This window comes from Pteronotus mesoamericanus, unplaced genomic scaffold (genome assembly GCF_021234165.1).
Source record: "Pteronotus mesoamericanus isolate MK-2021 breed Mesoamerican mustached bat unplaced genomic scaffold, CSHL_Meso_final scaffold_174, whole genome shotgun sequence".
NCBI lineage: Eukaryota > Metazoa > Chordata > Mammalia > Chiroptera > Mormoopidae > Pteronotus > Pteronotus mesoamericanus.
The window spans coordinates 35,596,879-35,668,480 of NW_026555309.1; the positions used below are offsets into that span (position 1 = coordinate 35,596,879).

At 42.1% G+C, this 71,602-nt stretch overlaps 2 protein-coding genes and 1 non-coding gene across 6 annotated transcripts; 1 reads left to right on the top strand and 2 right to left on the bottom strand.

The window, feature by feature from the left end:
* The first annotated feature begins 4,255 nt into the window (after positions 1-4,255).
* On the top strand, positions 4,256-57,350 carry TBC1D31 (TBC1 domain family member 31). 4 transcript variants are annotated; one of them, XM_054590447.1, is made up of 23 exons: positions 4,256-4,459; positions 8,339-8,485; positions 12,079-12,194; positions 15,717-15,895; positions 21,962-22,113; positions 25,322-25,481; positions 26,853-27,053; positions 31,538-31,714; positions 33,288-33,367; positions 33,446-33,592; positions 35,222-35,355; positions 37,040-37,173; positions 37,492-37,671; positions 38,776-39,008; positions 39,273-39,425; positions 40,408-40,543; positions 44,223-44,315; positions 46,824-46,964; positions 48,230-48,424; positions 49,893-50,031; positions 53,378-53,473; positions 55,362-55,420; positions 57,000-57,060. In XM_054590447.1, the coding sequence occupies exons 1-23, from the start codon at positions 4,383-4,385 to the stop codon at positions 57,006-57,008; spliced, it is 3,138 nt and encodes a 1,045-aa protein (XP_054446422.1). In that variant the 5' UTR covers positions 4,256-4,382; the 3' UTR covers positions 57,009-57,060. The 4 variants fall into 4 exon arrangements, with proteins under 4 accessions (XP_054446422.1, XP_054446420.1, XP_054446421.1 ...); XM_054590445.1 differs by lacking the exon at positions 55,362-55,420 and having other exon boundaries at positions 57,000-57,350; XM_054590446.1 differs by lacking the exon at positions 55,362-55,420 and having other exon boundaries at positions 53,381-53,473; positions 57,000-57,350.
* A 3,210-nt stretch (positions 57,351-60,560) lies between these two features.
* TRNAM-CAU (transfer RNA methionine (anticodon CAU)) lies at positions 60,561-60,633 on the bottom strand. The gene has a single exon. It is a non-coding gene; the product is annotated as a tRNA-Met (tRNA).
* Positions 60,634-62,672: 2,039 nt separating this feature from the next.
* On the bottom strand, positions 62,673-66,946 carry LOC129084307 (mediator of RNA polymerase II transcription subunit 25-like). The gene has a single exon (XM_054590449.1). The coding sequence runs from the start codon at positions 65,495-65,497 to the stop codon at positions 64,664-64,666; it is 834 nt and encodes a 277-aa protein (XP_054446424.1). The 5' UTR covers positions 65,498-66,946; the 3' UTR covers positions 62,673-64,663.
* Between the last annotated feature and the right edge of the window lie 4,656 nt (positions 66,947-71,602).

Genomic DNA, 71,602 nt, shown 5'->3' on the forward strand with positions numbered 1-71,602 from the left:
AGTGATCTTTCTACTGTACTCAGAATGATGTGTCTAGAAACCTCGAATTTCCCTAGAACCTTTCAGGATAAGAAACAAACTCCTTAGAAGGGCAGACCCGATCTTTTATAGTCTGGCTTTTAATATGTGTTACTCTGGTTCTCCTGCCATTCACCTGTGTAGTAATGATAATGTTATTACTATTGAGGTTTTCTAGGTGCTCAGCACTTCACATGATAATGACCCCCTGTGCTTTCTGCACACTGCACACCACTAGTTTCTAGAAGTTTCCATGCTGTTTCACAACCCTACTCCACCCCCCACATTCCCTACCTTTTCCTCTGATAATGTAATCCCTGTTCATCCTTCCAGACTCAGTTCATGTATCACCACCTCTTAAAGCTTTCCCTGAGCCCTCCCTTCTTCCAATTCCATCTGTTTTAGTAATAAAAGACAATGTTTTTAGCTCATCTAACTGGAGGACAGGAAGGACAGGAGGCCAGATGAGCTTCTGGGACAATAAGAACAAGGGACATAAATGCTGTTAGAATGTTCTCTTATCTCTTTTTTTCTGCTTTTCTCAGCTTCAACTACTCTTTCTCAAACCAGCCCTCACCACAGAGTTGGAGCTACTGCTCCCAGCAGATCCCAACCTTTGCTATCAGAGAGGGTCTGAGACTTGCCCTCCTTGGTCTCACACTTAAAAATCCCAGGAAGGAGTTCTGATTGGCTCCACTAAGTCAGGCCCATCCCCTGAGTTAATCATACGACCAGTAAGTGGTGAGCTGGGGGCCTTTCCCAGAAAGAGCATGTCCACCTGACGCAGCAACCCAAAGCTTTCGAAATAGTGGCTGCTCCAACCGCCTGGGTCCCCTGGAGACTAAGATGAGCTAAATACTCAGCCATAAGGAGTTGTCTTAAGCCACTGAGGTTTTGGAATTGTTACTTATTTTGGCATAACTTAGTCTAACCTGATTGAATTAGGTGGCAATGGCTTTTTAAAGAAGTTTACTACAGGTTATTAATTGCTTTCCATTTAGCGCTCTTTGAGAGATTGGAGTAAATATTTGAATTGTTTTTTAGTTGTTTTGGTCATTGTACTAGTTTAATTGGCTTGCTTATCCCTGGACTGGCCTAGTTTTGGGGGGTGGGGGGGCATTATTGAGCAGATTGCCAAGGAATTAGGAAAGAGAATGACAGCCCTTTGCCTTCCAGATATTTTAGGATCTTCGCCAAACAGAAAGGGTGTTGCCAGATAGTGAGCAATCCAAATGTCCACTGAGTTCCCTCTAGCATGGTGAACAAAGCCAAGTGCTTCCTATCTCTCCAGATTATGTATTGTCACCATAAGAGGGAAGGCATCCTTCAATGGTGAGAGGACAAGGAGAAAGACCTTTGCAAAACAAAACCCCCCAAATTCCTTGGACACACACAGCTTTCCATTCCTCTGAGAATGTATTTGAAATACATATAAAGAAATAAAGGAGGAAATCTTTGTGACCTTGGGTTAGGTTAAAGGTTACTTAGATATGATACCAAAAACACAGTCCATAAAAGAAAATGACAGCTTTATCTTCATCAGCATTAGTATCTTCTGTTCATCCAATGACACTGTTAAGAATGAAAAAACAAGTCACAGACGGAGAGAAAATATTTGTAAAGAATATATAATATTTGATAAAGGGCTTATTTTCAGAATATATAAAGAACTCTCAAAACTCAATAATAAGAAAACAACATCGCTTCTCAGCCTTTTGGCTAAGATCAAGTGTAATAATAAGAAAACAGCCTATTTAAAAATCGGACAAAAAAATTTGAACAGACACTTTACCAAGGATAAATGCAAAAGGCAAAAAGGCAAAAAAAAAGAAGGCAAATTAAAAAAACATATGTTCATACAAGGACTTGTACATGAAAATATGCTGAACATTATTTGTCATTCTAGAAATGCACATTAGAATCACCGTGAGGTACCACAACACTCCCGGAATGGCTATAACTATTGTACAAAGACTCATCATGGTTGTGGAGCACCTGGAACTCTCCTATACTGGTGGTGGCACATAAATTGGCGCAACTAGTTTGAAAACAGTTTCTTAAAAAGTTAATCCATACACCTACCATATGGCCCAGCTGTTCCCCTTCTAAAAATTTACCCAAGAGAAATGAAAACATATGTTCATACAAGGATTTGTACAGAAATGTTCCTAACAGCTTTCTTTGTAATAGCGCAAAACTGGAAATAATCCCAATGTTCATCAACAGGTGAATGGATAAATTAATTGTGCTATGTCAATACCGTGGAAGACTTCTCAGCAATAAAAAAGCACATGAACTGGTATGTCCAATAACATAGCCAACTCTCAAAAAAATTATGCCAAGTGAAAGAGCCAGACCCAGTTAAAGAGTGCATAATTCAGGACCCATTTATATAAATTTCTAGAAAATATTAACTAATCCAAAAGACAGAAAGCAGATTAGTGATTGCCTGTGGGCAAGGTGGGGTGGGGGGATAAGAAGAGATTGCAAAGGCACAGGAGGAAACTTGGGGCTGGTGGATATGTTCTTTTTTATCACAATGATGGTTTCACAGGGACATATGTATGTCACAACTTGTTATACAATTTCAGTATGTGCAGCTTATTGAGTGTCAATTACACCTAAATAAAATTGAAACTGTATGTACAGGATGCTTTAGTTATTAACCAAATAATGATTCAGGAAAAAACTAGTAAACAGTCTACCTATTTGGGTTATATAAATTGGAAGATTGTAATGAGAAGAAGGTTGGCAGCATGGATACAGTTGCCAGCCTGACCTTGAGCTTTGGCCCAATTAAATCCAAAAATAAGTGTGAAGTGGGAGTCCAGATGAGCTGGAACATGGAAACCTCCTTATCAAATATATGAAATTGAATAAGATGGTCACATGAGCTGCAATAGCCGTGCAAACTGAGCTGCAGGCAGGTGAAACCAGAGTGGTTAAGGAAACCATTCACCCGATTTGTCTCTGTTATTGATTTAAAAAGAAAAAACAACAAAATTGTTTGGTTACTTGTGTAAGGTAGAAATGTGGGAAATAGCCTGTGTTTCAAGTTAGGTGCCCATAAGCTTAACACCCTATGTTTCCTGAACAGTAATGCTAATGTTCATACTCACTGTTCGTTACCATCCCAAATCCGATTAGTAAAAATGTGGAATGTGGTTGTCTCCTCTTCCATAGATTATTAAAATTGTCTGGTCTCTCAGAACTATAGTCTCTCAGAATTGTTCAAAACTAAGAGCAATTAAATGGCAACAAATACATATCTGTCAACTATTGAATCTAAAAAACAAGCTAAACAAACAAGAACAGAGACAGAATCATGGATCTGGAGAGCCCTTTCGATGGTTGCCAGATGGGAGGGGGTTTTGGGGAATGGGTAAAGAGGTGAGGGGATTAAAAAGTACAAATAGGTTGTTACAGAATAGCCATAGGGGTGTAAAACACCCCCAGTACAGGAAATGGAGTAGCCAAAGAACTTATATGCAGAGCCCATCGACATGAACAGTGGTGAGGAGTTTGCCAGAAGCGGGGGGTGGGAGGGACGTGGGGGACCGCGGGGGGCGCTGGGTGGAGGGAGGTAAAAGGGGAAAAATTGAGACACCTGTAGTAACATAATCAATGAAATATAATTTTAAAAAAAGAAGTGAAAGCAATGCTACTGCTTGATGATGACGTCGCCTTTCGGGTTTATGATGGGTGGGCTGGACACCCTAATATTGGAGCCTCTTGTTAGATTACCGTTTGAAAAAAATAATCGTGAGGATGGTGAAAAGGGCAAGAAGAGTGTACTCTACAAATGGTCTTGTGCGCCTAAATGCTCCATAAAAGGAACACTTCAATTTTCTGTATTTGAGTCCTTGCTTCTCTGTTGTCTTTACAACTCCTTGATCCCTAAATGCAATGTAGAGTGCACTGCCGGGACCAGAGGAGAAAATCACTTTTGTTGCCTCCGGTGGGTGCCTACAACTCCGCGAGGACCCGGCAATGCAGAATTCCCAAGCCTGCCCCTCACACCCACGTCCCACCTGCAGAAAACTACGGTTCCCAGAAGGCTTTGGGTGGGGGTGGGGACCTCGAAAAGGGGCGGAGCCTAAAAGGTCGTTGGCCGATTCCATCGTCCAAAGCGGGAAGGATTACCTGGTGGGGGGGGGGGGGGGGGGCGGCTAGTTTGGGAGGAAACAGTCTTCTGATTGGTTGTAAATAAAAAGGTTGGCGTCCTGCCCGTCGTTGGTACAGTCGGAGGAAGATCCCAGGCCTTCGCGGACTGGTGGTCAAATTTCCCGGGCAGGAGCGCGGGGCCTACTGGGAAAGCACTGGACAGTTGTCACCTGGCGGTGGCAGCCGCGGCGGGCTTCAACATGCAGAGCACAGATCTGGGAAACAAGGAAAGCGGCAAGATATGGCACCGCAAGCCATCCCCGGCCACACGGGACGGGTAAAGGCCACTGCGAGAGGGCGCGGGCTGTGCACAGGGGTGGACGCGGCAGGCGACAGGCGCGCTGGAGTCTTTGGAGAGGCTTCCCAAGGGCTGTTGGAGAGGATCGCTGGAAGGGATGCAGGGAGTCGAGTAGAGGTTCGGGTTCTGGCCCCGATCTGCCCGAGATCCCTGGCTTAGGTGACTTCAGGAAATACAGGTAGCCTGAGTCTCGGACACCCCTTCTCCGCCCAGGAGCAGGGTTTGACCAGGCTTAGCATGGAGCATGAGACAGGTGGTCCTCTGAAACACGTGGGAGAATTTGCACTCCTAGCGAGTGCCAGGACTCTGCCTGCCTTAACCATCATGGCATCCCTAGTATTCCTGGCACATAGTAGATGCTCACTAAATATTGGTTAGCTGTTGCAGCTGAAAAAGGCCTCAAGATGAGGGGGAAGGAGAGCAGTGCATTTCCATCCATTACAAATGCAGCAATTTGTCCATCCTTCGATCCTTGTCTGCATTTAGGCAAGCACGCATTCATCACCTACTTGTTGAGCACCTACAACGTGCTAAGCATAGGGAGACAGTAATGGAATTAAACAAACTTCTGGTTCTCGTTTTAGCTTGTTTAGGAGTAGCGGTGCAGGATTCACATCGTGCAATGCAGGACCACCTTCTAGTAAGGCCAGCGCTGCTGCTGCTGCTGCTGCTTTTTCTTAGTAGGCCCTTTTTTTTTTAAAGGACAATTTAGGTTCACAGCAAAATATAGAGGGAGGTACAAAGATTTCCTGTATACCCTCTGCTGCCACACATGCATAGCCTCCTCAATATCTGTATCTCCCACCAGAGCAGTACATTTGTTGCAGTGGAGGAACCCTACATTGACACATCATTGTCATCCAAAGTCTGGTTTACATGAGGATTCACTCTGGGTTTTGTATACGCTCTATGGGTTTGGACAAATGTGTAGTGACATATATCCCCCACTGTGATACCATAGAAAGTATTTCCACTGCCCTAAAATTCCTCCGTGCTTTGCTCATTTATCCCTCTCTCCCCAGGTCTCCTTTTCTTCCTGTTCCCAGACAGTCATGTTTGAGGCTCAGCCTGTCCCGTTTGATTTTAATGGAAGCCTTTGCCCCAAAGCAATGCCGCCTTAGTTCCGATTGCTGCACGCAGGTTGATCTTACTGCTTCTAATTCCCTAGGGTTTCCTGGACTTTGCTTCATCGCTTGAGTTCATATTTCAGTGTATTTCTTGTTCTTTTAATTTTTCTGTTGATTCTTTGGTTGCTCTTATACAAATCAACAGATTTTTTTTTTAAAGATTTTATTTTATTTATTTTTTTCAGAGAGAGGGGAAGGGAGGGAGAGAAACATCCATGTACGAGAGAAACAGCCATTGGTCGCCTTTCGCACTTCCCCAACCAGGGACCTGGCCTGTGACCTAGGCCTGTGCCCGGACCTGGGATAGAATCCATGACCTTTCTGTTCACAGGCTGATGGTCAATCCACCGAGCCACACCAGCCAGGCCAAATCAGCAGACTCCGAGTGTCAACGGTGCCTGCCCAGACTCGGTGCTAGTTGATGTACGAGCAGCTTGTTTGGACTCTGGTTGCTCTCAGTCCCCTAACAGTGCTGCTGGCCCTTCAACTCCCTTGAAGAACATTTTTTGTCTGGGGTTGGGATTCTTTAGTATGGATTTTTCTTTTCAAATCTGGAGTTTATGTAAATACCACCCTTCTGATGTTCTGTAAATATTCTGAACATTATTGCCAGCCCACAATAATTCTCTTTTTTTGCTGTCATAAAACATCTAGATATGCATGTAAGATTCCAAAAATGAAAGAAACAAGTCCATTTGTAAATGTCCTTATTTGTTTCTTTCACTAAAACATAGCTTTCTTTTTGTTAAAACCCGTCATTATGGTGTTGAGAGCAATGAGCACTGACCGTGGAGTCAGATGTACTTTAGTTGAAGTAAATGTCCCCTTACCAGCTTTGTGACCCTGGACAGGTTAATCCCCAAGACTCTAAGTGAGGATAATCATACCTACCAGAGAGAGCTGTTATAGGGTATTGTGAAGACTTTAAAATAGTGTCTCATGCATCCCCATGTTGGTAAATATTTAATGTTTTTATTGTGTTTAAGGACTCAGGAGCTCTGTCAGGCAACCTGTGAGCAATGGAGACAGTTTTTCTAAAATAAATATTAGTGTGAGTGACCTATATGGAAACTCGGAAGGGCAGAATGTTGCTGTTCATCGTGATTATATCTAGATGGCAGGAGTGTAATTAATTTTATTTACACATTAGTGCTTTTCTGTATTTTTCATACTTTTTTAAACAATGATCATATAATTTTATAACCCAAACACATTTAAAAATATAGAAAACAGACTGGAAGGGAAAGTCATTTGCTCTGAGTTTAATTGTCAAGGAACATTTTGATGTTATTGTCATTTCAATACATTTATTCCTCCCCTCTCTGAGGATATCCGGGAAAAAAACCCAGCTGAACAGTAGAGTGGTCAAAACAGATTTTATGCAGGACTATTGCAATAGTGGAAAAGAGACCTCAGTATAGAACTGGCCTTAATTCCGAATACAGCCTGGGCAAGTGGGAATTTATAGCAAAGGAGCAGGGTCGGAGGTCAGTGGGTGGAAAATTAGTAAGAAAGCCTCTGGGCAGGAATCTGGCTAAACCGATTCCTGCTGGAGACAGACGAGGGATGTAAAATGTCTCTGGGAGGTGGGTGATGGGGAAGAGGATCACATACCAAGGATGATCAGGTATTGGGAGTGGGGAGATCGGATTAAACTGACTGAGCAGGCTTCTTGCGAAAATGAGATTTTACAAGGAAGGGCACAGACAGGGCATAGGAGAAGGTTCAGGAGTCTGACTAAAGTTTGGCCAAGCAAAGAATCTTTGTCAGGGACTAGATAAAAGCGAGCATGATAAGAATTTTGCTGTTGTAACCAGTGAGTCCGAAAAGCCTTGTTTAGATAAACTAAAGAAAATGTTTAATACTCTTAACTCAGTTTAGTGTTTTTTAATGAAGTGATAATGTGGAAAATAGGTGTTTTTAATATCAAAGTTAAAAAATTCCCAAAAAGTCAACTAAGATAAAGATTACCATGATTTGAAAACTACTGTTGCAGTAAAGAATGAGTCATTCTGGTTAATGACCCAAATATACATACATGTCTTATTTTAAGGAGTTAGTTACTTTATGCTGTAAGTTTTACAACAGCTTTATTTTCAGTAGGTATATTTGATCTTCCTCAAAAAAAGTAACTTTAGACAAAGATAGCTAAAAATAAAACTCAAGGACACTTTCACTTTGGAACACTGTATCACAGAAACAAAATCGCAGTAGGAGACCTTAAAATTGGAATATTGAATCAAACTTTTCCTTACATGTGGTAGCTTATGATTTATATAAAACTCAGTACTTTTCACTAATTATATCATTATTTTTAGCATGTGTCTATTGCATAATGTAACAGTTTAAATCAAAAATGAATTCTCTTACATCCTGTTTTTGTCTGTCACATAATCACAATTTGTAAGTCTGTTCCTACCTGCCTCTGTTTTTTAAATGTGTCTGAAATTCACATGAGGGCAGGACCCATGTCTATCAATTACTCTGAGTTCCTGGCTTGTTCAGTGTCAGATGTATAGTGACTTGTCAGATATTTGGTGAATAAACGAACAGCTACTTGGATAATGAATAACTTTCTCTACTGTTTTCAGAAATCAGTGTAGGATTTCGGAGGAGCAGCAATAGGAGGGAAGAATGGGTAGGCAAAAACCATCAAAATTAGAGAAGCCGTAGTTTTCATAATAACAGGTAATGCCTGCCATTGAATTTAAAGTGTGTGTTTGTTTTACAGAATTATAGTGAACATCATTCACTCGACTTCTGATTACCTTCCCAAAGTTTTGCGGTTTTTGAATGTGGCTTTTGATAGCTCAGGTGATTGCTTAATTGCTGGGGACCATCAAGGAAATATCTATGTTTTTGATTTGTCTGGAAATAGGTGAGTGATACTTTTGATATCTACATTATTTAATGTTAATTCACTGACTTTTTGTACCTGTTATTATTCATTCAGAAAGGTATATTAAGTTCTTATATTTCAGGTATCTTGTAAAACACTGTCATAAATGCTGACGGAAGAAAAAGAGGAAAGGATAGAAAGACAATATGGTTATTTTTTAGAGAATTAAAGTTCTGGTTTTAACAGTATCTCTCTTTTCCTTAAATTTAAAATTTTATTGCTAATTTGTCATTTACTGTCTGGTACTTCATTAGGCAATTTAGAAGTAACACAATTTCTATGTACATTGTTGTCAAAATACTGGATCGAGGAATCTTAAAGAATCAATCCTTATTCCTCTTCCTCTTCTCCTCTTCTCTGCTGAACAACTTAGTTTAGTGAGACTGATCACAGTAGGCATTTGTGCAGGGGGGGTAGGTGTGATGGTGGCCTGGATCCCCCCAGCCAGAGAGTCAAAAGGTATCTGAGTGGGAGACGGGGCAATTATGAGAAAGGCGGGCGTAGGGTGGGGGATGGGAACGGGGGGAGGCTTGGATCAAATGAGTAAATATATTGAGGATCATGGGGACCGGGTTTCTAACTGTTGGAAAGGGGACTTACAGATGCGGAAAGTGAGGAAATTGGAATGAGCCTGTGGTACTGGACTGCGTATTTGTAGACAGACATAGAAATAAATAAAGGTGTGTGTATGAGCGAGTGAATGAGTTATGGGTGCATGTGTTTCCCAGCTTTGTCCACCTGGGAGCAACAGCACCCTCTCTCCCTCAGCAATGGACATACTCAGTGCCCAGCTCTTCTTTTCTAAGTACCACTCTCCGCTGAAACAAGTCACGGGTTCTAGCAAAAATGGCCACTTTCAGGATGGAAGTACGGAGAGTACAAGATGCGCCTGGAACATTTTGTAGCCAGATAAGGCATTGTGCGAAAAATAATGGGGATGTTTCACAAGGAAGTAGATGTCAGCTTGAAGGAGTTCCCTCTGGCTAGATTGTAGACAATTTGAGTATCAAAATGAATAATGGCAGTGATGGGTCATAACCCACTGAATGAAATCGAAATCCACACGTTTGTGCTGGAGTCCACAGACGGTTTAATGAGAACGGATATTTACATAGTCAGAAAGTACTTCGCTACAAAATATTAATTACAGAGGAAAAACGGTTAATTTTACTGTGAAGAAACCTGGCAAACACCACCTGATCAAATGATTAAAGTTAAATTAACCAGTAGTGGGACAAATCGAAACTTGTGTGCTACCTGAGAGGATACAGGAAAAAGCAAACAGTGTCACGTCTGTGATATTCCTGCCAAGGACAGGTAACCTGAATCTAATCGGGTGACTCATCGGATAAAGGTCAGTTAAGGGCATTGTGTAACAAGACTGGCCCGTAATCTTCACAGGGGTCCAGGTCATGAAAGTTGTGGAAAGACAGAAGAACTTGTCCTGGACCGAGGGAGACTAGACTCGTGACAAGTAAAGGCAAGATGAATCTGAGCAGATCCTTTTGTTGTAAAGGACATTATTGGGACAGTAGGGTCTGAGGATTAGAGGGTGGTGATATCAAATATAATTTTCTGATTTTTGATGGTTGTCTTGTGACTATACAGGAGAATGTCCTTATTTGTAGGGAACGTGATCTCAGTAACATTCCCAAAAAGCTCAGGAAAAGAAAAGTTCATGTGTAATTACTTTACCTGTAGTTTACTAGGTAGAAATCTGTTAGTCATGTTTCTGCTCTTTACCAAAAAAGTAATGGTCACAATTCTCCACCCCCTTTTATTCTTGCCTAACTTGCCCTGCCAAGTCCCAGTCTTAGATCTATACAGTGATCTCTTCTTTGCTCCCACTGCTAAATGAAATAAGAATAACTGTTGATTGACTGCAGTAATGAACTTCGCCAGTGATGCTTGGCACTTCATTCACTTTGCTATTGCTGCTTCTCCCGTTCTCCTCCGAGTGTTTCAAACCTTTATCAGTTTCCTACCCTTGTTCTCACTGCAGTCTTCAAGCTTCCCCTCCTCCTCTCTAGCTGCGACCTCAGATACAGCTGTAAGTTCACCAGACGGTCACTTTATTTGTAAAAATAGGTGACCCTAATTTCTTCTAGTGCTCATCTCTGTCTTCTATAGCCACCCCCGGGACATGAGGTCCTCTCTCTTATTTTGTTCACTGTCCCTTTTCTCTCTATAAATATTTACAGCTGGGCAGAGGTGAGATTTGAACTCAGGCCTGTGTGATTCTAAAATCCACTACACTGGGCTTCCTCCAAGTGTTCCTAACTGCTAATCCAATGGTTTCCTCAGTTCCCTTTTTATTAAATACTTTGACCTTCCCCTCCTCCCTTTACTTTTTTCCTTATGCTTCAAGGTACAATGTTTTCTCGATTTTTCTGCCTCTGTTTATTTTTTTCCCTTGTTTTGCTGATGCTTCTTCCAGTGTCTGCTGCACAGTTGTTGTGCTACTTTGGGGTCTGTCCTTGGCCTACTTCCTTCCATATTCCAGGTGTTCTCTTTGATATGCTCATCACCCCCATGCCTCAGGCTTCATTCAGCTGCCTTCTAAGTACTGTTAACTCAGATCTGCTTCTACTGCGCTGTGTAGCTTCTGGGTTGGTGTCCAGTGTGGCAGCCACAGCTGCACAGAGTTCCTGAGCCCTCGAAAGGAGACTGGTCCAAATTCAGATGTGTCATTAGTGTACAATACAGTCTGGATTTTTAAAACTAGTATGAAGAAAAGAAGGTAAAATAGCTCACGAATATTTTAATTAAATGTTGAAATATTATTTCAACATATAGAATTAAGTAAAATACATCATTAAGATTAATTTGACCTGTTTCTTTTTATTTTTTTAATGTGGCTCCTAGAAAAATTTAAATTATACATGTGGCCCACACTGTATTTCTTTGGGACAATTCAGTCCTAGATGTTTTGCAAGGGCCTTAAATTCAACATGTTTAAAATGAGACTTGTTTTTTTCCTGTCCCCAAACTTGTTTGCCTTTTGCCCAAGCCTAAAATTTATTTTTTGTAAATTAAACTAGCTATGTACCAAGGAATCTGCTAAGCTCAATACATATTTCACTCAGTCATCATATATCAGATAATCATCACAAGAGCCTTATGAGATATGTTGTCTTCATTTGCTACGTGAAGAATTCCTGGCTTCCCCCTCTTTACCCCATGGTAGACGGATCACTCAGCCTCTCCCCACTTGACACCTGACACCTCTCCTGTTTATCCTTTTCTTTTCATACTCAAAACTCTGGTCAAGATTCTCTGTAGCAGTTTTCTTAGCGGTCTCTTCTTCCTTGTCCCTCTCTCCATGTGCGATCGTTGCTACATCATCTTCCTGAAAGACGTGACTGATTGTAATTCTGCTGGCTTCCCATTTTGTGTGAGAGATCCAAACTCCTTTACATGGCAGTTAGTGCTCTTTATAATCTATTTTTGGCTTACCAAAATGGGAACTCATTTTTCTGGGTTTCATTTTCTTCATCCCTAAGGACTCCTCCAACATAAAATTTATGGTTATTGGAAGGATTTCTGATACTAATGCAATCATCTCTTAATAGGTTTAATCTTGTTCAGCGAACAGCACAAGCCTGCACAGCTCTGGCCTTTAATCTTCGCAGGAAGTCTGAATTCCTTGTGGCGCTGGCTGATTATTCTATTAAATGTTTTGATACAGGTAAGAAGTCCTGTTATTTGTCTTTTGAAGCAGAGTGAAATATAGACTGAAGTAGTGCAAGGAGTGTGACAGTCTGTGCTGTCTGCGGGAGCAGTCCCCAGAACACATCCCTCGCTTCAGGCACCAGCCACAAGTTCAGGGGCCCCACGGCCATTCTACCATCCAGTCAGCTGGCTGCATATCCAAGGCTCCCCACAGCCACCCCCTGGTTTGAAAATTCACTAGGATGACTCACAGAACTTGAGAAAGCACTATGCTTATTATTGTAGTTTAAATGTAGCAAAAGGGTAGAAATTAGAACCCGCCAAAGGAAGAGAGACATAGAGGAGAATTTGAGAAGGGTCCATCGCCCTCAGGGACGCATCAGTCAGTGTATGGCCGTCCTAACGGAGCATCGCCAGATGAAGAAATCCACCCAAGCTTTGTTGTCCAGAGTTTTTACTGGGGCTTCATTGTGTGGGCACGATTGATTGCCTCATTGCCTGCCTGTCTGAACACAGCCTCCATCCTTCCCTCCTCTCTGTGGAGGTCAGGCTGATGTCAAGTGGCCCAAAGCCCCAACCTAATCACTCACTCCGTTGGTCTTTCTGGCATGGCCGGCCCCTACTCTGAGGTTCTCTCCTTGGCACAAACCTGTGCCGTTGTCTGATGGACCCACCACAAATAACAAGCACCCTCCTATCACTGGGGATGTCCCCGGGATTTAGAGGCTGCCTCCCAACAGCCTGGACAAAGACCATACATGCCTTTGAAAGCCGAGAATAATACTTTTTAAACATAACCTATTGTATTTTATACAATATATTTTTTATAGAGTGTAGAGTTTTATAAACTGAACCTCTTACTCTTATTAAGAAAAAAGATCTCAACTGTATTGTTTTTCTCTTGTTATTAAAGAAATTGATGTGTTATAATATTTAGGAAAAAAATATATAAACCATAAAAACAGTAATAATAGTGACAGCTAACACTTGTAGTGTTTACTCTTTGCCAGATTCTGTTCTATGACCTTATACATGTTAATTAATTACAATCATCATAATACCATACTTTGCCGTGTATAATGTGCTCCCATGTATAATGTGCACCCATGTTTTTTTTTTTTCAGGAAAAAAAATCTTTTGATTTAATTTTTTAATTCAGTTTTTAAAATTTATATTTAGATATTTGTTTTTTATATTATAAAGGAATCTGCATTTATTTTTGAACATATTCTAGTATAAGGAATTTTATGTAACAAATAATTACAAAACACAAGAATAGATACAAGGCACAAGAAATTTTGTGTACCAGCAACAAATTAGTACTACCCATGTATAATGTGCATCCTTATTTTGCCCTCGAAAATTTGGGCAAAATGTGCATTATACATGGTGAAATACGGTAACCCACAAACATGGATACTTATTATCCCCATTTTTCAGATGAGAAAACTGAGGCAAAGAAGTAACTTGACCCAGGCGCCGCAGTTTCTAAGCGGAGGAACCAGGATTCCCAGGCTGGCAGTCCAGCTGGAGAGCCCCTGCTCTTAGTCCTGACTGTGCGTGCCAGAGGGAAGCAGTCGTTCTTCAGTCAGGGGTTTTTCATAACAGAGACCTGTCTTTCCCGCCTGCTTTCCTGCACATGCCTTCTTTATATTCTAACAAACATAGCATCATTCTATCTATCTTGTTTTGTGCAATCATTTTTTTCCCTCAAAAACTCATACAGTATATTTAACCTCATCACTGAATAGTCTACTCTACCAGAATTATTTAACCTATTTCCTATTGATGGGCTTTCGCCTGCTCCCAGTTTTTGGTATTACAAACACTGCTGTCACAGAAGTTCTGAAAAACTGTCTTTATGTTCATCAGTGACTGCTTTCCTTGGATTCCACTCTGTTCTTCTTTCTTAGTTCCATCTTTTTACAGTCTCTTGTGTGTTATGGACAACGCCCACCCCCCATGAAGTCCCTTCCTGAGATGTTGTCTCTACCTCCCCAACTACCTTCGTCCTCACTGCCAAATCCTGCATCTTCGCAGCTTCCATCGATGAATTCTGACCCTTGCTCCCCCTACTCCATGCTACTGACGCTTCTGTCTCCAAGGTCAGGAGCAACTTCTGATTGCGTAAACCCTTTTTGTACTTTCATTCTATTTCTCAGTAGCATTCAACACTGTGGACAAGTTTAATACTCTTAGTTTTCATACTGTTCTCTCTCTCAGTTCTCCTCCTGCCTTTCTGGCAGCCTCTACAGTGGTTTCTCTCCTGCTTCTTTTACATGGTTCCTAGGCTTTTTGATTTTTGACCCAGTTAAAAAGAAAAGTAGAAGATCCCACTTAGGTTGTCAACTTTTATTTTTCTAATTGACTTTGGAAAAAACATAACTTCATAAAACAAGGGATTTTTTTTAACATAAAGAAACTTGGAAGGATATAATACTAGAGTATAAAATAGTACTTTAAATGTAGCTTTATGAAAAAACTCATTATTATTTTTCTCACTTTACTGAACACCAGTGGAAAATTCACCATTAACTAATGCCAGACTTTTAAGACTGGTGTTTGGAAACCACTGCTCTCTCCCTAAGGGTTTATCTGTTCCACTGTCTTTAGTTTTGACCTACTTTGTATCTTAATGTTTCCCAGACTTACATCTTGCTTTCTGTTTTCCTCAAGTCCATCTTTCTGGAGGAAAAAAAATCTGATTAAAATATGCCTACCATAGCAAACTTGGAAACACAGAAAATATAAAGAGAAAATAAAGGTTACTCATGATTTTATTACCCAGGGATAATTATCATGAATAGTTTTTGGTATTTTTCCTAACCATGCTGTTTTCTCTGCTTGTATGTCAAACACACACATGCATGCACACACATGTACCTCAGAATCCATTTTAAAAATCAAATTAATTATCTCATTCTTCCCACACTGCTAAACCTGTTCCTCCTCATGTATTTCTCATGTTAATTAATGATATCACCACCTGTTTACATAGCTAAACCAGGACCTCTGGAGTCTTAACTCCTCTTTTATCTCCACACATCCATTTGATCACAAAGGCCTTTTATTTTTCTCCTTCATGTATCTTGAATTTGTTCTTTCTGAATTGCCACATCCTTAATTTAGACCCTCCTTGTCCCCTTCCTGGGGTGTTACAGCAATAGATAAACTAGTCATCTTGTCTAATCTCTTCCCTCTTTCCAGTAGATCCACATTATATCTCAAAATACTCTTCCTAAAACACTGGCCAGATGTGGTGCCCTCCGAAATGAGAGTATTCCTCACAAGAGAGAGCCCAGGCTCCCTTGCACATGCCAAAGGCTGTTCGTAGGCCCTTGTTCGGCCTCATCTCCTCACATCTCCATGATCCACACACATTACTAACCTGTCCCCTAGTGCAATTCATAACTAGACACAGGCTTCCATTACTGTAGGTGTTAATGCAGGTGCCTCATAATCCCTAGCCATCAGCTGAACTAGTTCTTGGACGATATATGGTGTTTTGCCCATGTAACGATTTTACTTTTTACCACAGTCACCAAGGAGCTAGTTAGCTGGATGAGAGGACATGAGTCATCAGTGTTTGCGATCTCCGTGCATGCCTCAGGGAGATACGCCATCACTACTTCTTCTGACACGGCGCAGCTCTGGGACCTGGATACCTTTCAGAGAAAAAGAAAGCTGAATATTCTCCAGTCTGTGGGCATACAAAAGGTCAGTGGGAGAGGGCATCTTGATCTATTGTGCCTCGCAGGCTAGTTTCTTGGTCAACAGGATTTCTAGATGATTTAAGGGTAATGATGCACTTTGTCCCACATACCAGTGGTCTCGTCACTCAGCAACAAGCAGAGGAACGCAGCCTATAGAATTGAAGCTGTTGCCTGTGGCTACAGCTTATAAGTCGCTGAGCTTTTTCCTTTTTTTTTTTTTTTAACTATTATTATAGTGTATAACTTCAGCTTTAGCAAGTTGATAGTTTTTGTTTAGCCAATTGGTTTTGTTTGAGTTTTTAATCCCCCCCAACATTTTGTTATGAAAAATTTCAAACATACAACCGATTTGAAAGAATTTCACAATGAGCACACATACACACACCATCTAGATTCTATCACTAACATCTTCCTATACTAGATTCTCCTTTACTATAGGATGGATCTATCTTTCTGTCCCTCTGTTTACTAATTCGTCTTTTTTTTTTTTAACATTTTAAAGTAAATTGCAAATAACAGCATACTTGCCAATAAATAGTTAACCTTTCATTGACTAGGGTTCAGTATGTTTTAATGTTTTATACACACACACACACACACGCACACACACAATGAAATGCACAGGTCTTAAGTATTCGTTTGTTAAGTTTTGACAGCCACATGCACCGTTGGAACCTGTGCAGACTTATCACCACCATCATCGCAGAAGGGCCCCTGGTAACCCTCCCAGGTCAGCACCACTCTAAGCTTTTCCAGTAGGGATTAGTTCCGTCCTAAAATTTCACATAGCCATCAACGGCATGTATAAAGCTTTTTTCATTCAGTGTAATGTTTTTGAGATTTATCCATTTTGTTGTGTGTATTAGTAGTTTGTTCCTCTTTATTGCTGATCAATATTTTATACATATATCACCTTGTTAAAAAAATCCATTCCTTTTGCTTTTTTAAGGTTTCATTTTTCTGTTTGATTAGCTAAATAGTATTCTCAGAATTGTCTGAGTTCCCATGTGATTATTCCACTACAGGTTATATAATACGTGCAGTATTGCTTATAATTTCTTGGTTATTAACATGAGCAGTTAGCAAGGCATGTCAGCCAAAAATTTATTTTGTTGTCTCCATGGAAATCCTAAGTTCTTTAGTGTGCCTTTGATAATGAAAAATAAAAAAAAAAAGACCAAAGTTGTAGCTTATTCATTGGGGATTTAGGCCAAATGTCTTAGTAGGTTGTTTCTTTAATTGCTTTAGTACTTAAATTGAATTTTAAATTCTAAAGAAGAGAGCACTGGGAGTTAAACCGACGATGGAAACAGTTATGAAACAATGACACAAAAACCATCTGTTCTTTTTACCATGAAATTAAAATTAGTGTACACTGGATAGTTGCCAATTCTAACCTTGCTCTGACCATTAAGACATTTTAGTTTAAAAAAATAGGACTGAAGCCGTGGCTGGTGTGGCTCAGGGATTGAGTGCTGGCCTGTGAACCAAAGGGTCACTGGTTCGATTCCCAGTCAGGGTACATGCCTGGTTGCAGGGCAGGTCCCCAGTAGGGGCTGAATGAGAGGCAACCACACACTGATGTTTCTCTCCCTCCCTTCCCCTCTGTCTAAAAATAAATAAATAAGATAAATAAAAAATAGGATTGAAATGTTAGTGATATGAGAATAAAATTAAATGTAGAAATATATGTATTGTATGCAGTATGTGTGCAAGTAGATTGTTCTAAAATAAAGCAGGATAGCCCTGACAGATGTGGCTCAGTTGGTTGAGTGTCAGCCTGTAAAGCCAAAGGTCACCAGTTCCATTCTCAGAGCACATGCCTAGCTTGCAGGTTCAGTCCCCATTTGGGCTACAATAGATGTTTCTCTCTCACATCAATGCCTCTCTCCCTTTCTTTCTCCCTCCCTTCCCCTCTCTCTAAAAAAATAAATAAATAAAATCTTTAGAAAAATGAAGCAGCATAGTCTACCAGTTACCAGCGTACTTTCTCTCAAAAGACCAGCTAGTAAATATTTTTGGTTTTGCAAGCCAAGAGCAAAATTGAGAATATTGTAAGTGTACTTATACAAGCATCTATAATGAAATTATTTTTTTTAAAGGTTTGGTTTATTCATTTTTAAAGAGGAGAAAGGAAGGAGAGAGGAAGAGAAACATCAGTATGTGGTTGCCCCTTGCACGCCCCCTACTGAGGACATGGCCTGCAACCCAGGCACGTGCCCTGTAGACTAGGAATATGTGTAAGATGAAAATAGTAATAATACTTACCTTACAGTGAGTTTCATGATTGAATGTGCTAACCTGTGTAAGGCACTCAGTACAATGCTTGCTGTATAATAAGTGCTTAATAAAAGTTAGCTGCAGCTGCTAGTATTCCTATTGTTGTTATTACCTATTATTGTTAACTCTTACTTAGCTGTGTTATGGGACTCTTCAATTACATATCGTAAAAAGCTGTAAGGTAATTATTTCTTAAAATACATTACATAGTTGCACGATTTCTTATTAGTAATTCAAAAAGCCAAAATTTATTAAATAACTCACTTGGTAGCAAAATCTGATCTGACCTGAATTCGTCTAGCGGGAAAGTCTGGGCCGAATTGACATGGGACTGAAATGTTAGTGTTTGAGTACGGGGGGCGGGGGGGTTGCTTCAGGTCGCCTAGGGGTTCCACGAAACATTATGGAATATGCATCATACTGCCTTCCTCACATCAGAAGTAACTGAATTCTGGAGCCCGAGGGTTTCAGATGAAGCCCTATGGACCTTTGATTTCAAGTGTTTTTAAAGAACCTACCTCTCCAACATCTTTCCACTGATACTTTTTACCTAGCAATAGCAGTAATTAATGCTAGTAGTAATAGATACCAATTGTTGAGTACTATGTACCTAATACTTTATTAATAATTTTTAAGCTTAAATAATCCTAAAAGGGAGATACCATTATCCTCTTGGTAACAAATGGGGAAACTGAAGTTCAAGAACACTAAGCCACTAGCCCAGTGGCACAAAGCTTATAAAGGAGCTGCAGCTGGGATTCAAACCTGTTCTGCTCCAAAGTTATTCCATTATCCCATCCTGCCTCTCAGTAAACAAGTTAGTTATACCTCTTCATATTAGTAAAGTTTTACTCTTTTATTGCTGCCCAGAGGTAGATTATTTAGCTCTTTGTTAGGGATTTTGGAGTAAATCCTGGAATTTCTGATTACTGTGGTTCAGTATGTATCAGGAAAGACTTCATGATGGATCTCAGAAAACACTTAACACAGTGTATAGTACTGAACCTAATTCAGTCTCTGTATACAGTAGGAACTCACTAAAATTGCTACTGAATTTTACATTTGACCTTAACTTGTTCTTATTACTACCCTGACCTCTTTAAACTTTGAAAAGAGCTCATACACCTTTCAAAACTGGATTTGGAAAGCATAGAATTTTCATATTTTATAAGGAAAAACGACAGCCCTCTCCTTGTGCTTTTGTCAGTGCTTTTAAAGTTTTCTCTAAGCTTTTTATGTTTGTCAAGAGCTGACACTATTTAAATAGTAGCATGATCGTTAGAAACAATTTTATAATCATTAAAATCTGGCAATTAAAATCACAGACCTGGTAATGAATAATCATGTAGGCAGTTACCTACCACAGCCAGGCCCCCGAAATAGCAGCTGGTGCTCATTAGCTGTTAAGCTTTTGCTTCTCCCAGTAGGAATAAACTTTATTACTTTTCCAGAAAAGTACAGCTAATTATAATAAAAATCTTATGTCACTTTTTTAAAAAGATTTTATTTATTTTTAGAGAGAGGGCAAGGGAAGGAGAGAAACATTGACGTGTAATCGGTTGCCTCTCGCACGTCCCCAACTGGGTACCCAGCCTGCAACCCAGGCCTGTGCCCTGGCTGGGAACTGAACCAGCGACCATCCAGTTCGCAGGACAGTGCTCAGTCCACCAAGCCATACCAGCCAGGGCTCAAGCCCCTTTTCTCTGACATTGGTTTTGAAACCGTGTTTTAATTCATTCATTATAGATTATAATGTATTTGCTGCTAATTCTTTCTATATGACCTTCATGTTATAAATGCCTTCCAGAATCTTTTGGCAAAAAATCTACCAGAGATTGTCTTTGACAAAGTGAGCCAAGGACAAAAGTGAGGGGCTGGATCGGGTGAAGGAAGTAGCTGAGTTAGCATGTTTTATTATATCTTATTAATATTAATCCTAAGTAGACTTTTTAAATGTAACCGGTATGTTCCATAGTACCTTATGGATTGTGTGTATTACCGGGATTTTTTTTAAACACTATTTATTATTGAAAAAAAGAGACACCATGTGTATGAGAAAAGTAAAGTTTGTGATAACAACTTGCAACTTTTGTTAAAATTGTGGCTGACAGTCCTCTGAAATTTTTATAGTCATATCATTAACTATTAGAATCATTTCTTAACTGTATGTATATAATAGGCTGGCTGACTGACACCAATTAGAGTCAAGGTTGCAGAAGTATTTCGTGTAAGTTCCTTATGGACCCACTATTTTTGCAACACGGGGAAAAGTCACAGTGGTTTTGGTGCTGATCTCCCTGGATGGAGTCATTCTGGCCTCCTTGCTCCCATATCTGTGGTACTGGCCGAATCCGGATGCCCAGTACTCAAGAGACACTCCAGTCTCGTGTTAAAAAACACTGAGCACTTCATTCCCGAAGAATGTAGCATTCCAGGAGCAAACAGGCCTCCTTCTGGCACTAGTAACATCGTGAAGGTACATGACAAACCAGGGATCGGAACGCGGGACCCCCAGTTCCTGAAGGTGTTCTGCCTCCTCACTGCGGCCCAGCCCTCTCTTTGCAACACAGAAACCAGTCACACACTCAGAAAATAAGAATAAAGTTTGTAAAGACACACCAGGAGAAACCAGGACAAAATAGGTGCAAATATAGAGTGTTACAATAAATAGTCTAGGTAAGCAGGCTCTTCTAGATGGGAATCAAAAAATAAGTAGCTGGAGATATAACCAAGGATCAAACCCTGTGAAATGTTTCAAGCTCTTTGAGGGGATTTACTTTGAGAGGCTAGGCAGGAATATTATGTCCATAGGGCACTGGTTTCTTTTCTTTCATTTATTTCCTTATTTCTTTTCCTTCCTTTTTTCCTTCCCTCTCTTCTGTGTGTTTTACACAGATGACACACACGATTATATTTGAGGCCATTGAAACTTATGAGACAATGTTGGTCAATTTTAATTAAAATTTAGTATTATAAAAAGTAAGCATTGTTTAGTGCTTATATAATTAAAAAAATAGAAATAGTAAAATATTTTCAACCTTGCTGTCAATTTCTGTTTTACTTGTCCATCCAATAAATTGAATCTCTAGGAAAATAGGATCATGTATTTGTTTTCAATTTTTATAAGTAATGCTCAACAAACATTTATATACATTTATCTTAAAGCATTTTGTTGGTTTTTCCCCCCCAAAGGATTGACTCTTAAAAGCAGATTGACTAGTTCAGAAAAGATAACATTTTTAAGGCTGTGGAAATATGTTCTACAATATTTGTACTCAGTGTTCACTACCAACAGCAGCGTATGCCAGCGCCCTTTCCCTAAACTTGCACCATTTATTATGTTTAACATTATCGGTAATTAGTACTTAATATACTGTTTATGTTAGTATATAGTTTATAAATGTAATACATATGCGAGTGTATGTATAGTTGTGTATACATATTGGTGTGTTTTTAAGTAAATTTGATTAGCATAAAATGGCATCTCGTTATTTTTATTTGAATCTTTTATAAGGTTAAGTATTTTTAAATTGTTACTTTGTATTTTATGAATTGCCTAGTTGTTAATAGTCACCTATTTTTTTATTTAGAGGAGTTCACCGTTTCTTTTTAGTTTATAATAGTAGGTGAAATATCAGTATTATCTCCTTTCAAATATTGTGAATGTATTTTTCTCTAGTTTAAGAAAAATCATTTTTAAAAAGAAAAATTGGCTACTTATATACCTTTACATTTAAAGAGGGCTATATGATCCTTATATGAACAATAACTTTTTTTTCTCACTCTTCAGGTTTTCTTTCTACCATTAAGTAATACCATCCTCAGCTGTTTTAAAGATAATTCCATCTTTGCCTGGGAGTGTGATACTCTTTGTTGCAAATATCAATTGCCATCTCCACCCGAAAGCTCTAGTATATTATACAAAGTGTTTGCTGTGACCAGGTAATGTACATTTTAAGGCACTGAGAATTTTTAAGAAATTTAACTTCTAGTAAAATTTTACAAATTTTCATTCAGTATCTTTTCATCATATGAGGAAAAGTTTCCTTCAAACTTAGATATGGCCTGTAGAACTTGTTATACTTTGTTGTGAAAAATTTCAAATATACTCAAAAATATAAAAGTACATGAAGTCCTAATTATAATACTCTCATTAGCTATAATCATCATCAGCTTACAGGCACTTTTATTTTACCTATAACTCCACCTACTCCTTCTCATTGTCTTAAAGCAAAGACCAAGCATATCCTTTCATCCATAAATATTTCAATGTGTATTTTTAAAGGATAAGGGCACTTTTGAAACATAACCGTAGTACTATTATTGCACTTTTTTAAAAAATTAGTCATTTCCTGATAGTGAAGATGATCCCACTGGTATTGATATGATACTGCCATATATCAAGTCATTCAAGCTTCCCTGATTTGTCTAATAATTGGGGTTTTTTGGCTGCTTCAAATCAGGAGTGAAACTAGGTTCACACATTGTCTTGGTTGATGTAGCCCCCTTTTTATTTTTTCTTGCATTTTATTTGTTAAAGAACTGGTTGTCCTGTAGATTTTTTTTTTAAGATTTTATTTACTTATTCTTAGAAAGAGGGAAAGGGAGGAAGAAAGGGAGAGAAGCATCGATGTGTGAGAGAGAGACATCGATCGGTGGCTGTTCGCACACACCCCCACTGGGGACTGGGCCCCACAACCCAGGCCTGTGCCCTGACCGGGAATGAAACCAGCACCCTTTTGCTTTCGGGACAGTGCCCAACCGGCAGAGGTGCCCCGGCCAGGGCTGTCCCGCAGAATTTCCTGGTTTGGGCTCTGCTCTTTGCATCCCTGTGGTACTGTTGAATATGATCCCCTGTCATCTCTACTTGCTGTAAACTGGGTTATGCCTGTGTTGTCTGTAAATTGGGATCTGATTCAGATTTGATCTGGGGGCAAGAAGACATAGGTGGTGAGTGTACTTTCATAAGGAGGAACATAGAACTCTTTCTCTTGTGATGTTAGTGACTATTGGTGGTCATTACCTAGGTCCAGTATTGCATTAGAGGTTAGCAAAATGCTATTATTCTAATTCTGCCATTCCTTTTTCCCTCATTAACTGGAAGGCTTCAATAGAAACTTCTTCTCATTGACTCTTGTTACTTTAGTTATTAACTAAAAACCTACAGAAAGATACTTCCTCTCATTGACTCTTTTGTTACTTTATAGTATGTAAAAGAAAGGTAGGATAAATGTTTCATATCCCCTTCTTTTTAGAATAAATTTTTTTTCAAACTAAATTAATTGGTTTATTGGTATCTTCCAAAGGTGGCCTCTGAAGTTTTTTGTCTTTAGTCTTTGTAAACTCATAGATTTAAACATAGTTAGCATGTCTTAATCCATTAAAGTTATTATTATAAAAGATAAGCACTGTATGATATCACCAATATGAATCTTAAAAAAAAAAAAAAGCCAAACCTGTTAAAAAAAACAGTAAATGGTGATTATCAGGGGCTGGGGGTGGAAGGTTTGGTTGATGGGCTTTAAGGGTACAAACTTGTAGCAAGTAGACATCTACCGCACAGAGTAACACGGTCGATAATACTGTACTATAATGATGTAATGTGATAAGTATTGCTTTGGTACCAATCATATTACAACATATAAATGTACCAAAGTTAACAGTCTGTAAACCTTAAATGTACAAATTATAACATCAGTTTTTTTAAGTTATTCTTAGTGATGTTCCAGTTCCCTCATTTCTGGCCAGGGCAGTGCTCATCAAGTTGGCCGCGAGCCCTTTTCTGTAACCCCAGTTGTCTGTGACGGCTTTGATTCTTATGGTCCAGCAGCATGTTCCAGGCTCTTGTACATTTTCTCTTCCAAACCTGGAATCGGCCATTTCTCCAAGGAATCTGGGTTCATTAACTGGATGCTAAGGGTACTCACTGGGTTGGTCAGTTTTCCAAGTCTTTTCCATGGAAAGAGCTAGGGAATAGGTGTTATTTCCTCTTTCTCTCATCCTTTTCTTCTGCCATCAATAAATCCCATCACCCCTACCAAAGCATACCTGGAATTGGTCTACGTTTTTGTCCGTTGCCGCTGCTCTTAGCCCGGTCTCCTTCAGGCTACAAGAATAGCGCCCATTTTCAGTCTCATTTCCCAAAGCCGGTCTCTGCAACGCAGGTGGAGAGACCTTTTTACATCTTTAAGCCAGATCGCGTCACTGGCCGAGTGAGCCCCCTGAAAGGCTTTCCCTGCACTAGGATAAAGTCCAAAACTCCCCGCCGTAGGCCCAAGGCCTCCCTCTCTTCCCTCATCTCCTTTCCTTCCGCTTACACCGCTCCCGCCACATTTGACTGGCTTCTCACTCTTCCTTGTTAATAACCTTACTCCTCTCTCAGTGCTTTGTTCTGGCCAGTCTGCAACACTGACCAGCATGAGGTCCTCCCCCTAACCGCCCCATGGCTGGCCCATTCCCAGCATCCACGTGGCAGCATTCCCCCCCGCCCTCAGCCCCACATGTCCACCTCATCTCGTAGTTCTTTATACAATTGCTCAGCTGAGACCAAGTTTGTTTATTTGTTTGCCATCCTCTAGACTGAAAAATCCCTTAAGAGCAGGGGTCTTACATGTCTTGTTCGCTCCTGTGTCCCTGGCACCTGGAAGGAAACCTGGCTGATAGAGGGCACTTGACAAGTCTCGTGAATGAATGAGCAACAGCCTTGCAAATCAATACAGCTGATTCTTTTTTGTACCTGAGAAACAACATAGCTTTCTCTGAGCAGGAAAAAAGTTAGGGCTTTTTGCTTTTTCATAGAGCAATGCTGTACCAATTCAGTGTAGTCATAAGTGAAGTATAGAAAGTGGGATAGTGGTAACAGTTACAAAATCTAACTGTTACTCAGAAACCCAAGTCATCGAACAAATATTTGCATATATTCCATATGGTTGTCACTGGCTGCATGGGGTGATTTAAATTAATAAAAAATGAAATCTAAGAATTAATTTCCCTAGAAGCCCTAGCCACATTTAAGTGTCAATCACGTGGGTCATAGTGACTATATTGCACAACGGAGATACAGAACATTTCCATCATCATATTGTGTCACATTGGACAGCTGCTATGAACAACTTATCTAGTATTCTTTTTCCGCCATTTTATTATGTAGAGATGGTCGAATCCTGGCTGCTGGAGGCAAGTCAAACCATCTTCATTTGTGGTGCTTAGAAGCTAAACAGTTATTTAGAATCATCCAGATGCCTGCTAAAGTTCGAGCCATTCGCCACCTCGAATTTCTTCCTGATAGCTTTGATGCTGGTTCTAATCAGGTTAGTGACATGGATGCAGAGCGTTCTACGTGCCAAGAGGAATCGTATCAATCTCTGAACTAGAATGGCCCTCTCGTTTAGTTGTTCCCTGAGTGTTACAAGGATTTGACATTGCTAATGCCCAGTTATTCACTCTCCTGCCATCTCTTTTCTATGTGCGTAAATATATGCAGACAGTGCTCACAAGGCTATAACCTATGTTATAGGCTTTTGTTTTCCTCACTTTTTATATAGCTGTGCCCCTAGCTTTTCTTCGCTTAATTTACCTGGAAGATAGTTCTTTGTCACTGCAGAACTTCATATTTTATAGCATTCCATAATTTTTTAACCAGTCCTTTACTATTGGGCACTTCACCTGTTTTTAGTTCATTTCTTTTACTGGTGACGCTGCACTGAGTACCTTTTTGCAGACAACATTTCACAGCTTATCTGTGGGATAAAAATCCCCGAATTTAAGTGGCGGCACAGGGGCTACGTGTTCTGTATGCCCGCGTGGCCCCCGGAGAGGTTGCGTCAACTGTGAACCGGGGTGTTTCCTACACCCAGACCAACAGGATTGGACCTGCTTTTCAGATTGTCACCGCCAAACGACCTCCAAACCATAGCCTTTCATATACCAAGTGACGTCAGCAGTTCCAGGAATCAGAGGGTAGCGCTTACAGCCACTGCCTTTGGGAAAGGAACTGTCTGTACACACATAAGGCAACAGAGGGGTGTGGTTGCTTAATCTTTTTTAGTATGTTTTTAATTTTGCCAAATATGAGTTAAAAATTGATTTCGCCTTAAGACTAGCTTCCCTTTGACTCTCTACTCTCCTTGCGGCTGAGACTTTCTCCGCCCCCCAAATGTTAGTTACAAGAGCCCAAAGCAGGCAGACGTGGGAATGAGTGGGAGGAGCCTCACAGAGTCACGGGTTTGCGTGGGAGCAGCAGGAGGGATGTGAGCTCTGAGCAGACAGTGGGGGCAGCAGAGGGATACACGCACCCACCAGCCTTGCATCTGACAGCCGGCGTGGAGGTCAAGGTTAAGAACAATCTCCTCATCTGCATCCCCTTTGTAGATATCGGTGGAGATGGTCAGCCTGTGGGAAGAAGGGAAGGCTCTGAGGTGGCCTTTCCACAGTCCCCACCATGAGCCCCTTGCTTGTTCCGGGTAAAGCCAGGCTTCTCTGACCTGAGCAGGTGAATCTCCATGAGCCCAAAGGACGGATTTGAAAATACATAATGCTTCTCTGTGAATAGAACCTCCTTTGACGGTCCTTCCCTCAAAGAAATGCATAAATAAATACACACTCATACACACTTGTGTATATGTGTGTGTGGATTGACTTTCAGACATTTGACTTTTCAATTTGTTTCTCTCTACTCTTAGGTTCTTGGAGTTCTAAGTCAAGATGGTATCATGAGATTTATCAATATACAGACTTGTAAACTTCTCTTTGAAATCGGGAGCCTTGATGAAGGAATTAGCTCATCAGTAATTAGCCCACATGGACGGTACATTGCCTGTATTATGGAAAATGGAAGTCTGAATATTTATTCAGTTCAGGCTCTAACACAAGAAATAAATAAGGTATGTTATTAAGTAAGTAACATCAATTTTTTAAAAAGTTTTTTTACAATTTATTTTTAGAAAGAAGGGGAAGGAGGGAGAATGAGAGGGAGAGAAACATCAGTGCGTGAGAGATGTTGCCTCTCGCACGCCCCCCAGCCGGGGACCTGGTCCACAACCCAGGCGTGTGCCCTGACCTGGACGCGAACCAGTGACCTTTCAGTTGCAGGCTGGTGCTCAATCCACTGAGCCAGCCAGCCAGGCACATCAATTTTTTAAAAAGATTTAAATGTATCATTAAAAATAAACTCTTTATGCTATGATCTTCTGACTTCCTTGGACCTCATCCATTTTTCTGAGCTTTTTTTTCTTCTTCTTACTCCCAAAGCCGTGTCTCCAGACTTGTTATCTCTCACTTCTCCTCCGTTCTTAAATGTCTGTTTTCCTCAAGGGTGTCTGTCTGGTGTCCCTATATCCCATTCAAGGTGCCCCTCAAAATCTGCTGCTTCCCAAAAGAGGCCTTCAACACCAGCCTCTCTGTCTCTGTCTCACTTTTCCTTCAAGAAACCTTGGAGCGCTGTGATTGTTCCTGTTCCTTTTCTTCCTAAATCTAGTCAGTGCTAAGACCTGTAATTTCTTAATTTGGAAAAACTATCTATGTGCTGCCTCTGTCCATACTAGCCATCTTTGCATTGGTCCTCATTAACTGCTCTTGAATAACAGCAACTTACGCAAATATAACAAAACTCGGAGCCCTCGGTGCCTGCCACTGCCCATCGATTCATCTTTCGTTTAACATTTTTCTAGAACAGTATTTATCATCACTTCTAAAACAGTGCTACCCTAGTGGCCCCCTCCCCGTTGCCCACTGAAGCAAGGGCAGACCCTTCTGCAGGGCTCTCCGGCCCTCTCTGATCTCGTCTCCTCCACCCGCCTCACCCGCTTCCCCGGACTCCTTCCCCCGTTGTCCCCACCGATGCCATTTCTGTTTCCACGTCTGTTCTCTGCATCACCCATTCTATCTAAAGTGTATTGCCCGCTCCTTTTTGATGGTTATCTAGAATTTTCCCCAGCTTGTCGCCAGGTCTGATGGTCTGGGTGCAGCCTCCCGGGTCTGGAGTTGTACCGGGGCAGCACTATGAGGGGCTTTGGTGACCACCTGGTCTAACCGTTTCCTTTGGCAGGGGAAGCTCACACCCCAGCCTGGTCATTATCCAGCCCATGTGTCCTGCTAATACAGTCTTTTTGCTCTGGGCTTGCTCCTGCTGGTCCTTTTCATCTTTTTTTAATTAGACAAGTAATAAGTGCCTTATTGCAGAGAAAAATCAAAAGCAACAGATAAGCAAATAGATAAATAAAAAGGACTCACAGTCTCACCCTTCTCAGGTGATCATGAAACATGCTTTCGCAGCCTTTTTCCTGTGTGCGTAAGTGTATGCAGTCCGTGCTCATTATTCACACAGAGTCTGTATTTGAGAATCTACTCACTTGTGAAAATGAGTCTGTAACTGTAAAGTCTGTCCTTGCATGTGCACAGCAGCAGAAGACTTCAGTTGTCCAACATGCAGGTTCCCAGCTGAGGTCAAACGAGACGACAGTGCCGTGTTTCAGCCCATACTGTAAACACTATCCTTCTCGTGGGCTGTCTGCTGCCACGTTTTTCACCTTTTCCTGCTGTGTTTGGTGATGCTGATCTTCCAGACGGCCAATTGATAAGCACAGTGCTGAGTGCTGTCCAGTGTTCCTAGGCACAGGGAGGCGATGACAGATAAACTTTGTTCAGGTGCAAGCTATGATACTGTTGGCCCAAGTAAATAAGCATTTTTAAACCGAAATGCACACAAAGCAAGGTTATATTCTGATTGGTTGGCGAAAATGTGACCAGAGAGGCTCACAAGGACCTAACTGTGTAATTTCCTTAGGAGCAGCAATTCAGGATTCATGAACTCAGTGTTCATGGGAATTTTACAGAACTAACTACTGCGAATGATGAGAATCTGCTGGGTGTGGGCGCATACGTTTTCTTCAAGCATATGGAATCACACTCTACTGTTTCTGTGAACTTTAAACTTTTTAATTATTTGCTCTTAATGAAAGAGTTTTCAGCCTATCTGAATTTTACAAGAGCTACGAAAATGTTATCAATAGAAGCAGAGCAAGATCTGAGAAAGACGAAGATAGGAGTTATTGGCTTCCTCCCTCCTTCCTCTCAATTTATTGGGCAAACTGAGGTCCTATGGACAGAAAAGCTGGCTTATGTCAGAAGTTGGATAATCTTTTCTCTCTTGTTTGGACACGTTACCAGCACCACCAATGTGTTTATGGCTATTCCACGCCTACACAAATACCCAGGACCATATTGTCTATAAAACTTCACTCGCCTGGATCCCATTCCCAAGTCCTCTTTTCTTGCCCCTGGAGAATTTCTGGTATCATGCTAAGGAAGGAAGCAGTTCCCACTTACGAGTTCAGGTTTTGACACTCCTGAGGTGTGACTGCAGGTCCCATCTCCGGCTCTAACTTTTGGGAGATTGTATTTCTTGAAAGAGCATGGGTTCGAGCAGGAAAAGATGTGACACTTGAACAGAAATTTAATAAAGGTTTGGAAGACTAGATTGAGGTTAGAGAGAAGACAGTTCAAGGATACTAAAGACGGGCAATATTCAGAAGACAGACCACTGTTGACTATATTGAATAAATAACTGGAAAATCAAATCATTGAATAAGTGGTCATTGTGCTTTTTCTGGGCAGAGTTGTCACTGTTGTATTTTGCATTATCCTTGTAACCTTTCTTGATATGAGTAAATAACAATGTATCCTAGAACACCACTTTAAAACCTTATAGATAAAGTTAAAACTTTAAATACTTTCACAATTTTAGAACAAATGTAACATCTATGCCATGCATATTATCACATTACCTACTCTACACTTTTCACAGTGTTAGGTATTCATATACACTGCAGTTGGCCATAGGGAATAGCTTTTTGGTCTCCTGCAGTCAGTAGACTGCAAGTTTCAAAAGCAGAAGTCCTGAACCTGTGAAGCCAGCATGGGAAAATCTTTGAAGTCTCAAAGCAGCCTTTTAGTAGTCTCTCTTTTTTTTTTTTTAAGAGTCAAGGTATTTGCTTTGTTCTATTTATTTCTTTTGGGGGTGAAAGGGGAGGAGGTCAGAAAACTTTGGTTTCTGCTCAAAGAGTTTTCCTGAAGAGTGGTGACTTATTTTCATTATGCATCATGGAAAAACACCCTTCTGGATTCCACAACAGTTTGAATTCAAGGCAATGTGTGTAATAGGTGTTTTTCTGAAATCTGATGTGCTCATTTGGACATATGGGTTATGCCTTGTGTTCTTATTCTCATACAAAAGGAATTACCACTTTGGTTTCAAAGAAGATTTTTTATTTTTAAAGGTTTTATTTTTAGAGATAGAGGAAGAGAGGGAGAGAAACATCAGTGTGAGAAACATTGATTGGTTGCCTCTCGTATACCTCCCAACCAGGGACCAAACCCACAACACAGGCGTGTGCCCTGACAGGGAATCGAACGGGACCTTTTGCTCTGTGGGACAGCACCCAACCCATGGAGCCACGCCAGCCAGGGCGCAAAACCGGTTTTAAATCACATATTCACCTTCTCTTGATTTGGGTCTGGGCTAATCACTATGGGAACCGTCAGCAATGATGGTCTCAAACACTGAAAGACCCGTGAAAGTCATTGTATTTTAATCATATTTAGAACTCAGAAAGCCTGAGATATCTTATCTACTCATTTCCTTTGAACAAAGATCTTTTGATCTCAAAGCGTGTGGTATTCGTGGAGAAAATGTTTCAGTGAGTCATTTTACCCTAAGTAAACTGGAGTACTGGGGTTTATTTTTTTTGTCTTATAGGCTCCACTAAAGTGAGGGTTGGCATCTAAGCTGTGCTGTCTGAACTGTCCCTTAAGCCTGTGATGCAGTAAGGGACTAATAGCCATCTCTGTGCAGATTGAAAAATGCCACCAAGCACAGAAAGGACTGTGGTCTGTGGTGTAAGGCCAGCTGTCATGGAATAATTCCATTCGTTGTTGTTGTGTATCTTTATTGTGTTCTTCAAAGGAACTTGGCAGAAATTGGCTTTGATTTGCTAGTCACTGAGGAAACATTCTTTGATATTTTATTTTTGCTTGAAAAATAATTATGTATATTAAGGTACATTATTTAATAGATCAAAACAAATTTTGTTAATCAGCCCTGGCTGGTGTGGCTCAGTGGATTGAGTGCTGGCCTGCGAACCAACGGGTCGCTGGTTTGATTCCCAGTCAGGGCACATGCCTGGGTTGTGGGCCAGGTCCCCAGTAGGGGGCCCGCGAGAGGCAACCACACATTGATGTTTCTCTCTCTCTCTCTTCCTTCCCTTCTCTCTATAAACAAATAAATAAAATCGTTTTTAAAAATTTTTTTAAGTCATATGTTATTGGGTCTATTTTCCAAAGAGCTACTGGATTTTTTTTTTCCCTTTAGCCACCTCCTCCGTTAGTGAAAGTAATTGAAGATTTGCCTAAAAGTAAACTGACTTCTGGTGATCTTAAGATGAAAGTAACATCAGGAAGAGTACAGCGGCCAGCAAAGTCAAGGGAAAACAAAATACAAATGAGAATATTAAAACAAGACCTGACTGGCAGTTTTGAAAACAAAGAGGTAAGACTATCACAATTAAACTGCTGTTTGTCCCGACTCCGCCGTGGACAAGTCTTGTGCTTTCTAGCCGTCGTCACACTTCCCTCTCCTAGGGAGTAAAAGAAAGTCGTATGAAGGGAAGAAAGTTGTCACTGAAACTGTCATAGGCTTTTAAACTTTTTAACATAAAATGAATACATACTTACGGTATTTTAAAAAGTCAGACAGGATAGAGTTGCACCCTCCAGTGTGCTCGCCCGTGGCCACATGTGGCTGATGAATACGTCAGGCGTGGCCGGTCGGTACGGGGACGCACTGCACGTGTGAAGTACGCATCCGGCCCTGAAAACTTAGTGTGAGCAAAGCAATGTGGAATACCGTAATAATCAATCGTTTTGTGTTGATTATATGTTAAAATGATAATATTTGGATTACATTGCATTAAATAATATATATTATTAAACTTAATTTTACCTTCTTCCTACTTTTTAAATGTGGTTCATAGAAAATTTGAGATGACATGTGTGGCATGCTTGTCCATGAGGCAGTGATGGTATGGAAGACTATAAAGGAAAAAATAAAAGCACACTTTTCTTCATCCCTGTTCCCTAGTCCGGCCTTCATCTCCTTCCCCAGGGGTCATCCATTGTTAATAGTTGTTGCTACCCTTTCTGGAGTTTTCTGTGCATGTATAAACATATGCATATCTGCATATATTACCTTTTTTTTGGTTCAATGTAATCATAGGTTAGCACTGTTCTGTAACTTGGTTTTATCACTTAACAGATTGAATATCTTTATATTGTTGCATACAGTGCTACAACATTTAAAAAATATTTGTGTAGTATTGCATTTATGGATATACTTTTATTTATCTAACTAGTGCTATGCTGACTAGCATGTAAGTTGTACTGTCACTCTTCTGTTAATACAATCTGTGATTCAGTGGATATCCTTGTACAATTATCTTTGAACATTTGCACGAATTTGTAGATGTTAAGTCAGAGTTTATGTATAAAAATTTTGATAGTAATAGCCAAATTGTTCTTCAAAAAGAATGTACCAACTCATCTTTTTGCCTTGTGTGAGATGATTTGTACGTGGGGGCGGGGGGAGCGATTCATTCAAGAAAAACTTAGAAACAACCAAATGTTCAATAGTAGGTAACTAATCATATATATATATATATATATATATATATATATATATTAGAGCTATACACTAGAAAGATAAGAATATTCAGGAGGAAAGGAAAATAATTATAGTATGTTAAACATAAAAAATCAAGCTACAAGAACTATATACTTGGATATCAATTTGATTTACAAAGTATATGAATACCCAAGTATTCATTTTAAAAACTCCATAAGAAAGACAAAGATACAAGTTACCTTTGAGTAATTCTTTGAGGGGTGGGATGGGAGAGGGAGAGAGATACTCTGTGTGTGTGTGTGTGTGTGTGTGTGTGTGTGTGTGTGGAGAGAGAGTCTGATAATGTGAAAATATTTCTCTGTGTTGTGTTATAAAGTCACTATGGACTAGTTTACCTTTTAGTTTTATGGTTATGTCATTTATTGATATTTTTTCTTTATAGAATGAATTATCAGGTGGATTGAACAAAAAGCGTTTACAAACCTTATTAAAAGGCTATGGTGAATATCCAACAAAATACAGGTAAAATTGAAATTCTTTCACGTTAAATTGGTTTTACTCCCCAAATATCTCTTGGGTAAAATTAAACTTTCATTTCAGAATGTTCATCTGGCGCTCTCTGCTACAGCTGCCTGAAAATCATACTGCGTTTAGTAGCCTGATAGATAAAGGTATCCACACGGCATTTCTCAACCTTCAGGAGAAATACCCCATCAAAAGTCGGAAACTACTCAGAGTGCTGCAGAGGTAAGTGCAGTGCATCGCAGCCACGCGTGTCTTCTCCAAAACGGTTATCGTATACGAATGGGAAAAGAGTAATTTTATAGCACAGAAGCTCAGCAGACATTATCTTAGCCACGTACTCAAATTTAAAATCACCAGTGATAAAACCTATCAGTATGTTGCACGTTACTTTTATGGTATTCTTGCCAAAAATGTATAACCACAGTCAAATCCTGAGAAAACATCAGACAAACCAAATTTGAGCCACAATCTACAAAATAACTATCTGGTAGTCCTCAAAAAGGTTAGAGTCATAAGAGAGAAGAGACTGAGGAACTCTCACATGGGAGGAAGCTTAGATGATGGTAACAAATAAATGCAGTGTTGCATCCTGGGTTGGTGAAATGAAAAAATGACATTAATGGAAAAAATGGTAAAATCCAAATAAAGTCTGAAATTCAGTTAATAGCACTGTACCAATGTTAATTCCTTAGTCTTGATAATTGTACTATATTAATACAAGATATTAACATTAATTTGAGTGAAAGATAGAGAGGAACCCTACTATTTTTGCAGCTCTTTATAAGCCTAAAACTATTTCAAAACAAAAAGTTAAAAGGAAACCTTTAAAGCATTAGAAGTAAATGTGCGAGAATTAGAATTCCTTACTAAGGCATGACATATCCGGATATGAATAAAAATCTTAATAAATAAATTAATAATTAAATTGGGAAAATATCCCATGTAAAATAATTCCCAATGCAAAAACTTTTGTAAAACTGAGAAAATAATATGTAGAACATGGCAAATAACAGACTGATTTCTTTAATATTTGATTGTTACCATAAATAAGTGTGAAAAGGACCAACTTAGAAAAAGTGGAAAAAGGATTGAATACATAGTTCATAGAAGCAGAAGTGGTTTTTAAACATGAAAAGATGCCTGACCTCCTTCATTATAAAAGAAACGTCAATTTAAACCATCTTGGAAAATATATTTGAAAACAATATTGAAATACCATTTCTCACATAAATTAAAGATCCAAAAGGAAGGCCGATAACCAGATATGTTGACAAGAGTCAGAACATTGGCATCTCTGTGCCTGCTCATGGGAGGGAAAGGGGACCCTTGAGGAAAATGGCTTGGCAGTGGCTGTAGAAATTATTAACATGTGTGCCCTTTGACTTGGCACTTCCACTTCTAGGACTTTATCCGGCTCTGTTCCCACATGAAGAATGATGTACGTACAAGGGACATTAAAATGCGCAGTGTTGTTTATTAAAGATTGGAAACGACCTGCGTGCCCATACGGCCAAGTTAAAGGAAGTAATGTGTATCTTCTTGTGTATCTGTAAAATAATCATAAAGAAGCTCTAAATATAATGATAGGAGCTCTTTCCAAGATACTGTTCCATGAAAAATGCAAGGTGCAGAACAATGTTCATAATATACCACCATTTGTGATTTTTTTTAAAGGATTTATACTTCAACAGTGGTTCTAGGGAGGTGAACTAGATGATGGGGGTAGGAGGGAGAATTTTGAGCAACTGTACGTTAGGTATCAAATTTTTTATTCTGTGACTATATAGGCCATTCAAATAAATTTGAATAATAAACTGTTTTCTGGTCTTCATTTCCTTGTTTTACTCACAGAACCCTGTCTGCACTGGCTCACTGGTCGGCCATCTTTACTGAAACACCGTACCTTCCCCTCCTGGCATTTCCATTTGTGAAGTTATTCCAGAACAACCAACTCATCTGTTTTGAAGTTGTTGCTACTCTCATAAGTAAGTAAACAAACACTAAGTAATGAAACTAAGAGTGGGTTCTTGTACATTTTCCTGACGTCTGTGTGCCTTTGCCATGTTTAACCAGTGTAGTGTGAAACAATCAGATATAGAGCATAAAATGGATAGTGCAGGCATTTATACATAAACCTTTCACTTACAAGGAAATCTGAATAGTTGTCGTTTAGAAGGTATTGCTACAGGCTGAATGTTGTATGTCAGAAGGAAGCAGGTGCATTACTTACTGAAAGGCAGTCCCTGTCCACAGGGCTGTAGTAAGTGTGTGAAGCGTTCACACACCGTGGCTGCTGAGGCAAGTGCCGGGGCTGCCGCCACACTTAGTGTTTCGTCTTTATTAACTCGTTTAACCCTTACAACAACCCTGTGGGGTAGGCAGTGGTATGACCCCCTTTTTCTACATGAGGAAATAGAGGCTCCGAGAGAGTAAGTTCCCAACGTGAGGTCAGTGGCGGAACAAGGATGTGACCGAGGCCGTCAGACCCCACAGCCCCTATTTCCATCCGTCGCGTTTACTGCTTGTCATCGTCATCCTCTGACTGAAAAGTGAGCCCTCTTTTTCACGTTAGTAACATCAGATCCGTCGACCAGTGAACAGCCTGGACTCCAATTATAGTTTGTTTTAACAAAACTAATCAATTTTACATGTATGTTTTAATTACTTAAAGTGTTTTTCATATTATTTATATACAGGGGAAAGGGGGTAAGCACTTAATTGCAACAATAAAATTCTGAAATGTAGAAATAAAAAGCTCCAAGCATACATATTGCGAATATTTCTCTTTATATTTTTTGTTCATTTTATTACATTGTATTTTCTTTGATAAATTTTTACTGATCATTGGAGAAAATAGAGGAAAACATACAAAAGAAAAGAAAATTTACTAATATTCCTCTTCCCCAGAGCATTTCCCCCAAATCATTAAATATTCTTGGAAGACATAATTTATTGCCTGCATACTATATTTCATCTTTAGGTATACTATAATTTACCTATTCCCCAACTGCTAGATTTCTGGAGTTTTTTTCCTAAATTTTTTCACACTTTCAGACTGTTTTTTATTTTTATAATCATACTATTATTTAATGTGTTATATACATTTTCCTTATTTTATAAACATTTTATTGACTATAATATTCCATAATGTGCATGTACTAATTTAATGTATTGTTGGACATTTAGGTTGTTTCTAATTTTTACCTATTAAAAGTAACAATGTTATAACTATCTTCGCATGCAAACATTTATAATTTTTTTGTGGGTTCCCAGAAGTGGTATTATTAGGCCATAAAATATGAAATTTCTAATCGACTCTCCAAAAGAGTTGTATTAGTTTGCCCTGCCAGTAACCCCAGAAGTTTTATTTTAAAAGGAAAAGAAATAAATCAACAACAAAGTGCCCTGTAGCTAGGATTAGGAATGCTTTGGAAAATCTTGTTTGTTTCTCACTGCTCCAAAGAAATTGGCAAATTTCTATTAACCTGAAATATTTTGTTAACACGATAGAATTTTTAAATCTATTGTTCTAGAATTTAAAGAGTTATGGGTCTTTTTTCTTTATTAATGGGCATGTGGAGGACATGAAGAGTGGATATATTTAAGAATTGCAAAGTACTTTGGTAACATCGAAAGGTAAAGATAAATTTTCCATTTTTTTCTTCATAGTCAATTGGTGTCAACACTGGTTTGAATATTTCCCTAATCCTCCTATCAATATTCTTGCTATGATAGAAAACGTTTTGGCATTTCACGACAAGGAACTGCTGCAGCACCTCATAGATCACGATGTAACTTCCCAGGTAAGGCATGCCAGGTCCGCAGGGTAACGTAACTTGTTCTGGAAGCTAACATTCATTCTCAACATAAACACGACAGTATTTTCTTGAAAGACTATAATAATAAAAAACATACTATTACTGTATTTTTAACAGTATTTCATTCTTTTTTTCTCATTAAACTGCTTTCCTGAAAGTCTATAAAGAAGGGTCCAAATTAAGGTAGTTCTTTTCATAATTATGTTTTTAATATAATAATTTTAATAACTAAACCAAGTATAAGACAGTATTAACAATGACTTTTCCCTAGAAAACTAATAAATTTGTTCCTATTCATTTTAGCTCTATGCATGGCCTCTTCTTGAAACCATGTTCTCGGAAGTACTGACAAGAGAGGAGTGGCTAAAGTTGTTCGATAACGTCTTTTCCAACCACCCGTCGTTCCTCCTGATGACTGTTGCAGCCTACAACATTTGTTCTAGAGGTCCTTTGCTCAGCTGTAATCTTAAAGATGATTTTGAGGTAAATATCCTTGTTCTTAGGGAGCAGTTCTCAAATTTCATTTATTTCAATTGAAAAATCCATTCATTATTGAGTACCTGTAGTATGTCAGGTACTGGTGCCGGAGGCAGGAATATAGAGGAGAGCAATAATAGTTCACAGGCAATTCAACAGGCAGTTACAGAGACTGTTAGTCTTAACATCATGGCTTCAGAAAAGAACCATGATAATCTGGGAGTTTTGTGCTTTTTTTGCCTATGTAAAGGATATTTAACAATTGGGTTTTTTCTGTGCATGATCTTATAGTGACCCATCTGGACTTTGATTATCTGGATGCTTATTACACGTGCAGAATGGTAACGAGGAGAATATTGAAGCTTGGCAGAAAAGTGACTGAAAGGAAGCATTAGAGATGGTTTTCAAAGGGAGCGGTCTTTTGATAGACAGGATGAATTAAACTGGGTTTGGTTTGGTTTTTTGTTGCTTATTGTGTGGTTCCTATCAAAGTAAACTTTATTTTTACTTTATGCTCACAAGATACATGTGGTGGAGTCATGTGTATAGGGTGGAGCAAAAGTAGGTTTACAGTTGGGGGTACAGGAAACAGTTCTTGCATTATTATTTGCTATTATAATATTTTTCATGTGAACTATTATAAACCTACATTTGCCCACCCTGTATGAATTTGGATCTGCCAGCAGAAAAAGACAAGGTTGAACTATTTCAGATATTTTTTAAAACTCAAGCGAGTTTGTTTTCAACGGCTAATTTTTTTTTTTAATTTATTTGCTTTGGATTTTGAAGGGAAAAAATCCAAGTAGAAGTATTTATTCCATTCTTGAAGCATTCTTCTATCATACAGGAAGCCTGCATTTTGAGTTAAAAATTTTTAAAGTGTTATTTCAAAAGTTTATAAGATAGTTGTGAAGTTTTTGAAATTACAAAATCAAAAATATGAAATTGGATCTTGGGTGAAGAAAAGTTTCAGGTTATTTGAAAAAAAAATCCTCTTGACGATAAATTCACATTTACATTTTTACACTCCCTTTTTAATTCTAATTCAAACTCCTTTTGTAATTGCTTTTGTTGGGTAAATCTCAATATAAACACAAAGTTTTCTTACAGTACTTTTTTCACCATCGGAACAACCTGGACATAAGTGTTGTTATTAGAGAAGTTTACCATCTCATGGACACCACGCCTACTGATATCCATCCAGAGAGCACGCTCAACGCTTTTGTGGCGCTGACAAAAGGACAGTATCCAGTATTCAACCAGTATCCGAAGTTCATTGTGGACTATCAGACACAGGAGCGAGCGAGAATTAGGGATGATGAATTGGATTACTTAAGGGAGAGGTAATCATGGAAAAGTTCTTCAGCAGAATCAAAACGGGTTATAAACTAGGAAATGTCTAATGAAAAATACATGTAAGTTATTAAATATCTGTAAAACAGCACTTGAAGGCTGGAAATATCTTCAAAGATATTTAATTCTTATATGTAGAAGTAAAATAAGTATATTAATCAGTTACACAGTTTGTGTTTTGGTTGTTCTTGGACTTAAATTACTCAATTTGCTTGTTTACATTTTTATATAATAATAAATATTATCTACTGAAGGCAAGCGGTTGAGAATATGCAAGCTGAAGTGGACCAACAAAGAGCTGAAGATGAAGCTTGGTACGAAAAGCAAGAACTACTTCGTAAAGCTGAAGAAACAAGGAGGGAAATGCTCTTACAAGAGGAGGAGAAGATGATACAACAAAGACAGAGGTATGTTTTATCGCTTTGAAAAAATCTGGACCTATGAGTTAGTTGAACAATTTTTACTTTTCACTATAGGAACAACACTATATATGGCATTGTCCAGCTGTGGTATTTCCATGAAGCAAAATACTTAATAAAAAGAAATCTGTGTATATACCACTCTTCAAAAAAAAATTGGCATATAGTAAAATGTAATCCTAAAGCTACCCTGACTGTGATGTAACTTTGCACTGATGATTCAGAAGTAATACAAGATCTATCTAGTGTGCCGGGGAGGACACTATTAGAAACCTTATTCTCCAGTGGGCAGAAGCGCTTCGTATTACTGTGCTTGATAAATTACCTCTGGTGGAGCATAATTTTTAAATTATGTTTTAAACATACCTCTGTGACCTCAGAATTGAAACATAAAATGATTGTCTCATGCATTTCATACTTTGAAGGACAGGGGAAGAAGTATAAAATACTTATTAAAGTAAACAGTTGAAATTAATTAAGATTATGGGATGAGCTTTGGGATTAAGCCTCATTGCTGGGAAACTTCTGTTTATTGATTCTTATTCTTGGGTGTGGCTTTATGAAATAGATTTCTACTGTGCATTAAAAAGAGTTGCTGAAGCCCTGACTGGTGAGGCTCAGGAGGGTGGGTGTCGTCCCACAAGCTGAGAGCTCGCTGGTTTGATTCCCTGTCAGGGCACATGCCGGGGTTGTGGGTTTGGTCCCGGGCTGGGGGCGTGCAATAGGCGACCAATAGATGTCTTCCTCTCTCACCTCAGTGTTTCTCTCCCTCTCTCTTTCTCCCTCCCTGCCCCTCTCTCTAAAAATAAGTAGGTAAATAAAATCTTTAAAAAAAAAAAAGAGTTATTGAGAAAGCTATGGACTATGCCATTGTGACATTCTTTTGAGCTAAAGCTACTGTATTAAGCATAACCTGCTTGTCTTTTTCCATACGAACAACTTTTGCCCACCCCTGTATTTTGTATTTCAGACTCGCTGCTGTGAGAAGGGAGCTGAAAGTAAAGGAAATGCACCTACAAGAGGCTGCAAGAAGGCGTTTTCTGAAGCTTCAGCAAGATCAGCGGGAAATGGAACTAAGAAGACTGGATGATGAAATTGAGAGAAAGGTTTATTATTCTTATCTTAGTACTCATATATTCTCTTCATGTGTTCTCATTTAAATGTAATGAACGCCTGTAAGCTATATATTACCCCTAGAGTTCACAACAAATGCTAAATAGCCCCTCTAATATAACTGACAATTTCCTGAATAGCTATTGTCATCCTCTTTTGTATATTTCATTAATGATTAAGTATTTTAGAAATGCCAGGAAACTTAGGTTGACTGACGTCCCTGGTGACTTTCTCCAAAAAATGGTAGTATCAATTAACCACTATGTTCATTGTGAAGAGGGGAAATACTGTTTTTTATATAAAAATTTACACATGGCCAGTAAAAAAAAATTTCCATTATGAAATGGAGTTAAAAGTGGATCTTGTCCACTCTCCTCTCATTTCATCCCCAGACATAAATTGTTAAAAAATGATTATATATCTTTTTTACCGGTTGATTAGTATTCCATTATATGAACATGTCATAGTTTATTTAACTAATCTGTCACTGTTAAAACTTTCCATTGATTGCAGCATTTTGCTCTACAGAACAGTACCAGGTTGTACTTTTGCAGTACAAACCTTTCAGTATTTGCAGACACACTTTAAGTAAATTCCTAGATATGCCAGTTGTTCTCCAGAAATGAACTCACTTAAGCTATTTTAAGTGTATGAGTATCCATACCCTAGTCAACATGAAGTACATTCATCTTAATATTTGCCAGTCTGACAGGTGAAAACTGGTACATTTTAATTTTCTTTTTTCTTTTTATTTTTTCATTTTTCTGCTAGTGAGGTTAAACATCTTCTCAGTGCCATCGGTAGAACCCTAACCTGCATACGCACGCACACCATCTGCCCGCTTCCCCCGCAGTCGGCCTCGTTCTTGTCGGTTGGCGTGGGCTGCTTGTGTCACATGGGGCGGCACCGTCCGAGAAATCGGATGGGCGCCACAGGGGCTATTTTAAGGCTTCTAAGAGCCACATTAAAAAAAGGAAAAACGGGTAAAATTACTTTTAATAGTAATTACTTTTAACACTGAGTTTAATTTTATTTAACTCAGTATTTGTAGTTGTTTCAGTATGTCATTAACATGAAGGTATTATTAATGAGATGCTTTACCTTTTGTTTGTACTCAGTCTTTGAAATCTAGGAGTCGGTTTATACTTACAGCGCACCTCAGTGTGGACTAGTGCATTTCAAATGCTGCACAGCCAGGTGTGGCCAGTGGCTGCCACACAGCATATGGCTGGGGCTTTAATCCTTTGTCTGCTGTTTTCCTCTGGTCTGTGTTGCTTGTCTTCTGTTTATAGTGTCTTTTTTTAAATCATGCAAAATATTTTAATTTTAGGTAACCCACTTTGCTAGTTTTTTATGACTTCTAGGTTTTGTGTCATATTTAGAAAGGCCATCCCGTTTTAAGTTTATATCACCACTTAATGCATGTTCTTTTCTATCTTTATGTTTTCCTGTTGGTTTTTCATCTTTGCTGTATCTCAAGGGTCAGGACATTACAGTGCACTGACAGGTCTGCCTACTGTCTATTTCGTAAGGCTCGTGAGAGAATGTGTTTTTCCTATTGATTTAAGAGAGAGAGAGAGAGAGACATAGATTTGTTGTTCCACTTGTTCATGTGTTCACTGATTCTTGTATGTGCCCTGACAGGGATCGAACCTGCAGCCTTGGCACATCCAGGATGAATCTCCAACTATGCTACTCGGCCAGGGCCTTAGAATGGTTTTAATATTTTAAATGGTTAAGAAAAAAATCAAAGAATAATATTCCATGACATAAAAATTGTATTAAAATTTTAAAAACATGAAATTCGAGTTTCAGTGCCCATACAGCTTTATTGGGACACAGTCCCTCGCACTTGTTTACATACCGTCTGTGGCTGCATTTGCACTGTAATGCCGGAGGTGAAGCGTTGTGACAGAAACTCTCGGCCCTGAGCCTAAAATGTTTGCCCTTTACAGAAGGTTTGCCAGCCCCTGATGCGTCTGCAGATTGAATGTAGGGAAGGAGGTGGGGACCAAGCTGGCTTCTTTCCCCAGCCAAGTCAGTTGTCCCAGCACCGCTGTTGAACATTAGCAAAGTCATTTGCCGCATGATTATTAAATGTTAAATTCCCTTAGACACTTCATGTCCACCATCACCCTGTCTCTTCCTAAGCAGTACCACACTGCATGACAGCTTTGTAATGTTTTCAGACTCGTAGGCCTCATTCCCACTATTAATCTGCCTTTTCAGAGTTTTTCACAGTATTCTCAAATGTTCATCATTTCAAATAGACCTGAAAAATTTTATGACTCTCTCTCTCTCTCTCTCTCTCTCTCTCTCTCTCTCTCTCTCTGAATCCCCTCCTCACCTCCATCCTGTTGGAATTTTAGTTAGGATTACATTGACTTCATAGACTAACTGAGGGAGTTTCAAACCTAGTTTTGGTAAAATACTCAATATTTTTTAAATATTTTAAAGTATTTTTAATTCATCAGCATTAGAAATCTATTATCTCTTTTTATAGCATGAGGTAATACTTTTTGTTTCCAGCCAATTGATTTTAACTTTTTAAAATCTATAGCTCCTTTTAATAATCTATTATGGTTGGTAATTCATTATTCTAGAAAAGTCTGTGCTCTCCAAAAGTACTGCAGGCTTAGAGCTCTGACCTCTTTATTCCAAACCCCTTTGAGATGGTGGAAGGCAATTTTTTTGGCCAAAGACTCCTGTGAAGCCCCTTCAGTGGTGTGATGGGGCCCTGCCTACCCTTCCAGCCTCCTGCCCTTCAGTCCCCAGTCCTGGCAGGGAGCTCTGACCCTCCTAACCTACAAAAGCTCCTCTACTCACAGCTCGGGCAGCAGCAGGAAATACTGCTTGAGTCCAAAGTGGCACATACAGGTGACCGAGGACATCTCTTAAGCAGCAAGCAGAGGTGATCTGCTTTCGCTCTGGCGTGTAGCTATTTGTATCTCTGAAAATGTGTAAGCAAGAGAGTTTCTATAATTGAAATTTCTAAAAAGCATCATTTGCTATACCAGACCTCTCCTCCACCTATTGGCATTATTACTACCCTTGCTCGTAAGGTGTAAGACAGTTTGTAAGTTTTTCCATCTAAAGAATACCTAACCCAAACCCTCTAGTGTATAAGAGTGAAAAGCTTCCAAGTAATCACACTTTGGAGACAGGTGAACTTTAAAGTAACTAAATCCAAGTGGGGCATATACAGGTTGAAGAGTCCACAGTATATTTAAACTTGAAGTTACTAGTGCCATACTAAATTTATAAAATACAGTTTAATCAAAAAGAACATTAAATGTTACATTTAATATGTTTAAACATTCTATATTTTTATCCACCACACATTTAAATTGCTCAAGTTTTTCTAACTCCTAATATTGGCTAATGTAATATGGTAAGAACCTGCCATCTGTTCTCCCAGTCTGGGTACATGAACATATGGTAATTGTGCTTTCTTTTTTACAAAATTAAACTTAACTTTAATTCAGACATTATTCCTAGATTCCACAGTGAATGTTCATATAATGTCAATTACTCTGGTTTCAAAAACCTAATACCTATTATTTTAAACCCCTGCAGTGAGTTGTTCAGATTACAAGATTACTCCCTCTATTAAACAAAAAGTATTTTGTAAATTCTTTTTGGTATTCACAATTTGGTTTCTTTTAACCATAGGTACTCATGAGAGATCAAGAAATTGCTACCACAGCCAAAGACCTAGAAATGAGACATCTGGAACTCGAATCACAAAAAAGACTTTATGAGAAGGTATAAATCAGCTATTTCCAATATAAGAGAAGTAGAATTTAGCCCTGGCTGGTGTGGCTCAGCAGATTGTCTGCTGGCCTGCAAACCAAAGGGTCACCGGTTCAATTCCCAGTCAGGGCACATGCCTGGGTTGCAGGCCAGTCCCCAGTAAGGGACGCGTGAGAGGCAACCACACATTGATATTTCTCTCCTCTTTCTCCCTCTCTAAAAAGATAAATAAAATCTTTTTTTAAAAAGTAGAGTTTATACAGTCTCTTCTTAGACTATATTTATTCGTATTTTTTAAATACCCATTTTATTTTGTTTTTTTTTAAGAGCAACATAGTGTCATGCAGGATTGTAAGGTAGCCAAAATGTTTGAATGTACAGTGTGTTGTTTTTCTTTTTCACTTAATAAAACTCTTTTCCTAAATGCTGCCTGTCTTTGTAGTCATTATTGGCAGTGGCTATCAATGAGCCATAACTTAAACTTTTTTTTCTGTTGTTGGTAGTTTAAGTGAATTACAGTTTTTGGCAATAAACTTCATGCATGTATCTTCTCTGCATATGCTTGAAAACATCTTTATTTTTAACTAATTACATGGAAATTATGCTGCCAATGGATAGTTAGAAAAATAGGGGAAAAAATCCCCCAGGAAATAACTGCTAATATCCTCAATAAGGACAAGTGAGATTATTTGCTACAAACAATTGGTATGTATTTTGCTTTTTTAACCTAAATCTTCAGGAACACCATTTGCTGCCCCGCCCCCCCCCCCACCCCCCCCCCCCGACCGCTGCCCCCTGCAGGGCGCACTCCCCGTCCTCGCCCTGGTCCCCTGCCTCCGGCAGCCACTGCTTTCCTTTCCGTCTCTGGATCTGCCTATTCTGGACATTTCACGTAAATGAAGTCATACAATTGGTAGGGTTTTGTGACAGTTTCTTTCAGGCAGCTTGTTTTCAAGGCTTATTCATGTTGTATAGCCTAAGTCGGTGCTTTTTTTTATGGCTGAATAATAAATATTCCATTGTGTAGACTGATGACTGTTTATCCATTCACTGGTTGGTGGATATTTGGGTAGTTTTCACATTGACTATGGTGACTAGTGCTGCAGTGAACGTTCACGCACAGCTCTTTGTTCGGACATGTATTTTCAGTTCGTTCCGAGTACAGAGTCCCAGTTTCTCTCCATTCTCGTGAGCAATTGTTATCACCTGTCCTTTTGATTATAGCCATACTAGTTGGCGTGAAGTATCTTATTGTGGTTTTGAGTTGCATTTCTATTACGACTAGTGACATCGAGCATCTTTCCATATGTGTATTGGCCATTATTATATCTTCTTTGGAGATCATGTAGTTAATGTCTATTAAAAGTATGTAGGGCCATTTTTTTTGGTTTTTAATAAGTCATGTGATTTGTTGTTGTTGGAAACTAGACATTTTAAATAATGTAATATGGCAAATCAGATTCTCCTCCCTTCCCAGAGTTTCTTGTTTCTCTGCTAAGTGATTCTTCTGAATTAATTCTGTAAAGTCTCTTGTCTTTGTCCTTTGTAGCCACTTAAGACTCCACTCAGGTAGCTTAGTGATGGGACAGAGATTTCCTTAGATGCCTTGAACAATAGGCCACTAGTCTTTGTCAAAGAGCTCTATGCATATCATGTTGGGGGAGCCTTGTATCCTTAGGTAGTTTACAACTCCATCTTAGATTTCACTTCCGGATGGTGCAGAACCTCAGTTCACCAGAGTTGACAGCTTAGGACCTTGTCGGGTCTGAGCATTCACACAGCTCAGCTTGCGCAAAGCCTTCCATGTGCACGTGGCCTTCCGGAGTCCCAGGGATCTGCTGGAGCTTTTCAAAGCCCTTTGGACCTCAATTCTTCACCTTTTCCTATAAAGCTTTTTGATTAGCCTGTTTTTACTAACCAGGATCCACTGCCTCAGGCAGCCAGTGTAGTCAACAGTTTCCTGTGGTTGTTTTCAACAAATGTCCCCAGGAAAAAGGCTGTTGGAAGTAGTTGAGCTCTGAGTCAAGTCAAATAAAGACAGCCTGGAAGTGGGGTCTTTCAGAACCAGGAGCCAGATGATGACAGTTCTTTGGGAATGAGAGTTCAGAGGGGCTCCCGCTCCATGTTGCCCCTCCATTGCCTGCCAGACTAATGTCAGGGTGAATGCAAAGCTTACAGGTGGGGAGGAAATGACAATCGTGCACCTTAGAAAAGCCGTGATGCTAGCTGCTCTGACCAGGACCCAGCCATTCCTATGAATAAATGCTCCCCAGAGTGCCCAAGCCTTCCGTTGAGGTCCAGAGTTCTGAAAAGGTGTGGCTAAGGTCCTCGGTGCATTTGTGGGTAAGAGAGTTTTCAGGGGTCCTTATTCCTACTTCCGCTGATATCACTGTTGTTTGTTTTTTATTTTAAAAATTAGATGATTACAGTTTTTATTTGTGTTCATATTAGTATTCTGGAAAAAAAGTCATTTTTGTGTTCTGGCATTATTATTATAGATTGGTGATTTTTTTTTAACAGAATCTTACTAGAAATCAAGAAACTGTTGAAAAAGAAATGAGAGCAGATACAGATGCCTATAGACGAAAAGTGGATCTTGAAGAACGCTTGTTTCACAGACTGATAGAAACAGATCAAACGCAGAACCAAAACACTCAGAAGGTAAACATGTGGTCAATATAGTGTGTACCTAAAGGGGAAAATTCCCATCCGTCATCAAGGAATTAAAATTTGAACTCTGTAGAGTTGAGTTAATTCATTCTTTGCTTCAGTTAGCGCTGTTCTAAAATCTCACATTATTTTATTTGCAGGTTACTTACCTCATTGACAGCCATATACATGTGTCTTTTATGCTTTATGAATTTCAAGACTTAGAAGAAAATACAAAGGAACTAGTAACTTTATAAATTGTAGTATCCTACTGTGTTATGTCTCAGAAATTGTTCCTGAGGAGATTAGTTAAAAAATATCAGGTCTCTGCCTGGCATGTAAGCCAGTAGTTTCAAAGTGTATTCTCTAGAATATTAATAACTATTATTTAGTAAAATAGGAGATGACTAATAAGTATTGGAAATGCTATGTTAGTTTTTCATGCTAATTTTAAAGATACGGTATACTGTGAATCTTTAAGAAATTTCCCCAAACTTATTTTATAGAATATTCTTGTGGAGAAATTCTGGCTTAAATGAACTGAAATAGAATTTGAGACCTTCAAGAGAGAATGTTTTCTAGTATCCCTTCAACAGGATGCTAAGTAGGTTTGTGGCAGGGGCTGGCCCTGGTCCAAAAGCCAGGAATAGTGTAAGTCCCACCTTCTGTACTGCAGCAATTCCTTGGCCCAACCCCCTGAATATTCCCACCATTTTTTTTTCTTAAAGACTTTTGTCCAGGGTGTAAGAATGAATTCTTCTGACTCCTTTTCAAAGGGTTGAAACATGGAAATCGTTTAACCCCACCTGTCTTTTAGCCTAGAAGTTCTCAACCTCAGCTATACATTCAAGTCACCTGAAGAACGTACTGAAAGTACCAATATCCAGAAAGCAATTTAACTGGTGGTTTGGGGTAGGCCCTGGACATTAGTTTGTTTTAAACACCTAGAGGTGATTTTTTTAAAAATTATCACTTGAGAATATATTTATTGATTTTAGAGAGAGGAAAGGGGAACAGAGAGAGAAAGAAACATCAGTGTGAGAGAAACATTGATCAGGTGCCTCCCATATGCACCCTGACCGGGGATAGAACCCACAACCTTTTGATGCACAAGACAACACTCCAACGAACTGACCCGTCTGGCCAGGACTAGAGGTGATTTAATATGCACCCAGGGTTACAAATAGCTACCGTAGACACCTGGCTACATTACATGGATATACCATAATCATATATAGTCTGACCTTTTTTCTGAAACTTGACAATTTTTTTCTCAGTTAATTGAAGAAAACTTGGCAAAAGCTGAACAAGCATGCCTAAACACTGACTGGCGAATCCAAGCTTTACATAAACAAAGATGTGATGATCTACAACGAAATGAATGTTACCAGGAAATGGCCAAACTCCTTCAGAAAAACAGAAGAAAAGAAATAGAAGTATTAAATGCAATGATAGAGAAGGAAGCTCAAATGGTAAGAATGTTATAAATTTGCTATGAATAATTTAAATTTTGAAATATTACATAATCGGATGACAGAAGCAACAAACCAAGTAATTTTTTGCTGAAAAATATCTTCAAAATGATCTCATTTTAATAAGTTTTGCTCAGAGAAGTCCAATATTGATGGATACTACCTAAAAATGACTGAGCGTCTTTCCATTTACATTATTGTGTCTCAGGCACTACGTAGCTGGCGTTCTGCTGCTAGATCGTAATGTCTGTTCTGAAAGCTTTTCATAATAATTTTCCTTCCAGTCACCATTCCAGATTCATCTCCCTCCTGCCCCATGCCAGGGTATAAGCCTTCCATTCCAGGACAGGGAGCAGGACGTGATGCCCAAATGCCTGAGGCTCCTCCTCGGGAAAACTGGTGGGAGCCCACACCTGCCAGGGAAGACGTGCTGGCCCTGGGGCCAGACGGGAAGGTCAGGGATGACTCTCCTGTGGGTAAAGTGGTGTATCTGAGAGTAACCGTGAGAGTCGCAAGGGCTCCTCATGGTGTGCAGACATCCTCCTTTGTGCCCAGTGTCCTGGGTTCCGGCTTGACTGCTCTGTGCTCTGGAAGTGCCCTCATCGGTAGCAGGAAAGGGATGGATCTCTGTGGTCCCCCGGGGCCCTAATGATTCTTTAAAGCTTTTGTTATTTAATTCGTTAGCAATGCTATAACAAATTCCGCGTATAAAAGCTGTATATAGTATTTTAAATTGATTATTTTAGTTACCCTGTGAGCTATCGGTTTCTCACTTTCGGAAGGAGAAAATGGAGGCTAACAGAGCTTACTCGACTTCCCTGTAGTCATTGTGTGCCCCAGAGCTGGGCAAAGAACTCATCCTCCACAACATGATGACTATAGCTAACAGCTGCTGCGTGGTAGCTAGGAAAGTCGTTAAGAGAGTGAATCTTACAGTTCTCATTACAAAGAAAATATTTTTTCCTTTTTTTTATTGTACTTGTATGAAAAGATGGATTTAGCTAAACCTGTTGTAATCACTTGACAATATACATAAATCACACCACCATGCTGTATGCCTTGGACGGTGACGTGCCCACTATTTCTAAGTAAAACCAAAAGTAAAAAGAACTAGTTCATTCTCCGAATTTTGTAGACTGTATTATTTAAGGCATACCATTCAAGTTAAACAAAACAGTTGCCATTAATTTAAAAAAGTAAAGCTTCATCTCCCAAGATGTGAGATTTGAAATGCAGTGAAATGAATTGTCAGTTCAGTGACAGGGAAACTTTGCGCAGACAGCACTCGGGCTGGGGGGACGCCAGGGGCGCCCTGCTTCCCAGGGCCTCAGCTGCCTGGGGCAGGGTCCCATGCCTCGGAGGCACCACAGGAAGTAGCACAGAGGGAGCAGAGGGGGCATCTTCCACTGTAGGAACTTGCATCGCCACTGTTTTTATGTGACATTTTTTTCCACTTATTTATATTTAGTGGGAGGAGGCTGAAGAAAAAGACTTTCAGCTGAAATCAGAAAAGAAAGCTGCTGCCCTCTCGGATGCATCTCGAAGGTGGTTTCTGGAGAAGGAGCTGCGTGAGGCTTTAGAGCAGGCAGGCCGGACCCGCGGTGCAGGTGAGCGCCCGGAGGCCCTTCTCTCTCGGCCCGCCCTTCGCAGGTCGTTGGTTTGGCGTGCTCCGGGGTCACCGATAAATCCTGGAGGTGTATTGTGGCACTTTTATTCACGTTCTCGCTCAGCTGAAAGGTAACCCCTAGTCACTACTTTTTGGTTTTGGTCAGAAACAGTGGGGTGAGGTGGTGGGGCCGTCAAAAAAATAGCTTCAATCAAGAAAAACTCCTGAGTCGTCCTGTGGAGCGCTGCCCTGTTCCTTGGTTCTGTGGCCCTTGGCGTCCCCTTAATGTGCTAGAGGGTGAGTCGTTTCTGCCAGACCCTGTGTTTAAATAGCTATTTTTGAGGTCATACTCTGACTTTTTCTTTCTTCTTACTTTTGTTACCCAGATATTTAAGGCAGAAACTTGCCATTAAATAAAAGATTCCTTTCTTTTCCACCCAACTCTGCCTTTTGAGATCTGCCTGGTGGCGAGCGGTAGGATTCCCCCGCACCGCCCCGACTATCTGGGTTTGGTAACACCTCCAATACCTCCACGGGAGGATTTCCATTACCAGCGTTCTAGGAAAATGGCATCAATGTGAGGTAGGGTACTAAGAAGCCAGAAGAATTCCTGGGCAAGTGGAATGGGGAAACTGAGACAAGAAAATTAAGCAAGACCAAACAGTTTGAGCAATTTACAGCCAGCTGCCATTCCTAGTTATTTTAGTAAGAACACCTGCTTTGCCAATAGCTGGTCCTCAGAACAATAGTATATTAAAGTAACACAAGGAAACTTATTACAGGACATTGGGTCTTGGTGTTGTAAGACTTATAATGGCATCAATGGAAAAGTCAGAATTGCAGTTTAAAATAGAATACAGATACAGGGGGCTTTTATTTTATTATATTTTGTATTGTTTCAGTCTTTAACAATGTATATATCTTACTTTTTTTAAATGACAGCCTTATTGATATATAATTCACATGCCATACCATTCACTTCTTTAAAGTCTACAATTCAGTGGGATCATATTACCATATATTAAAAAGTATATTCAGTTATATAACCATTAGCACAATTTTAGAACGTTTTCAGCACCCCGAAGTAAACCCCGTAACCCCATAGCCACTCGTTGTCATTCTCCATTTCCTGTTGCTCCCCAACCCCCGCCCTGGCAACCCCTAATCTACTTCCCGTCTTTATAGGTTTGCCTCTTCAGGAAATTTCATATAAATGGAATCATACCGGGCATGGTCCTTAGTGTCTGCCTTTCGCCTAGCATGGTTTGAGGTTCGGCCGCGTTGCAGCACGGATCAGCACTTCATTTCTTTTTATTTAAATATTTCATTGTATGGGTATTGCGATTGTATTTATTCGTTTATCAGTTGATGGACATTGTGTCCACTTTTTGTTTAAGGCCCAAACAGCACCCAGAGCACTTCGAGGCAGCGGGGAATGGAATGTCACTGGGCACAAACTAAATATTTAAAACTGGCTTTCAAAAGATGCCAGCTGATGGAGCTGCCCCTTCTCCCTGAACCTCGCGTTTGCCCCACCAGTAGAAAGAGAACCATCTTGAGGCCTTTAGAGAAGGTGTGGATTTAGAAACAGGAAGAGGGAAGAAACTGCCCAAGCCCCTCTCGTCAGCGTGGAGCCCTCCTCCACGCTGGCCCTCTGCCCACACGCTGTCTCCCACCGTGCGACCTCCTTTTTCTAAACTTTCCTAAATTTCTCCACTGAGAGAGAATTTGGTTAATAATCATCCATTTTTCAAAGGTAAATATGTAAGGATTTTTCATTTCCTTCATCAGGGTATATAAATTAAACCAAAGCCATTTAATTCTAACACTGGGAGATATGATAAGCTATAATTACGGAAATGGCTTTTTGTTTGTTTAGTCCTCACCCAAGGCTATGTTTTTATTGATTTTAGAGAGAGAGAAAGAGTGGGGGGAGAAACAAACAGGGTTTGCCGCCTGCACCTACCCTGACTGGGGATCGAACCCACGGCCTTTTGATGTACACTCCAACCACCTGAGCCACCCAGCCAGGGCAGGAAAATGGCATTTTGATGGGAAACACTCAGCACTGGCGTGTCAGCCAGGGCCTAGAGGGGAGGCAGCCGGAAGTGTGTGCCGATGACACAGAGAGACGCGGCTGCGGGCTGAGGAGACCTGTTAGCAGTTTGATTGTTCACTGCACGGCCCTTTGGGAAGGTGTATTGAACCTCCGCGGGCAGGATGGAGCAGGGCCGAAGAGAGGTGAAGGACTGTGGGAGCCCCGATGTGGGGGGCCCTGGAGAGCCCGTATCTGACCAGCGAGTCATCCCTGCAGCAATGGCGGCCCAGCCCGAACCAGAAAACTGAGGGAGCTGCGGGCCCATCGCTGTCTCCCATTTCCTGCCGGTGTCTCACTTAAAGGTTATCTTTTTCCGTCCGTGAGGCTGAATCTGCTCTTCTTGTCTGCTTTGTTTTGTTTTCTTAATTCTCATTAGAAACAGTTCTCTGGAGCCATGCAGATGACACTTCCTGCATCAGCCTCGGGACAGCCCTTTAATATTCGGGGGCGACTCATATTCCATCCCCCCACCAGATCCAATTAGCCATTTGGTAATTAGTCCAATTGTCTTAATGACTCATGAGCTAAAACTGAGTGAAAACTGTTAGCCAAAGCTCTTAAGAGCAGATAAAAGCAGGCATCTCGATGAACGTGACCCAAACATTCTGCGCCTGACACACGGGGACGCGGACCCCAGCATGGTAGCAGAAAAGAAGGCACAGTCATAAGCGACATTAGGATGAAAAATCAAAACGACTTTGGTGTCTTGTTGGTTGTGAATCTGTAGGAGTTAGGGAACAGTACAAGCACCGCTGGACGATGAGCGCAACTTCTGAAATGAGGGGCCAATTGATTAAAACCGGGGTTGGGGGGGCCAGTAACGTGGGGAGCACTGTTCTGCTTACTGCTTAAGGCTTCAGGTAGAACTCACCTGTTGGTGGTTCTGACCGCCTGTGTATTTTGTGATTAGGCCCTGCCTGGTTAAAGCCAGCAGTTAGTTCTCAGGAATTGCTTGCTAATTACATTTCATAATCCCTTCCGATAAATGTTTGGGATCTCTATCCTGCTGTCTATATTTTTGAGTTGTTGGCATTTTGCTGTGGTTAAAGGTGTTTTTAAAGCACTTTAGCAAAACTTATGCTCAGCTCTTAATTCTAAATGCCCCTCCCTTGCCCTTTGAATGGTGTCTGTTCTTCTCAAAAGGGGCTTTTTATCCCTGGCAGTTTTAATGTACCAGGACCATTTGGGATTAATAAAGGCTTTCTGTTCACTCCCAAACACCCTCTTTCTCTCCTCCCTTTTGTAACAGTAGTGCCCAGATGCCAAAATGAACAGGTTGCCACAAGCCGTTTGCCCAGAACCTCACAATCAAGTGACATTTCTGAAATGGATTCCTCCACACAGAGTAAGTTGATAAACAAGAAAGATGTCTTCTCTTATTTTAAGTTTAGCAATATTTAAGCAAGATTGTGGCTTCAGTTATATTTATGGCACGTTTAAAACCGGAGGACAGCCGAGTCTGGGCTCGTGCTGCCTGTCCCCGCCGGCCGAAAAGCAGAGGCAGGGACCGCGTTATAACTGGCGCTTTCGTTAACATCGGAGGCCAGCAGTCTGAGAAGGTGGCAGGTAAAAACCCCAACACCCACCCCTCCGTGAGCTTCCAGAAGCACGTTTATGTAGGGGAAACATGGGAGTTTAAGAAGGGGAATTCCTGGGGGGAGCGCAGGGGTGCTGTTTCTCTTGGGAGTAAGAGGAGGGGGAGCAGACGGCTGGCAGCCTCCTGCCCAGCGGCTCCTTTGTTCCACACGAGCTCTGCTCTCCCCTCGCATGGCATCGGCATCCCCCTCTCGCTGACACCTGTGGTTTATGGCCAGGGAAGCGCTGTCTTCTCTGGTTAACGGGGAGAGCCAGAAACCATTTGCTCTCAGGTGTCCTTGGTTAGGGGAGATAAGACCTTGCCATTTACCAGCTGGCTGTAAATTGCTCAAACTGTTTGGTCTTGCTTAATTTTCTTGTCTCAGTTTCCCCATTCCACTTGCCCAGGGATTCTTCTGGCTTCTTAGTACCCTACCTCACATTGATGCCATTTTCCTAGAACGCTGGTAATGGAAATCCTCCAATGGAGGTATTGGAGGTGTTACCAAACCCAGATAGTCGGGGCGGTGCGGGGGGATCCTACCGCTCGCCACCAGGCAGATCTCAAAAGGCAGAGTTGGGTGGAAAAGAAAGGAATCTTTTATTTAATGGCAAGTTTCTGCCTTAAATATCTGGGTAACAAAAGTAAGGAGAAAGAAAAAGTCAGAGTATGACATCAAAAATAGCTATTTAAATACAGGGTCTGGCAAAAGTAATGCCTATTTGAATGTGGTTGGTAGAGTAATAATATGGGTGTGATCATTTATAGTTTTAATCTGTACATTTTACCTAAAATGTACAGTGTGCTTGAGTGATATTGTTATGTTATAGAATCATATGCTTATCATATGCATATGCTAAAGATTTTGTAATAAAAAAAGGGGCGTTGTTTGTGCTGGCCCCTGTTTGTTATTACAACTACTACATAGGTTGAAGAAGTGAAAATAACACGATAACAAAAGTCTGTTCGCAATGCTGATAATTATCACCAAGGTCTTCGGAAATAACGGCAAGTTTCTGCCTCAAAGCCTATTCCCTCTAAGACACCCAGAGAAAACTCACCTTGTCACCCCCTGCCAGCTCAGTTCTAGGTTACACCAGGCACCCCTTCTCCCACCTAGAAGCATCATGCACGTAGGTGGCTTAGCTGGCCTCCCGTCACTGTCTAGCCTCAGGCATCTTTCAGAGTCAGGGCTCCACGGCCTCCATGCTCAGGCCTGCTGGCCACCCTCGGCGGGCCCTCTGGCGACCGTTGACACCCCCGCCCCACCACCACCACCACCAGGGGAGGGGAAGAACCAACTGACTTTTTGCTGTCCGTTTCAGAAGTCCTCTTCCAGAATCCCACGCGCTCCAAAAGCCGCGGGAGTGTCCGGCCTTCCAGCCACTGAGGGCCAGTGTCAGCCATATTTGCTGTTGTCCCTCCTCCTCTGGCCACTGTGGTCAGCAAGGGGGCCAAGTCTCCAGTCACACGGGCGCAGCTCAAGTCCCTCCCCCATTCCGGAGGGGGCGTGTCCACCCCTGCCCCGCCCCCGCCCAGCCCCCTTACAGAGGTACCAAGGTTCTCAAATTTCCAGCTGGAGGAAAAAACTGGATTAGATTGAAATCCAAGTAAAGAAAGTTTGCCAAACATCATTAATGCCTCTCCGTTTCTTTAGCACCTGCACCGCTGCCTGGAACAGTTGGAGGTTTCAACAGAAATCTGCCGCTTACTAAAGTAATAATATTCATAACTGTTTTACATCCTTGCGAAAAGAAATCTCAGCGTGAGCTTTCAAAGCTATTACTCATTTGAATTTTCTTGCCTCTGTCCTGAGCTGGTCCCTCGAACAACCACTGAAAACGTGTTTGCTGTGGGCAGTGTGATGGGCAGCCAGGATCGATAGATAGCTGGCGTCGCGGTGGCTGGGAGCCAACGGCTTCCTGCCGATGGGTTGACCTCTCATCCCCTGACTTGGTTCCCTGGAGGCTTTGTCCGTCTTTGGAAGGGGTGGGATGAAAACATCTTACAAAAATACAGTCACAGCGCCAACGATTTCCGCTGTAAAGTACCTGATTTGTCTTTGGGGTTTTTGTTATATATATACATTATATTATATATATATATATATATATATATATATATATATATATATATATATATATATATAAATATAATATATATATATTCACAATATATATATTCACTATATATATTTTATATATGTTTTTAGTGTATTAGGGTTACATTGGTTAATTAAATAGGTTTCAGATATACAGTTCTATAACACATCATCTGTGTGTTGCATTGTATGTTTACCACCTATAGTCTGGCCTCCTTCTATCACCATTTATCCCCCTTTTACCCTCTTTTACCTCCCTCCACCTCCTTCAATAACAAGTAATGAGAATCCAGCATTGTGTAAACTATTTTTACTGACTCACGCTCTTGTATCACCTATAAATGCTGTGTTAGAATAGGAATTCACCCAAAAGTCATGCATCAAATGAAAGTACAAGAGATTCTTAATTCTTCTCTATTCTGACATGTCAGAACTTTTTAACTAGATTATTCTAAATTTGAAAATTGACTCCACATTTGATAAATTTAGGTTATTTGGCAGCAAAACAAAAAAGCATAGAAGTTGAATTCTTGGGAGAAAAAAATAATTTTCAGAAATTGAAACTGTTAGAATATGTAACTGAGTTTCTGAGAAATGTATTTTTAAGGTATTTCTGTTTCAAATTTCAGTATTTACCAGCCCCTCTAAATCACTATGAAATAGTTCTTACACTTGGGCCCATTGTTATATTTTAATCTTGATTCTGGACTCTCCCTTGTGTTAGCCACTATTAAAAGAATTTGATTTATTGATTTTTACTTAATCATTGGTAAGTGGTCATGGTGTGTACAATATTAATTTTGGCAAATTAGAATGTCTTTTCTCATTACATTAAGTATCCTAGTGAGGAAACTTAACCGTTGTTGCAAAGAGCTCAGGCTCTCTTTTGGGGAGGCTTTAGATTAGGAAATCTAAAAGATTGTATCTCCAAATTGAAAAAGTGCTGAGCAACCAAAAGCAGACAAATCGTCTGATAGCATTCGTTCAGTTCAACAAATAAATACTTAGCTTGTAAGTGGAACAACATAGGTCCAGGTTATAAATATGTCAGTCGGCTTTTGCTTAAGAAATTTGGTTTTTAGAATATTTATTTAACTATTGATTTTTACAGCACCTTGACCTTTAAAATAAATACTGTATCATTGCTAACACCAGAAAGTTAAACTATTGTTTGTTTTAAATTTTGTTTTGAAGTTTCTTTAAACCAAAGGAAAACACAGTGGGACGCCATGGACCAGGATCTCCTGGAGAGAGTGAGAAGCCTCCGCCGGAGACTCGTCGCCCAGGCCCGCAGCAGGTGTCAGACGCCTCCTCTTTCGGCCACATAGGAGACTGGTCACCGTGAAAGTCAAAGAGAGAAAGGCCTCTTTTGCAATCAATGACACTGATTTTTAGATTATTTATTTTAAAATCCTGTAAAGATCAACCTTTTGTATAGAAAACTCTGGGTATAAAAATTATGTGTTCTATTCAGTTCTTACGCTTTTTGTCTTGTAAATAGCTTCTGGTACTTCTCACAATAAAAACATTTTGAAAACATTAAAACTTGTATTAAGCTCTTTCAGGTTGTAAGAACCAGCATAAACCTCCATAACTTTAGTTGATGAGAGGTAGTTTTAAGGATAAAACGAGATAAAGAGCGGGCAACCGTCTCAACAGCTGTGTAGCCGGATCAAGAGAGGACACCGCAGTGACTAGAGCGCCCCCAGTGTGGAGTGGCCGAAGCTGCAGCCCTCTCTTCCCCAGCAGCAAGACCTCCTCTTCGCAGTGACCCCACCGCGCTCCGAGCACCCTACTCACAGCACCAGTGTCTGTCTGCTCCTCCTGACAGCACCTCCTCTCCCCACTCCTGCGCCCAGCCGACACCGGGCTGCTTCACCACGCGCGAATTAGTTGCTCTCTGAACTCATTTCCAAAAGGAGCGTGGAAGTTGCTCATGGACTTGATAGGAGTATTAAATAAGGTGATGTACATAAAGTTCCTGGACAGCGCTTGACATAGAGTAGTGTGCAATACGTAGAAGGAATTCTTTTTTCTCGTGGTCACAAAACATCTTAATGGTAAACCAAATATTTTCAGTAAGCGAAGTGCTCTTTTGGACCAATAGTCAAAAGTTCTGAAGTACCACTGTGCAAGTCATAGGTTTCCCAAGAGCACTTTCCTCAGCCTGATTTTTTGTTCATGTTCGTGTAGTTCCAAACACGCCTTCATGGGTCAGGCTGGTATAATTGGAAGCAGGAAGTCACAGGATGTAAAATATACAGGGTATGATGGGAACTTTGGTGAACTAGACTTTGCTCACCTAAAAGCGTTCAAATTCTAAAATACTGTGATTCTCAGGAATGTAAAGTACAGCATAAGGAAGATAGTGATATTGTAATAACTATGTATGGAGCCAGGTGGGTACTAGACTTATTCGGGGGATCACTGTGTAAAGTATGTTATTGCCTAACCACTGTTCTGTACACCTGAAACTAACATAATAAAGAATGTCAACTACATTTGAAAGATAAAATACTGCGATTCTGCCAGCCAGGATCAGGTACATATTACCAGTTTCTGACTCCTACTTCAGGTCCCCTTTTACTAGAATTTATACCTTACTCAACTGGTTTTGCAACTACACACACACCTCTTTTATAGTATTGCAATATTTCATAGTTTTAAAGTTTCTCTTCATCCAGTGAAAGTGAGTTATGCATACTCTTAACCAAATTAAGAAATTCCTTTGCTCTCCATTTTCTCTGAGCTCACAGTTCTCCCAATAATAATCTAGATAAAGTCATAACCTTTGCAGATTTCAGATACTTGACTGAATCTCCTTGGTCGTATGTGCTTGGTTGGCATTTCAAAGGTTATCAGATTTCATGAAACACACTTCTGATGACCTCTTCCTTCTTGACAGTATAACCTCCACCTTACTTCAATTTCTTTACAATGTAAATTCTCTAGGAACTCAATAAAGTTTGGTGTGGGTGAAAATTCTTCCCACACTGGCTATATTCTAAAAGCTTTTCTTAAGTACTCCCTTGAGTTGTTAAAGCAGAGAGGTTCCTAAAGGCCTTTTCATATTTATTACATTCATGAAGTTTCTCTCTGGTGTGAATGATACAGTGTTGGATAAATTTGGGGCTTTAGCTAAATCCCTGTCCACATCAACCACATTTAAAAGAGTTTCCAGTATGTAGCGGTAATGATGACTTACAAGGACTGCCAAAGGCTTGATTTCTTAGTATGGGTGCACATCACAGATTCTGGACTTCATGTTTAATTTCATATTACTCTGGGTTCAACCAGGAGGCAAATGACGTGATAATTTGAACAGATAAAGGTTAATACAAAAAGTTACTGAACTATGATAGTGGAATAACTAAAGAAGTAACGAGAATTCTAAAGAGTAAGTAGGACTGAGGGAGAGTAAAGAAAACCTTGGAAGAAAGACTCCCTCCCTCCCCAAAGTCTCAGGTCCAGAATTCACTGGAGAAGTGGTTGCAAACCACTGGATAGTGCAGGGGTTGCTGGGTGGCCCGGGCCGGAGCTGGCCCACAGTCCCCACGCTTCAGGAAGTCAGTCCCTGGCGTGCAGGTAATTCAAGGCCGTTGAGTAAAAAGCACATAGCGTCAGGGCATCAGGACCCTGAGTGTTGTCGGAGTGGAGTGCACACTGGCCAGCAAAGGCCATGTCCAGAGGGCCACAAACCACCCGCTGGAGCGCAGGCAAACCAAGCCTGGAAGACACCAGGGGCTCGGGGTGCGTCAGGGCACAGCTGTTGGCACTAGACTTGGAACCGGCCATGCCCATGTTGGGCAGTAAAGTGGTCGGTGGGCTGAGGCTGTGAAGTCACTAAGAGATTGTGCACTCTGGGCACAGGGCTAGGACAGAGCACCCCCGAGTGTCCCCATACACTTGCACCACTGATGAACCATCGAGACAGGAACAAGTATAAGCAAAACAGCAAGCACTTTGGAGCTCAGAAGAGACGCACGTTCCTCCTACGCGTCCTCCTGTACCCCGTACTGATACCTTGGTGCACACTGTAGAGGGCTTGAAGAATCCATTGGGGAGTAAGTACTAAAGAGCGCACTGGAGCTGAGAGGCAGTAAGACACCTGGCGCACTCAGGCAAGGAACTCTGGCAGCTTACTTGACAGAAACGTGGACTCAAGTTGGCCTCTATGTAATCAGATTGACGTGCCAGAGTTTCTCTGGCATGATGTAGATGAAGGTACCCAAAGGTTTAGGAAGGCAGGAATGCAGGAGCGGATTTTCACATAAGAACTTCTCACTAGCTCCGGGCTGTGCGCGTCCTCCGCGAAGGCCAATGGTGCAGCGTGGGGCGGCAGGGGTGCTCCCTTCCGGCAACCCCGGGGCAGCACGAGGTGGTGAGGATGGGGTCCTCCCAAAGAGGCTCAACGGGGTCCCGGCCCACACCGCGCGGGTTAGCGTTCGCACGTGTCTCGCGCCCCCTTAACGTCCTGCGCCCGCCTTCGGTTAGGTCCCCCGACCCCGGAAAGCCGGGAGGCTGCGGAGTAGCAAGGCAAAGTCGGGGGGTGTAAAGATAAGTGAAAGCTTCCCGGCCAGGGTACCTCGGAGAGCACAGGCTGAGCCTAGCATTAGCCGACACAACGGTGACCCCAGAGTGGAAAAATGAGGACGCCCGGTGTCTCCCAGTCCCACAAAGGAGCAAACAAAATCCCACTTAAGAACAAGAGCAAGGACCTAGAGGTTAGGGTCCTTAGAGAAGACAAAAGTATTGTGCCCCGTGTGAGGATCGAACTCACGACCTTCAGATTATGAGACTGACGCGCTACCTACTGCGCTAACGAGGCACCTACAAGCAACTTTGTGCTGTACTGTAATGAGGCTGTCTCCGTAGTCCTGTGCGCATGCCCAGAAACTTGCGGTTTTTGCTGATTTCTGAGCCAGGGCACTCAAGAGTTCCCTCCCTAGTGTTCGCCTGGGATGACGCCCTGGAGGAACCGCCCACCCGCGCTCGGGTCTTCCCCCTCCAGCGGGTCTGTTTACCAATCGACAAACCCTGAGGCTTGCTAGCCAGCGCTGCACCGGGGGACGGGCGGGGGAGTGGAGAGGGAAGGGTACAGAAAAAAGGGATTCCTCTTACATTTGTGAACTCTTATTTTTTTAATATAATGCTTGCAAAGCGTCTGGGCATTTGTGATCTCGGGAAACACTTAGTGGGCACCTACTGTATTCCTGGCCCTGTGCGTTCACAAGGTCACTCCCACTCAGTTGGAGGGGGGGCGCAGAAGCACAGTGATTTGAAAATACACACATACGCACGCACACTTTTTCGGCCGCGCTGCAGACCCCGCTGCAGCCGTGTCCCCAGCTCCTCGTTGCGCTCCAGGCCGAGGCCAGTCTTCCTAGAGGAGACCGAAGCTCCGGAAGCGACCCCTTGAGACACAGCATCAGCATCGTGGAAGCGCCTTCCCCACCTCTACCTATCCCCGGCTCTGCCTCTGGCCCTAGGCACAGCTCATTTAAATACACTCATAGTTACAGGAAGTTTGAGGACACCATCCTAAACGGAAAATGCATGGGTATTCCCCCTAATACATGTCAAAATAAGTACATAATTAGAAAAAACCACTCCTACCATCTAAAATCAGCCAGACTGCGGCACACTTAATATTTGTATATTTTGCTGTGTGTAAAATTTACCTTTAAAAAAGCACACTTAAAATACCAGGCTTATAGAAGGGCTTGGGAGTGTACCGATGTCCACACGTTTAAGTGCTTCCAAAGATAAGGCGGTTTAATGGACCCACGGATCTAAGACCAGATACTGCGAGCAGTTAAGATGTCAGTGTAGATTTAGGTGGTGGATGTGCGGATATTCACAATGGGATTCTTTCACCTTTTGTTTATCTGAAATTTTTATTATAAAGTACGGGGAGAGAAATTTTTTAAATCCCCCAGAATTTGATAGATAATGTGGGATGTTAACAGAGGTGAATGGCAATGAGTATAGGGACATGGAGAAAATGTCTTCTTAAGACCAAGCAACTAGGATTCCTGGGAGTGATGGGGGAAACACAGAGGTTCGGGAGACCCCAGAGAGGGAGGTCTGTGAGATCCAGGGCAGGTGAGCCCCTCACCCCCGCCCCAGGCAGCTAGAGGAGGGGTGGGCTTCGGAGGGCATCCTAATGTCTCCTTCAGAATCGTCCTGGATGCTGGCAGATTGTGCTGACCCCAGACCTCAACGATGGAGCGGAACTTCCCACCCGCATGGCCCCTCGTGGGAATCCCACCTCCCAACCCTAAAGCAAGCTCTCCCACCCACGCTTCCTGGCAGGACAACCCCCCCCCCCGAGGTATTCTTGGGGTTACTAGGGTCTGGGGACCTTCCCCGTGGGTGCAGGAGTGCAGAGCGCCAGGCAGCGGCCACAGGCACACGCCCACAGGAACCCCTGCCGACTGAAAACTTGGGTGGTCAGGGCAGTTTCACCCAGATCTCCAGGCCCCAGGAATGCTGTTTGATGTGTGAATTAAATCCCACTGTCCCTGTCTCCCACAATTACAGACTCGTGGGTCCTGCAGTTTCCAAGACTGGGAGGGTGTCCAACAGGTAGACTCATCCAAGGCCACGATTATTCCCTGAATTGCAAACAGCTTGTGTCCATCAACAGGGAACTGGCCACAAGGATGGCACTTTCCCAGTCATAAACAAGAGCCGACTCTCTAAGCCTGATACCAATGAATGAGGGAAGCAGGGAGGGGGATGCCAACGGGGAACCATTTCTGTCAAAGGGGGCGGGGACATGTTTGCACACTAGCCCCTGGAAGGATACACAAGAACCTAAGGTCACCAATTAATGTGTGTGGTGGGGGAGGGGGAGCTGCACATCACAGGAGGATAGACTTTTTTAAGTAAACTTTATTATTTTAACAAGACTTACAGAGAAATTGCAAAGATAGAGTTCCCATAAAGCCCACCCCCAGCTTAATAATAATAAGGGATTATTATTAACATCGTAGGTGAGTGTGGTACCTTTGTTACAATTAACGAACCAGCTCTGATAGGTTATTGACTGAAGTCCGTCCTGATTCGGATTTCCTTAGTTTCCCAAATGTCCTTTCCTGCTCCAGGACTGACATCACATGTGGTGGCCATGTCTCCCTGGGCTCCCTCTTTCACGATAGCTTCTAAGGTTTTCCTTGTTCGCACGATCTTGATAGTTTTTAAGGACAGGTCAGGTATTTTATGGAACGTAGCTCAATTTGGGAATTTGATATTTTTCTGGGATGAAGACTTTTACTGTATACCTTTAAATAGTTGAAAAAATAGCTGAATTATGTTAATCTATTTCCTACTCAAAAATTTAATTTTCTTAAAAGAGCTAAACTGTGGGAACTAAGAAGAAGGGAAGGGAAAGAGGGAGGAGGGGAAGGGAAAGGAAAGGAACAAAAGTAAAAAGGAGAAGAGGGAGTGGGAGGTTTCAGTGAGCAGCAGCCCTGCCTGGGCTCCCACTCGGGGCAGTGACATCAGCTCCCAGTCCTGGCCTTGCCTGGCAGCCAAGAGGGACCCAGTGCGGAGAGGTCTCCGCCATCCCCCAGTGGCTCTGGTTTGTCCCTGTGCTGGAAGGAGGGAGAACAGAGGCAGAGTCCTTTTAGTACTGGGGCTTCCTTGGACCCAAAGTCCCAGGACAGGTGCCAGGGAGGAAAAGGGGGGGGGGGCGGGCGCGACCACTCAGTCGGGACCCAGGGTGCACCCCCCTGGGACAGAGAGTGCATCACCACCACTGTTGGCGGGGTACCAGGCGGGGCCCCCACGTAGGGGTGACCACCATCGCCATCATCCCCCAGCCTATTTATGGAAGGTAGACATGAGCAGAGAGGTGGTGCACATATTCCACTCATACTCGTGCCACCAGTTTTCAAAGACTTCTCTGCTCATGGCAGTATAATGAAACACACACATGCTTCTTCACTGCTCTGCAGAATCTGGGCAGGTGCCGAATCCCAACTTGGCGCCTCATGGGTGCTGCGGAGGGATCCGCTGCTTGCGCCCTCAGTTGAGTCCAGAGTAACGGGGGGTTCAGTGCCACGTGGCCACCAATGTGGCAGGCGTAGAGGCTCCTTCAGGCGATGGCCCCTTTACCTGGCCAGTAGTGAGTAAGTGGTGGCCCAAGACTGGTGGGGGTAGAGGGCACCCCCAGAACAAGCACTTCCCGCCCCAGGTCTTTGCAAGGGCTGTTCTACCTTACCTGACAGTGCTCTTCCACCATCAAGCTCCTTTTTTAAGTGCTTTATACATTTTCCTTTGAAAATTTATACACAGTACATTTTACCTTCTTTGCTATATACAGTTCTGAGTTTTGACAAGTAAGAGTATAAACACCCAGCTGGGGCCCCCTCCTGCACCCGCCACCCACCCATTCCTGGCCTGCACAGCTTGTACCGGGGGCTCCACTGCAAAGTCAGGTGCTCCTACGCTTAGGGGTCTGGAACGCACTCACCCTGACTCCCTCCAAATGGAGGAGGCCCAGGTGCGGCAAGGGCAGCCAGGTGGCTGGAGGTGGCGGAGGGAGGCCTGCGGTGGGGGCACCCTGGTCTGGGGCAGCAGGGGGCTGAAGAGGCAGCTCCGCAGGCGGTGGCTGGCCCCAGGGTTCTGGGGCAGCAGGATAGGTCCGGGAGGGGGCGTTTCAGGAGCAGCTCCAGGAGGGCTTTGGCCAGTGCCTGACCAGGACCCGGGGGCTGGGGTTGCCATGTCACCTCAGAGGCCGCCACAGCACCCTGAGGCTCAGGCTGCTGCGGGGCAGAGCTGGAGCAGATTCCGCGAGGTCCTGGCCTGGTCCTCCAGAATAGGCGCCAGCCCCGAGCAGGACAGGGTGCCTTCTACGCCCCCATCCCGCTCTGCTGCTCCAGCTTCTGCTGCTGAACCTGCTTGTAGTTGATGATGGCCTGGCGGAGACCGGTGACGAAGGCCTTCTGATCATTGGGGATGAAGCCCACGAAGATCCTCTTCTTGGACGAGTACTGGAGCATAAGCACGCGCACTTCACAGGGGGACGTGCGGGGGAAGTGCACGCAGCCCACGAAGCCGTTGCGCAAGACACGGTAGAGGTCTCGGTGGCACTCCAGGTCCTTCTCGGTGAAATGGAACTGGACCATCCTCGAGTTCCGGAACACAGGGCCCAGCGTGGCCAGCAGCTGCTGGGGAAAGAGATGCATGTATAGCTTCTGGGGCCACAGCTCTGTTTTCAAGTTCTCGCTGTGCTTCACGAAGACTTGGCAAGGCAGTGACCGCATCACCCTGGTGCTGGGGTCCACATAGCCGGGTTTGGGCTTCTTGTGCCACTCGAGGACCCCGTTCCAGGCCAGGAGCTTGTTGGAAGCTGACTGCTGCCCTCCGAGGGCCAAGGCCCCTAGCTGGCCTGGGGAAGAGCCACTCACCCCTTCTTGGGCCATCGCGTCCTCCGAGGACGGTGCCCCAGGTTGCACAGCAGGGGCGAGGCCTTGACCAGGGGCCCCCGTGTTCTGGGTCTTCTTTATGGCTTCCATGTCCTTTTTTATGCTGTTGAAGTTCTCGCGAAGTTCATCCACTCTTCCGCGAAGTTCATTGAGCATACTTATAACCAGTGTTTTGAACTCTGCATCTAGTAGACTTCTTCTCTCCATGATGCTGAGTTCTTTTTCCGGAGCCATGTTCTGTTCTTTCCTCTCGGTCATGTTTGTTTCTACAAGTTGGCAGCCGCTCTGTGATTGTTTCAAAGTCTTAGGTTGGGCTGCTACGTCTCCTGGACTTGGGAGAGTGGCCTAATGTCGTAGGTGTCCTGTAGAGTCCAGTGGCACAGTCTCCTCAGTCACCCAAGCTGGGCTCTTCAGTTGCGCACCCCCCACCTCGTGTGGGCTGTGCACACCCTCCTGTTGTGGAGCCTTGACTGCTGTAGGTACAGCAAAGGGGAGGATTCACCCCCAGGCGACTGGCTGCAAGGACTGCCTGTGACCACCAAATAAGACCAGCTGTGCAGGGCCCGCCGGCAGAGCAGGACTTACTTCAGCAGGGCTCTGGTGCCCACTGAGTTCACCCCTTGAGCGTGTCCTGCGGAGGAGGTTGCAGGGTGCTTTGACGTGGTCTGAGGCTGTCCACCAGGTGCACTGGCTCTGGGGTCTCTGGGGAGGTGCGGGCCAAGGTCAGCTGCTTGCCTGTGTTCTGCCCAAGGGCGTCCGGCTGGTGCTACAAAGCACCCTGCAGGTGGCTGCTATTTGTGCTGAGCCCGGAGGTGCCCAGGAGAGGCCAAGCTGCACACCACAGCTGGCTGCTGGCTGCTGCCAGTGCCGGGCCTGGGGCCACTTAGCAAGAGGAACCAGGCACGCTGAGGCCAGATGCTGCCTGCTTGAGAGATTTTAGCAAAGTCTGAAGTAGAGACAGGCCACTCTTATGAAAGAGCCACTGGAAACAGCTTGGGGAGGCCTGAAATTGGGTGGGGCGGAGAATCAGATATGGCGCCCGCCAGCCAGCTCCGTGGAGGAAGGGCTCGTCAAAGAACAATGGCGTCTGCCAGCACTTTTGTCCGGGAGAGAGCTACCCTGCTCCAGCTCTCCTCCTGATGGCCGACAATTCAGTTCCTTCTCAAATGTCCCTAGTGCCCTTCGAGCTACTCTCCCGGTGCTGGAACTCAGAGCAAGTGAGTCCGATTCAGTCCGAGCGCCGGCTCTTTAAGCGCGACAGCCCCCGACTCGAGCAGCCTTTCTGTCTTCCTCGGCCCCAAGTCCCGCTGGTTTTTACAGCCGCAAGTGACGGAGCCTTCTCCTCCCGGCACTAGAACCCTGGGCTGCGGGCCTGGTGTGGGGCTGGGACCCCTCTCTCCTCCGGGGGGACCTCAGCAGCGAGAGAGCCCTCCAATTTTGACCCACCACACGAAGGTGTGGGGCCAGCCGATTCCTCGCCTCTGCCCCACCTACCAGTCTGATGTGGCTGCTTCTTTAAACCTCTCCTTGCAGGATCTCCATTCCGCTAGATTTCTGGCGGTTCTGAGCGACAGGGACCTTCCCGTCCCCGTGCAATTCTGTTGTGACTCCGGGAGACAGGCTCCCGTTTTATGCCGGCGGTCGCGTCCCAGCCTTCCTCCGCCGGGTCAAAGGTCCCCTCCTCCCCCGAGCCCGCTTGCTGGTGGCCTCTTCAATGGCTCCTCCCCTCCTGCGCAGGGGAGGGGGGCGGATGGAGGCACTCCTTCTTCCGGGCTCGTTTGCTCTCCGAACGACCTGAAGGGGGCGGTATTACGATTACCCTTCGCTTACAGATGCACAAGCTCAGCGACAGGGAGGTCCTGCCCAAGTTCCAACCGCTGGTACCTGTAACGGGAGGCAGGGTTCCCTTCTAGGTCCCTCATCCCCAGCAGCAGTTCCCCAAAGTGTTTCCTCACTTTTACACCCCTTAAAATAATTTTGAAAAATGTCTGCACGCTTCCTGGCGTGATGATCAGTGGATATCTCAACTTTCTCATAAATTTAAAGCTACAAAGGATGCGATTTCCAATGTACTGTATATGCTAAATAAAAAATAAAACTGCATATATGATTTTTAAAATGCATCCAATGAAATTGAAATATCCCATGGATTCCATACAAACCATAACCTATTTTAAACATACATGAATTAGCTCTTCTTGAACAGTTGTGAAGTGTATATTTATTCCCCCAAACTCATATTTCTAGTCTGCTTCCCCCCACAGAATTTTATTCTCATACATACAGACTCATCATGGCCACGGTCATTCCCTGAAGCCCTGCCAGAACTGCAAATACTTAAAAACAGCTCGTGTCCATCACAGCGCACTGACCACAAGAATGTCATCTTTCCAGGTGTAAACAAGAACAGTGGAGTCTCTGAGCCTGATACAAACGGGTGGGGAAAGCAGGGCAGAGCTGGGGGCGGAGGGAGCGGTACCACCATTTCTGTAAGGGGGTGTCGGGGGCAGGAATTCACATTTGCTAGTATTTGCGCACTAAACCCTGAAAGGGTATGCAAGAGCCTAAGGTCAACGATGAATGTGCAGGGGAGTGGGTATTGCACACTTGGGCTCAGGGGTGGGATGAAGACATTCTAAAAATAAACTTTATTATTTTAACAGTCATAGATTTACAGAGAAATTGCAAAGATAGAGTTCCCATAAATCCCACCTCCAGCTTAATAATAATAAGGGATTATTATTAACATCTTAGGTGAGTGTGGTGCCTTTGTTACAATTAACGAACCAGCCCTGATAGGTTATTGACTGAGGTCCATCCTGATCCAGATTTCCTTAGTGTTTCCCAAATGTCCTTTCCTGCTCCAGGATTGACATCACATGTGGCCATGTCTCCCTGGGTCCCCTCTGCTGCGACAGCTCCTAAGGTTTTCCTTGTTTGGATGATCTTGACAGTTTTGAGGAGGACAGGTCAGGTATTTTATGGAACGTAGCTCAATTTGGGAATTTGAAATTTTTCTGGGATGGAGGCTTTTCACTGTATACCTTTAAATAGTTGAAAAAATAGCTGAATTATGTTAATCTATTTCTTACTCAAAAATTTAAGTAATTTTTTAAAAAGAGCTAAACTGCAGGAACTGGGAAGAAGAAAAGGGGGGCGGGCAAGGGAAAGGAAGAAATGAAAGAGAGAAGAGGCAAGCTGGAGGCTTCAGTGAGGGGCGGCCCTGTCTGGGCTCCCACTCAGGACAGTGACGTCCAGCTCCCAGGCCTGGCCTTACCTGGTGACCCGAGGGACCCAGGGTGGAGGGGTCTATGCCATCCCCCAGCACCTTTGGCTTGTCCCTGGGCTGGATGTGAGGAGAACAGAGGCTGGAGACGCACTGTGTTTCAAAGTCTTAGGTAGAGCAGCTACGTCTCCTGGGCTTGGGAGAGTGGCCTAATGTCGTAGGTGTCCTGTAGGGTCCAGTGGCACAGCCTCCCCAGTCACCCAAGCTGGGCGCTTCAGGTGCGCACCCCCCTCCCCCCATGTCGTTGTGGACCTACAAAGCAACCTGCAGGTGGCTGCTATTTGTGCTGAGCCCGGAGGTGCCCAGGAGAGGCCAAGCTGCACACCACAGCTGGCTGCTGGCTGCTGCCAGTGCCGGGCCTGGGGCCACTTAGCAAGAGGAACCAGGCACGCTGAGGCCAGATGCTGCTTGCTTGAGAGATTTTAGCAAAGTCTGAAGTGGAGACAGGCCACTCTTATGAAAGAGCCACTGGAAACAGCTTGGGGAGGCCTGACAGTTGGGTGGGGCGGAGAATCCGATATGGTGACAACCTGGCGGCTTCTTGGAGTAAGAGCTCATCAAAGGAACAATGGCCTCTGCCAGGTCCTGATGGCAGACAATTCAGTTCCTCCCCAGGTGTCCCTGGTGCCCTTCGAGCTGCTCTCCTGGTGCTGGAACTCAGACCAAGTGAGTCTGATTAAGTATGAGCACCAGCCCGTTAAGAGGAACTGCCTGGAACTCCAGAAATCTTCTGTCTCCCTCAGCCTCAAGTCCCGCTGGTTTTTACAGCTGAAGTTATGGAAACTTCCCTTCCTAGCACTGGAACCCTGGGCTGGGGGCCTGGTGTGGGGCTGCGGCCCCTCGCTCCTTTGTGGGGACTTCAGCAGCCAAGATATCCCTCCCAATTTTTATCTGTCACTTGTGGGTGTGGGACCAGCCACTTCCTTGTCTCTGTCCCACCTACCAGTCTCAGTGTGGCTTCTTTAACTCTCTAGGTGGAGGATTTCCATTCAGCCAGTTCTCAGGCGGTTCTGAATGATTGTGGTCCTATATTTTCAGTGTAATTTTAACATAGTTGAGGGAGCCAGGCTCCTGTTTTGTAATGGGGATCCCTTCCTTGCCTTCTTCAGTCAGGTCAAAGGTGCCCATCTCTACCTGAACCTGATATCTATTTCCTTCCTCAACTGCTCCTCCCCTCCTTATTGGGGGAAGAAGACACTTCTTCCTCTGGGCTCATTTACTCTCAGAAAAACCTGAAATGGTCACCATAGTGTCATGCTGGATGCGTCTCTTCATCACCGGTGATGGAAGGCTGGCCAGAGGGCCCCTGGCCAGAAGGAATGTGTTGTTTTGGAAATGTATTGTAACTCCTTCCTTATCCCCTTTTGAAGGTAGCTTCCTGTCCTGTGACTGCTTCTTGACCTTTTCTTTCTGCACGTACACACTGAGATAACGTAGTTTAGAGTCACATGTAGGACATGTGCCTCCTTTGTCTAGGACCCGGAGGCACGGTCCTGCTTCTCCGACCTGCCTGTAATGTGCATAATAAAGGCTGTGTCTGCTCCAGTCAGTCCTCCTTGTGGGGTTTTCAGCTCATGGAACAAGCGGCCAAGGTCTCCGGGCTCGCCCTCCTGTGTTATGAGAGCCCTTCATTTACAGATGCCAAACTCAAAGTGACCTGCCCAGTTCAAACTGCCGGAACACGAAGCAGGATTCCATCCTGAGTCAGACCACTGCGCTGGCCTCTCATCCCCAGCAGCGCTGTACTCAAAAGTGTTCCCCCCTTTACACCCCTTAAAATAATTTGGAAAAATGTCTATGCACTTCCTTGCATGATGTTCAGTTGATAACTTTCTCATTATAAATTCAGTTACAGAGGAGGCAATTTCCAATACATTACATATGCTGATTTGTTTTTAAAACTGCATATATGATTTTTAACATGTGTCCAATAAAATCAAAATATACCATGGATTTCATAGAAGCCAGAGCCTATTTTAAATACAATGAAGTAGCCCTGGTCAAGTAGTTCAGTTGGTTAGAGTGATGTCTCAATATGCCAAGGTTACGGGGTTTAATCCCCAGTCAAGGCACATAAAGAATCAAGCAATGAATGCATAAATAAAGTGGAACAACAAATTGACGTTTCTCTCTCTCTAAAAACCATTTTTAAAAAGTTTAAATATATGTGAATTAGCTCCTCTTGAACGCTTGTTAAGTTTACATTTATTCCCCCAACCCATATTTCTAGTCTACTTCCCCCTACAGAATTTCATTTTTATGTAATATGTATTTTATGTTTGAATGATTACTGATTACCCCAATATGCCTCTCAGCAACAAAATTATATACTTGAATTGAAATCTGTTTTCTGTGAACATAAGCCTCTCAGTGTCAGGTTTTTCTTTTAATTGGCATATCATTAGATGAATTAATACACAATTAAGAAAAATCATAAATCTATAGTTTGAAGAATAATTATTAAATGTAAAAATTTTTTAAAATATTTTATTTATTTATTTTTAGAGAGAGGGGAAAGGAGGGATAAAGAGAGGGAGAAAAACATGGATATGTGAGAGATACATGGATTGGTTGCCTCTCACATGCCCCTAACTGCAGACCTGGCCTGCAACCCAGGCACGTGCCCTGACTGGGAATTGAACCAGTCACCTTTCCGTTCACAGGCTGGCACTCAGTCCACTGAGCCACATCAGGCAGGGCTAAAAATGTAAAATTTTATCAAAAACAAATATTCATGAGATAGGTTCATTTTTTAATCCCACTTAATTCAGGTATCTATGGCCATCTGTTACTTTTTGCTAGAACGAGATGGGATTCAGTATTAATTCTATTATATTGTTTCATATTTACTGATGTAAATGTTGAGAAAATTTGTTCAGATGAAGAAGTTAAATAACATGGAAGAAATTATGTTTCAGCGCTAAAACTCAATTTCTTAAACAATTTCATTTCAAGTTATAGCCTAAAAAAAAAAAAATTCCCTTCTTGTATGTCTAGCAGCCTGATTAAGTCCTCTTTCAGTTGTAAATTGGAAGCCACAACGATTAGCCTTAGGGTCTTTTTGCTTTCTCATTGTC

Excerpts from the sequence above, each read along its gene's own strand:
- TBC1D31 (XM_054590445.1), top strand. The coding sequence starts at position 4,383 with ATGCAGAGCACAGATCTGGGAAACAAGGAAAGCGGCAAGATATGGCAC. Across the intron at positions 4,460-8,338 it reads TCCCCGGCCACACGGGACGG|AATTATAGTGAACATCATTC; the intron begins GTAAAGGCCACT and ends TTTGTTTTACAG. Across the intron at positions 39,009-39,272 it reads TTGGATTACTTAAGGGAGAG|GCAAGCGGTTGAGAATATGC; the intron begins GTAATCATGGAA and ends TATCTACTGAAG.
- LOC129084307 (XM_054590449.1), bottom strand. The coding sequence starts at position 65,497 with ATGACCGAGAGGAAAGAACAGAACATGGCTCCGGAAAAAGAACTCAGC.